Source organism: Mustela erminea, chromosome 8 (genome assembly GCF_009829155.1).
Source record: "Mustela erminea isolate mMusErm1 chromosome 8, mMusErm1.Pri, whole genome shotgun sequence".
Classification (NCBI taxonomy): domain Eukaryota; kingdom Metazoa; phylum Chordata; class Mammalia; order Carnivora; family Mustelidae; genus Mustela; species Mustela erminea.
The window spans coordinates 5,914,049-5,986,137 of NC_045621.1; positions in this window are offsets into that span (position 1 = coordinate 5,914,049).

Genomic DNA, 72,089 nt, shown 5'->3' on the forward strand with positions numbered 1-72,089 from the left:
GAATATTTTGGGGTAGAAATGGACATATTGAATAGGATAGTTCAATCAGCTTGTTATAAGCTACTGTTCAATTACTACAGTTTTAATAGTTTAAAATTGTGTCATGGCAGCTCAATACTTCAAGAGACCAGCTTCCAACGTCAGTCTCAGCGGGCCACAGTGTTATTACAGACATACCTTATAAACACCCAAATTTCAGTGATTTAGCACTACAACAGACAATTTCTTGCTCAAAGTTAGTTGTGGATCCACTAGTGTTCTTCTCTGTGTGATTCAGAGTCTAGGCTTCCTGCATTCTGATTCTGTCAACACAATATTTGACTTCCCTGGTCTTAGTTACAATATTATTATCTAATTTTATACATGGAAAAAGTCTGAGAAATTTTCATGGGTTTCCCTTGACCACTCACTAGTAAGTTGGAACCCAAGCAATTTAGCTTCAGTTATCATGCTTAACCACCAAATTACACGGCCAATCAGGGTAACACATGTTAGAAGACTTCTACTTCCCGGCTCACAGCAGGCTTTCCATACCTCTTCTTCCCATTTTGTGTAGCAGACTGAAAGACCTTTGAGTATGTTTTTTTAAAAATCTTATTAGTCTTTTTCTTTTCAGTATCTAGCACAATAAGTAGCAAGTAATTGGCGGTCAAAATATTAATTTAGATTCAGATTTGTTTGTTGATGTTATCATGGGAAAACTATGGGATGCTGAATAAGTGGGAGAGGTAGAGTTGTTTTTTGTTTTTGTTTCTAATGGGTACATTTCCTAAAACCATTAAAATATACTTTAAAACTATTAACTGATGATGAAATGGATTTGGCATTGAATATTTCATTCTAAACAATTTTAGGGTATTTCTAAACATAATGAGTTTACTCAGTTTTAAACAATTGTGAATTTTTGTGATTGGTCAAGTAATCTCAGAGTTGAAGCATAAAACTTTAATGGGGAGTCAGAATAAAATATAACCAGAGTTTGCTACTGAGGATTCAGAGAGAATTGCCATTAGAAAAATACTTTTAGAAGGCCAAAAAATAAATTTACAGGTATCCATGCACACACATATACACACACACATACTCACACTGCTCAAGTGTAACATAAAATGGCTTAGTTCTGTTCAGAATTGATGGTCTCAGAAATGTCAAGCAATCCTGCTACATTACAGACGAGAAAAGTCTGGGCACTATATTTAATAATCTGAAGTTACAATTACATAAACCTGACCCAATCTGTGAAGCATTGAAGAAAAGACAATGTTTCCAGTGAGGTTTCTTTGTTGTTATTTTTGTCTCTCTAAGGCTGTTTAGACTCAATGAATGTGTGAACAAATTAAAAGTTAAAACCTCAAACTTTAAAGTTATGTCTTGGACTTCAGATTTTTTTCTTGTCTGGAAACGTAACAAAATTCATGGTATAGTAAATTCATGGTACAGTTGTTGTGTGGATTAATGAAATACTATATAGATCACAAAACATGTTCCTGACATATATTTATTAGTAAATAAAGTCATTATTTTGTTATTATATGATAAGAAATTATTACTAGTACCAAATATGTTTGGTAATTTATTTTTTAAAAAATCTTTTGCTTATAAACACATGCTTGCCTATCTTTGCTTTTAAATGAAGCAGTGAAATAAAAATTATATTTCTTCTTCAAGAATTATCACCAGTCCCATTTTCTCAAAGCAATGCTTATTACTTTTTTCCCTCATTTCTTTTGACTTGCTACTTAATTTGCAGGTTAACTAGAAGAGAAAATTGGAGAAAGACATAGCATTAAAATAAGAAAATGAAAAAAAATTAATAAAATAAAATAAGAAAATGGACTGAGAAAACTTGAAAGCGTTTAACATTAGCATTGGCTTGATTTTTTTTCATCTTGTGGAAAATATTAAATGTTTCCTTTGAGATATCATAAGTTTTTGTTCAAGATTATGTATATGTACATGTATATGTATATGTATATATTCAACATGGGTGTGATATAATAGTATATTTTTATACTATAAAACTATATAATAGTTTATTTCTAAGTCTATTGATCTTATTTTCAACTCTTACCTTTAAGTCATTTGTATACTATATTCATATCATACTAAATCACAATTTATTTTTCAGAGTTTTTGGAAAATAATTAAAATTAGAAATAATAGAACATATACATCTTAATTTTGAAATGATTATGATATAAAAGGTAATCATATTCATATTGATGCATTAATTAATGATAGTTGTCTTATTTCATAACCAACAAAAATGACTGCATGTATCTTCATGCCATAAAGTCTCCATGAACAAGAAGATTTATCCCTGAAGACATCACCATGGACTTAATATGTACACTCAAAACAGAAATAAGAAAAACCTGAAATTCAGATTGGATTCTTTTTTTTTTTCTATTTTTAAATGTGAATTTTTGGACTATATAATAAAATATTTTCTTATAACTTACCAACGTTGTGACTAACTGGAGGTTGCAACTTTTTGTATGTAAACAACTGAGAAAAGGTAACAGCTTTTCCAAGCAAAATGACTTTATCATAGGGAAAGAAAAATTACAGGATTACAGACAAAATATTACTCAATGTTGAAGAAAAGATTACCTTTGCAACTGATCATTATTTCAAACAGTAAGAGAATATAATCCATGCTTTTTGAAATCACTCAAATTCTAATTTCACACAAATATATAGGAGACTAATAAATACCTATGTGAACTATACAGTACAAATGAACTTAATTTGCCCTATGTGAAGTTTATTTACAAGGATATAAGTTTAATTAGTGGACATATAAAAAGCACATTTAGAATGGTCAATAGAACTTTAAGATCTGGAATCCACTAACATTATGTCCTTTTAAGTGTGTTTACTTTGCCAACTTTCTAGACCAAATTGAAAAATGAATTACTATAGGATAAATTTTGACATCTAAGAACATGGCTCCTGCATTGGAAGGAATACTAAAATTTCACTAGTGTAAAAGAAAAGAAAATCTGTTGAACTTGCTATTTCATAAGGAACCTGGATTTTTTTTTTAATCCACAACAAGTTGTCTTTTTGCACAACTGGCTCCAGTAAGAATTTAGAGACCAAAGATTCTTGTGCCCTCCTCCCAAAAAAAAAAAAAAAAAAAAATGTAGAATTAATATGTTAGATGATTTTTCTGTTTAGAGGGAAGAAATCATATCTTTGACCTTAGACCATGAAAGACTTTTTAAATCTTGCTTTAGACCTGTTTGAGTGATGTCAGCATAACATTGACACCAAGGGAATCCACTCAACCACTAGGCCAATGAACACAGCAACAGAAAAGATGATAAAGACAGTTCCATGTGTAAAAAAGAATTTTTTGGTTTTCTAGGTTGGGATCTGAGCCAGAAACAACAACAACAACAAAAACCCACTAAAGTTTAGCTAAGGGCAGCAAGTGTGATTTAGAATATTCCTGTCTGAACACACATAAAAGAATACTCAGATGGAATTACAGGAAATGTCATCTCTTTTGACTCAGAGTTTACAGAATCCATTTGTAAAGTACTGTTGAGAATTTTTTTTCTCTTAAAAAAAATGTTTCTGTTGGGCACTGTCACCAAGAGAATGTAAATATTAAGATTAAGGAATCTGACAAAATTTAACCTTTGATGGCATGATGATTTTTAAAATTCCAAATTATGTTCAAATTGATTTTTTTCATTAGGACAAGCCTGTCAGAGTGACTGTGGAAAAAAAAAAAAATTTTTTTTTCTTCCTAAGAAATAAGTAGCAGTCTTTTCATTAAAGATGTAGGCCATTTATTCAACAGAGTATTGGAAATATTTCAAAATTCAATCTGTTGTAAATTAATTAGCTAATTAATGAAACACAAGTCTGTGTCTACCCATAGAGAGCAAAACAGTGTGTGTGTGGGAGGGCGGTAAATGCAGATAAATTAAATCTGTATTTTGGTCGAAAATTAAGTACTTTCATCTAACTATTAGATTACTGATTTTATACTATTCCTGTATCAAACAGATCAGCTATTTATTTATTTATTTAAAGATGAAGTCTAGTCAAACAGCTAGGGGCATGATTGTGATCAAAAATATATTTCAGAAGAATGAAGAAGCAAGATGGCAGTAGTAAGAGACTGAAATAGCATGAAGTCCCAGGAGTTCAGCTAGATAGTTATCAAACCATTACAAACACCTACAACATAAAAGGAAATAGAATAGAAGAAGAGTAGAAATTCTAGAAACAGAAAACTGACCACATTCTGGAAGGTAGGGCATGTGGAGATGTGAATCCAAAGCAATAGGAAGAGAGATCACAGGGGTAGGGACCAGCTCCTGGCAAGCAGTGGAGCAGCAGAGTACAAAATCAGAACATTTAGAAGTCTGCTCCACTGAGGGACATTTCTCCAGAGGCTAAGTGGAGGTGGAGCTCTCATGGGGACAGTGTGGTCTCAGGACCTGCAGGGTCACAGAAACACCAGGGGTGTCTGAGTGCAGCAGAGCTGCCAGGTTTCAGAGTGGGGAAGCCAGCTACAGAGATGGAGCCAAGGAGTGAGCTATCAGCTTGGGGTTACCTGAAAGCACGATCCAATGCACAGTTGGGCCACTGCTCTTCAAGCAGGGACCCCACAAGTGGTAGGTCCAGAGATACCCCTCCTTCCTCCTCTGGGAGGAGCAGTGTGAGACCAGGCAGCAGGAATCTGCTGGGTTTGGAGACTCCAAATGGGGCTGTGTGCCAGAGATAAAAATGCTCAGTCACAGGCTGAGTGAGCATAGAGTATGGCTGGAGACCAGGGAGATGGAAGGGATTTACTGCTTTTCTCTGAGGGTACACTGAGGAGTGGGGTCCTGAGCTTTCAGCTCCTCCAGGATAAAGATTGGGAGGCCACCATCTTCATTACTACACTCCAAAGCTCGATGGAAAGTGTTCAGGGAACAAAAGCTACCAAGAGAAGATTTCTTAGCCTGGCCCCTGGCAAAGGCGATACAATTCCACCCCTGGCAAAGACGTTTGAGAATCACTGCAACAAGCCCCTCTCCTAGAAGATCTGCAACAATATCCAGCTAAAACAGAGTTTACAAGACCAGGATCAATGAGAACTGTGGATCTCCAGATCTAGGAAAAAGCAACAGAATTCATTGATTTTCTTTCCATGATCCTTTAGTCTTGCAAAGTTAATTTTTTTACATTTCTTTTTTCTTATTCCATTTGTTTAACTTTTCTACTTTCCTCTTTTAATGGTTTTTAACTATTTTATCTTATCAATACCTTATCAATTTTATCAATAATAAAATTTTATTGTCATAATCATATTTTATCCTTTCATTGTATTTAAGTTTATATTTTGTATACATATAGTTTATTTTCTTTAAAATTGTGTAATACATTTTCTTCTAGTACATCAAAATATACCCTAAATCTATCCCTAGCCTGATCACATTCTCTTATAAACTCCTTTTTTGGAATCTTTATTAATTTTCATCTTTTCAGTCATATTCTATCCCTTCCTCATGTTTACTCTTATTTTTTGTGTGTATATATATATATATATATTTTTTTTTCTTTTCTTTCTTTAAAAATTTGGGAAGTAGTTTCCCTTAAGAGACCAGAGTACCCAAAAATCAAATGGGTGGCTCTATTATATATCATATATATATATATAAACATTTTTAATTTTTTTAATATATATATTTTATATATGTGTAATATATATATATATATAAAATAGAGCCACTCATTTGATTTTTTAAAAAATTTTTCCCCCTTTCCTCTTTTCCCAGTTTTCAGTCTCTTCTGATTTGGTTAGTGTAAATTTTCTAGGCTCTTTGCCATGCTTTTAGTCATTTACTCTCTAGTTCATATATTCTTATCTGGATAAAATGACAAGGTGGAAAAAATCACCACACCAAAAAAAAAAAAAAAAAGAACAAGAGGCAGTGTCAACCACTAGAGACATAATCAATACATAATACATAATCATAGACATTGGTACTATGTCAGAACTAGAGTTCAGAATGATGATTATCAAGCCTAGCAAGCTGGGCTCAAAAAAGGCATGGAAGATATTAGAGAATCACTTTTTAGATAAATAAAATCCTTTTCTAGAGAAATAAAAGAACTAAAATCTAACCAAGTTGAAATAAAATAAAGCTATTAATGAGGTACAATAAAAAATGGAGGCTCTTACTGCTAGGACAAATGAAGCAGAAGAAAGAATTAATGATACAGAAGACCAAATGATGGAGAATAAAAAAGCTGAGCAGAAGAGAAACAAACAACTATTGGAACCTGAAGAACAAATTTGAGAGATAAGTGATACCATAAGATGAAACAATATTATAATAATAGGGATCTCAGAAGAAGAAGAAAGAAAGAAAGGGAAAGAAGGTATACTGGAACAAATTATAATAGAGAATTTCACTAATATGGCAAAGGGAACAAGTATCAAAACCCAGGAGGCACAGAAAACCCCCCTAAAAATCAATAAAGATAGCATCACACCCCATCATCTAATATTAAAGTATACAAGTCTTAGTGACAAAGAGAAAATCCTGAAAGCAGCTCAAGACAAGAAGCCTGTAACATACAATGGTAGCAATATTAGATTGGCAGCAGACTTATCCACAGAGACCTGGAAGGCCAGAAAGACTGGCACGATATATTCAGAGCACTAGAGGAGAAAAATATGCAGCCAAGAATACTATATTCAGCTAGGGTGTCATTAAAGACAGAAAGAGAGATAAAAGCTTCCAGGATAAACAAAAATTAAAATAATTTGCAAATACTAAACCAGCCCTACAGGAAATATTGAAAGGGGTCCTCCAAGTGAAGGGAGAGCCTAAAAGTAATAGAAAGGAACAGAGACAATGGACAGCAGTAGTCACCATACAGGCAATATAACGGCACTACATTCATTTCTTTCAATAGTTACCCTCATTTTCATTAAAAATGGGCTAAATGCCCCAATCAAAATACGCAGGGTATCAGAATGTATTAAAAAAACAAAACAAAAAAACAAAAAAACAAAAAAACCAAGATCCATCAATATGTCTACAAGAAACTCATTTTAGACCCAAAGACACCTCCATACTTAAAGTGAGAGGATGGAAAACAATTAACAGTGCTAATGGACATCAAAAGAAAACTGGGTAGCTATCCTTATATCAGATAAATTACCTTTTAAGCCAAGGAATATAGTAAGAGATGAGGAAGGACGCTCTATCAAACTTAAAGAATCTGTCCAACAAGAAGATCTAAAAGTTTTAAATATCTATGCCCCTAATGTGGGAGCAGTCAACTATATAAATCAATTAATAACAAAATCAAAGAAATACATTGACAATAATACAATAATAGTAGGGGACTTTAACACCCCCTCACTGAAATGGACAGATCATCTAAGCAAAAGATCAATAAGGAAATAAAGGCTTTAAATGACACACTGGACCAGATAGAAATCACAGATATATTCAGAATATTCCATCCCAAAGTAACAGAATACACATTCTTCTCTAGTGCACATGGAACATTCTCCAAAATAGATCACATCCTGACTCACAAATCAGGTCTCAACAGGTACCAAAAATTTGGAATCATTCCCTGAATATTTTCAGACCACAATGTTCTGAAGCCTAAATTCAATGACAAGAGGAAAGTTGGAAAGAACCCAAATACATGGAGGCTAAAGAGCATCCAACTAAAGGATGAATGGGTCAACCAGTAAATTAAAAAGGAATTTTTAAAAAATTCATGGAAATAAATGAAAATGGAAACACAACTACTTAAAATCTTTGGGACACAGCAAAGGCAGTCCTGAGAGGAAAATATATAACAATATAAGCCTTTCTCAAGAACAAGAAAGGTCTCAAGTACACAGCCTAAACATATACCTAAGGGAGCTGGAGAAAGAACAGCAAAGAAAGCCTAAACCAACAGGAGAAGAGAAATAATAAAGATCAGAGCAGAAATCAATGAAATAGAAACCAAAAGAACAGTATAACAAATCAACAAAACTAGGAGCTGGTTCTTTGAAAGAATTAATAGGATTGATAAACTCCTGGCCAGACTTATCAAAAAGAAAAGAGAAAGGAGCCAAATTAATAAAATAATGAATGAAAGAGGAGATAACACAACCAACACCAAAGAAATACAATTATAAGAACATATTATGAGCAACTATATACCAGGAAATTTAAAATCTGGAAGAAATGGATGCATTCCTAGGACATGTATACTACCAAAACTGAACCAGGAAGAAATAAAAGAACACGAACAGACCCATAACCAGCAAGGAGATTGAAGCAGTCATGAAAAATCTCCCAACAAACAAGGGCCCAGAGCCAGAAGTCTTGCCAAAAGAATTCTACCAAACATTTAAGGAAGAATTAATACCTATTCTCTGGAAACTGTTCCAAAAAAATAGAAATGGAAGGAAAACATTAAAACTCATTGTATGAGGCCAGCATTACCTTGATCCCAAAACCAGACAGAGATCCAATCAAAAAGGAGTCTTGGGGCACCTGGGTGGCTCAGTGGGTTAAAGTCTCTGCCTTCGGCTCAGGTCATGATCTTAGGCTCCTGGGATAGAGCCCCACATTGGGCTCTCTGCTCAGCAGGGAGCCTGCTTCCCTTCCTCTCTCTCTGCCTGCCTCTCTGTCTACTTGTGATCTCTCTTTGTCAAATAAATAAATAAAAACCTTAAATAAAAAAAAGAAGACTTACAGAATAATGTCCCTGATGAACACAAATGCAAAAATTCTCACCAAAATATTAGCCAATAGGATCCAACAGTACATTAAAAGAATTATTCACCATGACCAAGTGGTATTCATTCCTGGGCTGCAATGGTTCAACATTCATAAATCAATCAATGTGATACAATACATTAATAGAGGAAAGAACAAGAACCATATGATAGTTTCAATAGGTGCTGAAAAAGCATTTGACAAAGTACAGCATCGTTTCTTGATCAAAAATCTTCAAGGTGTAGGGGTGAAAGGTACATACCTCAATACCTCCAAAGCCATCTGTGAAAAACCCAAAGCAAGTATCATTCTCAATGGGGAAAAACTGAGATCTTTTCCCTAAGATCAGGAACATGGCAGGGATGTCCACTATCACCACTGATATTCAACGTAGCACTGGAAGTCCTAGCCTCAGCAATCAAACAACAAAAACAAAAACAAAAAAAGGCATCCAAATTAGCAAAGAAGTCAAACTCTCACTTTTTGCAGATGATATGATACTTCAGGTGGAAAACCCAAAAGACTTCACTCCAAAACTGCTAGAACTCATACAGGTATTCAGTAATGTGTCAGGATATAAAATCTTTGCACAGAAATCTGTTCCATTTCTATATACCATCAACAAGACAGACGAAGGAGAAATTAAGGAGTCAATCCCATTTACAATGGCACCCAAAACCATAAGATACCTTGGAATAAGCCTAACCAAAGAGCAAAGAATCTGTATTTAGAAAACTGTAGAATACTCATGAAAGAAATTGAGGAAGACACAAAGAAATGGAAAAATGTTCAATGCTCATGGATTAGAAGAACAAATATTGTGAAAATGTTGATGCTACCTAAAGCAATCTATGCTTTTAATGTAATCCCTATCAAAATATCACCATTTTTTCCCAAAGAAATAGAACAAATAATCCTAAAATTTATATGGAACCAGAATAGACCCCAAATAGCCAAAAGGATATTGAAAAAGAAAGCCGAAGTTGGTGGCATCATAATTCCATATTTCAAGCTCTTAAAAACCTGTCATCATCAAGACAGCATGGTATTGGCACAAAAATAGACACATAGATCAATGGAACAGAATAGAGAGCCCAGAAATAGACACTCAACTCTATGGTCAACTAATCTTTGACAAAGCAGGAAAGAATGTCTAATGGAACAAAGACAGTCTTTTCAGCAAATGGTGTTGGGAATATTGGACAGCCACATGAAGAAGAATGAAACGGGACTATTTCCTTATAGCACACACAAAAATAGACTCTAAGTGGATGAAAGCCCTCAATGTGAGACAGGAATCCATCAAAATCTTTGAGGAGAACACAGGCAGCAAACTCTTCGACCTCAGCTGCAGCAACTTCTTCCTAGAAACATTGCCAATAGGAAGGGAAGCAAGGGCAAAAATGAACTATTGGGACTTCATCAAGATCACAAACTTTTGCACAGCAAAGGAAACAGTCAACAAACCAAACGATAACTGAGAGAATGAGAGGAGATATTTGAAAATCATATATCAGATAAAGGGCTAGTATCCAAAATCTATAAAGAACAAAGAATCCCATAAAGAAATAGGCAGAGGACATGAACAGATCTTTCTGGAGAGAAGACATCCAGATAGCCAACAGACACATAAAAAGTGCTCAAGACTACTCAGCATCAGGGAAATAGAAATTAAAACCACAGTGAGATATCACCTCATACCAGTGAGAATGACTAAAATTAACTGGTCAGGAAATGACTGGTGTTGGTGAGGATGCAGAGAAAGGGGAACACTCCTATATTGTTGGTGGGAATGCAAGCTGATGAAGCCACTCTGAAAAACAGTAAGGAGGTTCCTCAAGAAGTTGAAAATAGAGTTACCCTATGACCCAGCAACCACACTACTGTGTATTTACCCTACAGATAAAAATGTACTGATCTGAAGCAGCACGTGCCCCCAAATGTTTATAGCAGCAATGTCCACAATCGCCATAATATGGAAGATGTCCATCAACAGATAAATGGATAAAGAAGATATATATAGATAGCTATAGAGATTTATAGAGCTATAGCTATCTATATAGATTTATATAGATATAAATATATATCTATATATTTATATATAAATATATATTTATATAGATTTATATAGATATAAATATATATCTATATATTTATATATATAAATATATATCTATATATAGATTTATATAGACTTATAAAGATATCTATAGAGATCTATAAAGATCTATAAAGAAGATATATATAGATAGCTATAGAGATTTATAGATCTATAGCTATCTATATAGATTTATATAGATATAAATATATATCTATATATTTATATATAAATATATATTTATATAGATTTATATAGATATAAATATATATCTATATATTTATATATATAAATATATATCTATATATAGATTTATATAGACTTATATAGATATCTATAGAGATCTATATATATCTTCTTTATCCATTTATCTGTTGATGGACATCTTCCATATTATGGCGATTGTGGACATTGCTGCTATAAACATTTGGGGGCACGTGCTGCTTCAGATCAGTACATTTTTATCTGTAGGGTAAATACACAGTAGTGTGGTTGCTGGGTCATATTTATATATATATAGATATATATATTATATATATATATAAAGATATATATATATATAGAGAGAGAGAGATATCTCTCTATATATATATAATGGAATACCATGCAGCCATCAAAAAACTGAAATCTTGCCATTTACAATGATGTGGATGGAACTAGAGGGTATTATGCTGAGTGAAGTAAGTCAATCAAAGAAAGACAATTATCATATGATCTTACTGCTATGAAGAATTTTAGAGGCTGGATGAGGGGTGGTGGGGAGAATGGAGGAAAAATAAAACAAGATGGGGTTGGGAGGGAGACAAACTGTAAGAGACTCTTAATCTCAGGAAACAAATTGAGGCTGCTGGGGAGAGAGGGATAAGGGTGGCTTGCTGATGGATTGGGGAGGGTATGTGCTATGGTGAGTGCTATGAATTGTGTAAGACTGATGATTCACAGACCTGTACCCCTGAAACAAATTATATATTATGTGTTAATAAAAAACAAAAACAAAAACAAAACAAAAGAAAACAAAAAACAAAATATAGTGTCTATTTTACATTTGTAGCACATTTCAGTCAGGCAACCCACATTTCTAATACTTAGCAGACATGACTAGTGGTTACTGTATTAGATAATACTTCTGTATATTTTCCACTTAAGGGAAAAATGCATATATATACATACATATATACATATGCATTCACATAGATTACAGACTACAGTGAGAATATGCAAATTTAATGATTAAGGTAAATACAGTATTTTCCTCAATTTTAATGACATATAATAAAAGTCGGAAAATTGAACTTATATGGAAAAATGTGGAAAACACAACTTCTGAAGAAAATATAGAGTTTCAGAATACCACTACAACATCCTAGGATGCTATGGTCACGTTATTTTGTGCGACTACCCAGCAGGCTCTAATAGCAGATCCTAAAATTTGTATTAAGTGCTGTTACTGCCGTTGTAAGAACTGAAGTCACCAGGTTTAGGGAGTTGAGCCTTGGGAGAGCATTTTGTTACAGTTAGACCAATTACAGTGATATGGATGCCTCTAAAGGCTGAACATATTCAAAATATATTGGGCAGAGTGAAGCATTAGGAAATTATGTTAGTTTGTATAAAACATAGCGGGATTTGTCTGGAGAAGACTAGGCAAAGAGAGAATATATTGAGTATATTTATCCTATCTATTTTGCCATGAAAGAAAGTTACATTGTGCCTAATTATAATAATTTCTTGTCTAATGGTGATAATATTCTATGATAATAATGACTGTGATATTAATCAGTTAAATATAAAGGAACACAGTGTTTTAAAAATTTTAACTTTGAGCTTTTCCTTCAAAACTTCCATAACTCTAAATGTCCTATTTTTTTTATTATTTACCATATTTGTCATATTTCGTTCATGTTTGCTAATTCTTTGAAATTAATAAAGATAAGTTTTGGACCAGTTTTCCTGTTGTTCATCACTGTTGCTGCCTTTTTTAGATTAGCCCCCAATACAGAACCTTATACTATGTAATTCTGCCTGGCTATTGATAATAAACTTAGAGGTGGGTATCTTATCCAAGTGAGCCAAACAAATTTATGTCAAACTTAAGAAATTTTTAATATTGGCCACTAGATAACAAAGAAATGAAATGTCACTAGATCTGAACTTCATTTCTGCAGATTCTAGAGACAAGGTCCGTGAATTTCTATTGATGAATTCCCTTGGAGGGAGCTGGTTTCACCACATTCTTAACTATAATAATTCCACTTTATCTTATAATATGCTGGTTACCTCAGAAGCCTCCCAATAATTTATTAATTTAACTAGCCAGAATAAGTTTCTGTTATTTAAATTTAAATTTAAACAACTCATAAATTAAGACCAGTTGTATTGGCCAGGGTTCCATTGCTCTGTCCAGCTAGATGTTTCAGGATGGGGAGAACATCAGATTATAAAAATAGAACAAGAACTTCAGGAAACAAATGTATTAGAATTAGCTGCTTGTTTTAAAAAAACAACAGGCAATGTGCCTCTTCCTAAATTACAAGATAGGAAACTTAACGGAAAGGATATGCAAATCATCTTGAATCAAGAGCACTGAGGGTTAAGCTAAAGAGATATATCAGATGTTGGAGTTAAATTGAAGTGCTATGGAGTGAACTGTGTCCCCCCATCTCCAAATTCACATATTGAGACCTTAAGCCCCAGTGTGATTTTTTTGGAGACAGAGCATTTAGGAGTGAATTAAGGTTAAATGTAATCATATGGGTAGGATTCTAATCTGATAGGATTGGTGACCTTAGAAGAAGAAGTCAGACTGAGAGAGACAGATACAGAAACAGGGAGAAAGATCTCCCCCTCTCTTCATGCATAGGTACCAGAAAAAAACCATATAAACACACAGCAAAAGGCAGTCATCTTCAAGATAAGAAAAGAACTCTCATTAGAACTGAACCAATCTGGCATCTTGATCTGAGGCAACCAGATCCAGACTATGAGAAAATAAATGTATTCCTTTAAGCCACCCAGTTTATGGCAACCCAAGGAGACTAAGACAGGGAGTAAGGTCAAAAACTCTGAAGAAAGAAAGGGTAGAATTCCTGATTGATCAGAGCTGCATGAACTCAAGAAACAAATAATGGAAGACGATAAAGACATTCCTTCATTCAGATGACCACTTAGGGTTAAATAATATGTCCCAGTAAAGAAAGATAGTTTAATATTTTACCATCACATATTTTTGAGTTCCACTAAATTACTGTGTACTCCTTTTATTCCTTTTATGGTAAGATAAATGTCACTTTTAATATTTAAATCCCAAGTAGCCTGCTGGCACTAACATTCCATAGACTCCGTTGCAATTTGTTTTGGTACTGGCTTATCTCTGGCTCCAAGGAGCAGACTGCATGAAGGTGCTAACCAGTTATCTCTAAAGGTTTGCCCTGCTGCTTCTAAAATTCTTTCTCACAGAATATCACTCCAATAACCAGAAGATAATAAGCAAGAAAGATAAAAAGTGAGGACTTTGAAGGAAAGGGAAGGAAAAATAACAGTAGAATAGAGAAAGTGATGTGGAGTGGAGTGTAGGTGAAGATCTATAGTGGGCATTTTTTGGTACAATTTAAAAAAAACTGTTATTTTTAAAAACATAAACATAACTTTATGCCAGTATAATTATATACCAAAGCAAATAATACGTTGTCAAAATATTTAAGTTTCAAATGTCTTTCATTACAACTCTTTTATATTTTCATTTTCATTACAACTCTTTTATATTTTCAAAGTGCCCCTAACTCAGATTCCAAAAAATTCTAACTTGGATGATATGCCAAAAGTCAATAGCTGTCACTATCAATAAAGATAGAATATTGCTTAAGTCAATGTCCATTTTTATGACAAGAGAAAATAAAATCTAGATGGAAGTAACAGAATTAATGGGCCCATGAAAATTACTTACAAAGGAAATAAATCCACTAAAAGTTGTTAAATACATATTCCAGACCTGAGATATGGAATTTTTGAAGGCAAGTATAAAGAAAAATAATCAAGACTCAGAATGAAGTCCACCATAAGTTATAAACTTAAAGGTTTGGAAGTGTAATTAATAGATTACTGCATATGTACCCATAATTTATTTTTATATTTATTTCATAATTTATTTCATTCCATAAAAAGATGAATTCAAGTATAATAAGTTACTTCAACTCCATAGCAGAGATGTATGTCTCTTGTGGAATTTATTTCTTTCATTACTATGTGAATATGAATTTCATTTTTAGAATTTGCTGCTTCTTGTCTCTTAAAATTATATAACAGGAGACACCACGGTATATTATATCTTCTAGAAGCAAACATCAGATATGAAGTACAGTTTTTGTGGTATTTAATTGCAAAGCTGAGACAGATAACACCTTTCTGTATTATTTTAAATATTGCATCAAATTTCATTTTAGAAAAATACAAGCAAAAATTCCAAATATTTTCAATTATTCACCATTCAAAATATCAACTATTGATACACATTGAATTCAGTTACTTTAAAACTACCCTTAATATTTGATTTTAAGGTACAACAACAATCAATCTACATTTTAATATTATTATGGTGTGTTAGTAACCAATACAGTTGATGAATATGAATAAAAGAAGACATCTGGAAAACACCTTGTGATCACTAAAATTAAAAACTGAAGTAACTTCTATATCTAATAAAATATTTAATTATTTTTAGGATGTCATTGTTCAGAACAGTTATTTGGTATTGAGAATAGAAATTGAATAACTGCTCTGTTTGTTATTCCTAAACATAGTGAAGATCAGTTGTGGAGTTATTTCCTCCGTGTTTGGTGCTAGGCCAGTCATCTTGAATTGTTAAAGCCTAAATCTGCAACTGATAAATAACTTGCCTGAATCTACTTTCCTCTTTTTAGTGAGGGAAGAGTTATGGACTTTACTTTTACCAGCAGTACCTGAGGAAAAAATAATGATAGAGGCAAAATTACACAGACTCTTTTAAAAATGAATAGCATGTAGGTGAAAATGGAAAGGAAAACACAAGACAGGCAGTTGCAGAAGCAGAAGAAAGGCAAAGGCCAGGAAAGATCCACGGGGCATTCAAGACAACAGTGAGCAAACAGCCTAGACCAGCATAAGGTGCACATAACATTGAATTGAGTGACCTTGACATACTAGGTAAACAACATTTATATTTATCCTATGAGCATTGTGGAATTATTTAAAATTGGGACATAGAGCTAGGGAAATGAAAGGTTTAGCTAATTTTTTTTAAAAAATTGCATCTCTTATCTTAGGTACTATCCCTACTTAGATTGCTGTTCTCCAATTTCTTCTGCCAACATTTGCATGGACTGGAAGAAGGAGAAATTGATAATGCAGAGATTAATTTAAAAATTGATAATGCAGGCGCCTGGGTGGCTCAGTGGGTTAAGCCGCTGCCTTCGGCTCGGGTCATGATCTCAGGGTCCTGGGATCGAGTCCCACATCGGGCTCTCTGCTCAGCGGGGGGCTGCTTCCCTTCCTCTCTCTCTGTGATCTCTTCCCTTCCTCTCTCCTACTGTGATCTCTCTCCGTCAAATAAATAAATAAAATCTTTAAAAAAAATTGATAATGCAGAGATTAATTTAAAAAGCTATTGCCTCAGTCCTACTGTGAGGGACTGAAGAGCAAAACAACAGGAATTGCTACAGATAATGTGGACAGCAGGAAGATTTTCTGGAAGTGAGAGAATTGGGACATCTTTAATAGAAGTGGCTTCATAAAGAGAATACCAGTAGGTAGTTAGGAAAAACGCAGAATTCATTATACTTGCCATAGACAGAAAGAAGTGATTAGTTTAGAAATTGTCAACATAAATTGTTCAATATGGAACTTGGATTTCATTTAGATGAAAACACTTAAGTGACTACTTTGGACTGACATATTTGGCCTAAAAATGCAACAAGGTTTGTGTAGGAAGGAACTGATAAGATAGATCATATCATCGGAAACAGTGAGAATTTTCCTATGGCAAGAATAATCAGAGGCTAGAACCACAATGAAGTGTAATATTCAGCCATAGACTATTTGTCATGTTCTCTTAACATTGTAATACCTCTCTGTACTCTCAAAATAACTAGCACATTTTTGCGATACAGTGTACTCCTGAAGGAGTTGTTCAGCCTTGTGAATGGTATTTAAAAGGGAGGAAGAAGGGGTACAATAAAAAAGAGCCAAGATTAAAAATTCCATAGAATCAAGAACTCCTAATCTGACATGATTTGAACATATATAGACTGTCAGCAATCATTAAAGACCTTGGAAGATGGGTGTGGGTTCAAAGAACTTAATTTGAATATGAATGGGTCAGCTGATCCATTACTTCAGAGGATAGTCTAAATAACACTTAACCTTGAGGTTAAAGTGAAACCTTAGTCCTAGACAGGAAAAAACTGGTAATAAAAAGATAATAAATTGTATACAAAATGCTCATAGAAAAGTCAAGAACAAATTGCTGAACCAAATTTTATAGGAGTTAAAATAAAGAAAGGAGACAGATATCCTGTAAGCCTGAGGTTTTTAGTAAGAAATGTGATCAAAGGGATTAACATAGGAGACCCAACACTCTGAGAAGGGGGGACAGGATGCTAAAAGAGTAAGGAGGCAAATTTCTGGACCTTTTTTGTAACATAGACTGAACAGATTCTTCCTTCCCCCACTGGGTTATTAAACACTTACATATTGAATCAAAGTCTTGATTAATTTAAAAAACCAGGGTGGTGAAACCTTGATTTGATTTCAGGGCATCAATAATTTAGTTTATGGATGCAGCCTAAACAGAGTAATTCAACATAGGAAATTCATTGTTTTGTTGTTGTGGTGGTGGTGGTGGTGGTAGTGGTTTAAAACAGAGATAATTTGAACATAATTTTCATAACTTCTTCCTTAAAGAATTTAAGGTACTTCCTTTTTATATGTAATCCAGAGACTAGTTAGGATGATTATTTTCTTTATGGTACAGTAGATATAATTCCTAACCTAATAAAAGAATACTTGCAGTTTTTGTTAAAGCAGATTAAATACTAAAATACATCAGCTTTTATAACTTTTACATTCACTTTGTATCATTATACAGCTTTTATAATAAATTGCATTAATATTTTATCAATTATAGTTTAATATTAATATTTTTATCATTTAAGTGTTCAATTCAGATAATGGCATATAAATACAATGAAAAATGAATATTCTACTAAAGAAAATTCCCTCATTTCTAAGATAAGTGGAATTCTTATGTTTCACCCATGATTTCTTCCTCAATGTTCATGGAACTTTGCTGAAGATTTAATAATTCTGGACACATATTTTATCATCAGTTTCAACAAGATATATGAAGGTAATACATAAGTGAAAGTAATATTATAGGTGCTTTTTAAAAAAAATTATTTATTTTTTAAATTTTTTATAGTGTTCCAGAATTCATTGTTTATGCATCACACCCAGTGCTCCATGCAATATGTGCCCTCCATAATACCAACCACCAGACTCATCGAACCACCCACCCCCCCGCCCCTTCAAAACCCTCAGATTGTTTTTCAGAGTCCATAGTCTCTCATGGTTTGTCTCCCCCTCCAATTTCCAACAACTACATTCTCCTCTCCATCTCTCCATGTCCTCCATGTTATTTCTTGTGTTCCACAAATAAGTGAAACCATATGATAATTGACTCTCTCTGCTTGACTTATTGCACTCAGCATAATCTCTTCCAGTCCCATCCATGTTGCTACAAAAGTTGGGTATTCATCCTTTCTGATGGAGGCATAATACTCCATAGTGTATATGGACCACATTTTCCTTATCCATTCGTCCATTGAAGGGCATCTTTGTTCTTTCCACAGTTTGGCGACTGTAGCCATTGCTGCTATAAACATTGGGGTATAGATGGCCCTTCTTTTCACTACATCTGTATCTTTGGGGTAAATACCCAGTAGTGCAATTGCAGGGTCATAGGGAAGCTCTATTTTTAATTTCTTGAGGAATCTCCACACTGTTTTCCAAAGCGGCTACACCAACTTGCATTCCCATTCAGTGACAGTGTAAGTGACAGTGTCACATTCCCTGACAGTGTAAGAGAGCTCCCCTTTCTCCACATCCTCTCCAACATACATTGTTTACTATCTTGATTTTGGCCATTCCAACTAGTGTAAGGTGGTAACTCAATGTGGATTTGATTTGAATCTCCCTGATGGCTAATGATGAGGAACATTTTTCATGTGTCTGTTAGCCATTTGTATGTCTTCATTGGTGAAGTGTCTATTCATTTCTTCTGCCCATTTTTTGACATAATTATCTGTTTCACGTGTATTGAGTTTGAGGAGTTCTTTATAGATCCTGGATATCAGCGCTTTGTCTGTATTATCATTTGCGAATATCTTCTCCCATTCCATGGGTTGCTTCTTTGTTTTGTTGACTGTTTCCTTTGCTGTGCAGAAGCTTTTTATCTTGATGAAGTCCCAAAAATTCATTTTAATTTTTGTTTCCTTTGCCTTTGGAGACATATCTTGAAAGAAGTTGCTGTGGCCGATGTCAAAGAGGTTACTGCCTATGTTTTCCTCTAGGATTCTGATGGATACTTGCCTCATCTTGAGGTCTTTTACCCATTTTGAGTTTATCTTTGTGTATGGTATAAGAGAATGGTCAAGTTTCATTCTTCTATGCATAGCTGTCAAAGTTTCCCAGCACCATTTATTGAAGAGATTGTCTTTTTTTCCACTGTATATATTTTTCCTGCTTTGTCAAAGATTATTTGACCGTAGAGTTGAGGGTCCATATCTAGGTTCTCTATTCTGTTCTGCTGGTCTATGTATCTGTTTTTGTGCCAGTACCATGCTGTCTTGGTGATCACAGCTTTGTAGTAAAGCCTGAAATTGGGCAATGTGATGCTCCCCAGTTTTGTTTCTATTTTTCAACATTTCCTTAGCAATTCCAGGTCTCTTCTGATTACATACAAATTTTAGGATTGTTTGCTCCAGCTCCTTGAAAAATACTGGTGGAATTTTGATCAGAATGGCATTGAAAGTATAGATGGCTCTAGGCAGTACAGACATTTTAACAATGTTTAGTCTTCTGATCCATGAGTATGGAATGGTCTTCCATCTTTTTGTGTCTTCTTCAATTTCTTTCATGAGTATTCTGTAGTTCCTTGAGTACAGATCCTTTACCTCTTTGGTTAGGTTTATTCCCAGTTATCTTATGGTTTTTGGTGCTATAATAAGTGGAATCAATTCTCTAATTTCTCTTTCTATGTTTTCATTTTTAGTGTATAAGAAAGCAACTGATTTCTGTACATTGATATTGTATCCTGCCACATTACTGAATTGCCATATGAGTTCTAGAAATTTGGGAGTGGATGTTTGGGGTTTTCCATATAAATTATTATGTCATCTGTGAAGAGAGAGAGTTTGACTGCTTCATTGCCAATTTGGATACCTTTTATTTCTCTTTGTTGTCTGATTGCTGTTACTGGGACTTCTAATACTATATTGAACAAGAGTGGCAAGAGTGTGCATCCTTGTCATGTTCTTGATCTCAAAGGGAAGTCTGTCAGCTTTTTCCCATTGAGGATGATATTTGCTGTGGGTTTTCATAGACAGATTTTATCAAGTTGAACAATGTTCCCTATATTCCTATATTTTGAAGTATTTTAATGAGGAATGGATGCTCTATCTTGTCAAATGCTTTTTCTGCATCAATTGAGAGGACCCTGTGGTTCTTCTCTCTTCTCTTATTGATTTGTTCTATGACATTGATTGATTTGCAAATGCTGAACCACCCTTGCAACCCAGAGATAAATCCCACCTGGTCATGGTGGATAACCTTTTTAAGGTACTATTGGATCCTATTAGCAAGAATTTTGAGAATCTTGGCATCTGTATTCATCAGGGATATCGGTCTGAAATTTTCCTTTTTTGGTGGGATCTTTGTCTGGTTTGAGGATCAGGGTAATGCTGGCTTCATAAAAGGAGTCTGGAAGTTTTCCTTCTGCTTCAATTTTCTGAAACAGCTTCAGGAGAGTAGGTATTATTTCTTCTTTGAAAATTTGGTAGAATTACCCAGGGAATCTGTCAGGTCCTGGGCTCTTGTGTTTTGGGAGGTTTTTGATCACTGCTTCAATCTCGTTACTAGGTAGGTCCATTCAGGTTGTCAGTTTCTTCCTGATTCAGTTTTGGAAGTTTATAGGTTTCCAGGAATGCATCCATTTCATCTAGGCTGCTTAACTTATTGGCATATAACTGTTGATAATAATTTGTGATGATTGTTTCTATTTCCTTCGTATTAGTTATGATCTCTCCCTTTTCATTTGTAATTTTATTAATGTGGGTCTTCTCTCTTTTCTTTTGGATTAGTTTGGCCAATAGTTTATCAGTCTTATTGATTCTTTCAAAAAAAAAAAAACATCTTCCAGCTTCACTGATGTGTTCTACCATACTCTAGATTCTATCTCATTGATCTCTGCTCTAATCTTGATTATTTCCCTTCTTGTGTGTGGAGTTGGCTTAATTTGCTATTAATTCTCCAGTTCTTTAAGGTGTACAGATATCTGGTATATTCTGGATTTTTCCATTTTTTGAGGGAGGTCTGGATGGCTATGTATTTCCCCCTCAGAATCACCTTTGCTGTATCCCATAGGTTTTTTACTGAAGTGTCTTCATTCTCATTGGTTTCCATGAATTGTTTAAGTTATTCTTTGTTTTCCTGGTTTTAATTCCCCTTTATCCCAGGAAAGTTGAGTCCTTTAACAAAGATATCAAGAATCATCCAGGGAGAAACAAAATAAGCTTCCTTACCCACACTGAGAATTTATAACCACCCTCTCATCTTTTTCTTCTGTCAGTATTTCTCTGTATTTGTTTTTCCTCTGATAGTATATAAATCTTATATTTGGAGTTCATTTTTGCTGGGTTCTTTTTATTTTTTTCCTTGTGATTTACTTTTGTTGGTCTTTTTGTTTGTCTGTTTTTGTTTGTATACTTTATAAATCTTACCTTTGGGGCCCATTCAGGCTGGGTCTTCTCTTTTCTTTTTTCTTCCCTCTTTCTCGTGTGTGTGTGTGTGTGTGTGTGTACTCCCAGTTGCTCAGAAGCATTCCAGAGTGCACCTTGCCTGCACCATGGTTGATACATTCAGCTACACATCCCTTCAGCCATCTCTCACCAAAATGACTAGAAGGAGGAATGTCCAACAGAGGAAAAACTCAGACACTGTGCCCTTGCCATCAGAGCTATTGGATATGGACATAAATATTATGTTGTAAATGGAATTCAGGCTAACAATTACCAAGGCAATGGTTATGTTGGAGAAAGCCTTTAATGACAAAATGGTATTGATTAGGGCAGAAGTGAAAATGACCAAAGATGATGTTAACAATTCTCTCAATGAATTCCAATCTAATCTAAATTCTCTAACAGCTAGGGTAACTGAGGCAGAAGATGGAATTAGTGATCTAGAGGACAAACTGATAGAAAAAAAAAGGTTCAGGAGGAAGCCTGAAACAAACAACTTAGAAGCCATGAAAACATAATTAGGGAAATAAATGATGCCATGAAATGTTCCAATGTCAGAATTATTGGAATCCCTGAGTGGGAGGAGAAGGAAAGAAGGAGAAAGAAAGGGAGAAGAAAAAAAGAAAAGAATTTGTTGAATGAATTCTCCATGAAAGTTTTTCCAATCTGGTGAATGGAACCAGTGTTCTTGTGCTAGAGGCAGAAAGGTTTCCCCCCAAGATCATAGAATCTAGAAAGACCTCAAGACACCTGATTGTGAAAATGATGAATCATAATTTTAGACAGGAGCTCTTAAAATCAGCTAAGGGGAAGGGATTCCTTACCTACAGAAGAAGGCCCATCAGAATAATGTCAGATCTGTCCACAGAAACCTGTCAAGCCAGAAAGTGCTGGCAAGACATATTCAGGACAATAAATGAGAAGAACATGCAGCCAAGAATACTTCATCCAACAAGACTGACTTTCAAAATGAATGGAGAGATAAAGAGCTTCCACGACCAGGAAGGTATAAAAGAGTATCTGACCACCAAGCTGGCACTACAAGAAATATTAAGCGGGGGGTGTCCTATAATAGAGGAAATAACCCAAGAATACAATTGAACAGAAATCTATAAAAATAATCTATAACATGATGTCAATAAAAACATATCTCTCAATAATTACTCTCAACATGAATGGCCTAAATGCACCCATAAAACAGCACAGGGTTGCAGATTGGATAAAACTACAAGACCCATCCATATGTTGCCTACAAGATACCCATTCTGAATCTAAGGATACACCCAGACTGAAAGTGAAGGGATGATGTAGCATCTTTCATGCCAATGGGCCTCAAAAGAAGGCTTAGTGATTCTCACATAAGATAAATTAGATTTTAAACTAAAGACTGTAGTCAAAGATACAGAAGAACACTACATCATTCTTAAAGGGTCTATCCACCAAGAAGATCTAACAATTGCAAATATTTATGCCCCCAATATGGGAGCAGTCAATTACATAAAAAAAAAAACTGTCAGTCAAGATAAAGAGTCATATTGATATGAATACATTAATAGTGGGGGATCTTAACACACCACTCTCAGTAACAGACAGATCATCCAAGCAGAAAATCAATAAACAAGAGCACTGAATGTCACATTGAACCTCATAGATACATACAGAACATTTCACCCTAAAGCAACAGAATACTCCTTCTTCTTGAGTGCACATGAAACTTTCTCCAGAATAGACCACATATTGGGTCACAAATCAGGGATCAACTGATACCTAAAGATTGAGATTATTCCCTGCATATTTTCAGATCACAATGCTTTGAAACTGGAGCTCAACCACAAGAAAAAGTTGGGAAGGAATTCAAACACCTGGAAGCTAAAGACCACCTTGCTTAAGAATGCTTGGATCAATGTTATAGATTCTTAAACCTAACTAACTACAAGAATCTAGTTATGTGTTCTTTAAAATTACAGATTACTGTAGCTGACAGAAATTTAGGAATAGGAATTTCTAGATATTGTGACCATTTTTGAAAATGTTGTCTTGTTGATACTTCCACTACTTGCCAGTGGTAAACATTAAGAAATTTGAAGGAAAAGCAGCAGCATATGTATTTAGGCCCTAAGCCATATTACTGCTACTATATATTTTTTTGCATGACATAATTATGGTGATATTTGAAATATTAAGACATATATTAAGCATGTGGTCATTGAACCTTAATGTTGTTATATGAAAACTGAAGAATAAAATGAACTAGGGTGCCTGTATGGCTCAGTGGGTTAAGACTCTGCCTTCTGCTCAGGTCAGGATCTTGGAGTCCTGGGATCAAGTGCCCCATTGGGCTCTCTTCTCATGAAGCCTGCTTTCCCCCCTCTCTCCCTGCCTGCCTCTCTGCCTATTTGTATCTCTCTCTCTCTTTCTCTCTGTTAAATAAATAAAAATTTTTTTTAAAGAATACCTTTCAAAAAATGAACTAACATTAGGTTCATTCTCAAGAAAAAATTTTAAAAATGGAATCATGGATATATGCAACTGAAAGGAATTATGGAAAACTAAAGCCCAACACACTCACTCAACATCTAGGTGAGAAATCTGAAGACAAGAGAAGTAACTTATTTATTTTAGCAATACTGCTAAATGGCATGTCTTCACTTTCATAGCAAAATAGTGTTAAAACTGGATGGTGATCTATGTTTCAAATAGAAAAGATATTCAAATTGTAAAGTTGTAAACACTAAATCAATTTTTACATTTAAAGGTGTAAGCCAGACAGTTTAAGGCAACTTCATTATTTAATATTTGTTATGGGGCTAATTTTCGATTAGTTCCTTAAAAAGGTTCTTTTCTGTGTCCCCATAGTGCAATAAATAAATTTTATTTTTAAAAATATTTTATTTATTCATTTGAGGGACAGAGAGAGCACAGCAGCAGGAGAAACAAAGGGAGAGACTCCCAGCTGAGCCAGAAGCCTGACATGGAGCTTGATTCCAGGACCTGGAGATCATGATCTGAGCAGAAGGCAGACACCCAAGGATCTGAGCCACCCAGGTATCCCTGTATCATTTAATCATAAGTGTATCTATAATCACTCTTAATTTATTTTCCTGCTGTGGCTCTCAGCTTCCCACATTCCTAGCCCCCTTTACACACACATACACCATCAACCATTAAGGTTTAACATGCTAAGATAAGCTACTTATTGTTTATGGATATTACCCCAGGGTCTAGCCTATAATGTGGCAGGTTCTTAATAAGTGGATTAAATATTTTTTAATTTGATTTTGAACTATAACTTGAGTAATGCATTTCACATATTAAAAAAATACTTACATACTTCTAATAAGAGCTCCATCTTTGTTTTTAAGGAGAATTTGTGATATCTTATATGTGGAATAAACAAGATGCAGGAAAATCCAGTGAACAAATAAATTAACATAATGGTTTAGCAAAAGAACTAGTTAAATTTATTTATTTCTACATTATTCTTCTTCTAAAATCTATACAGTGTAAAAATATACTAAATTACATTTACTTCCTCGAAACTTCCAACTTCTAAAATTTTGTGGATCAGAACAAGTGATATATTAGCAAAAGTACAGATTTATCAACTCTGTCCACTGTGAACAGATGGTATTAACAGGATTTATATATTGTTTCTTCAAGTCTTTGAGTAAATGACTTTGAAACAGCCATTCTGAATGTGTCCATTTAGGTCCAATTTTGAAACAATAAACTATATAATACTGTAGCTGCAGATACTTTAGGAGGAATTAAGAATACTTGAACAGGGGCCGCCTGGGTGGCTCAGTGGGTTAAGCCTCTGCCTTCAGCTCAGGTCATGATCTCAGGGTCCTGGGATCGAGCCCCGCATCGGGCTCTCTGCTCGGCAGGGACCCTGCTTGCCCTGCTCTCTCTGCCTGCCTCTCTATTAATGATCTCTGTCTGTAAAATAAACAAATAAAAATCTTTAAAAAAAAAAAGAATACTTGAACATTGGTCAAGTGGGAGATGATGCCTAGGAATTGATGTTATTCTTGTTAGATGTAACAATGGCACTGCAGTTATAAAAGAACTTGTTGACATTTCTCTTAAAGAATAGACTGAATTATGAGGTGACACAATTTGATGACTAGGCATTGCCTTAAAGCACTTTTCAAAAGATAAATTTAAACCTAAAGTTGAAAAATATTGATACTTATTGAATCTTACTGAAAATAAAATATTGAATTATACTTTTGTTTAGAAACTTGGACTTTTTCATAAAAATAATGTGGATACAGTATTTGCCATAGGTGATAGATGGGCCTAACAATTATTTTGTAAAACTTAATTTCATCAAGAAAACTAGGGGAGAGTAGTTTTATTTATTCTTTTTTATGACCTTTGACTTTCCAGGAGATCCAGACCAGTTGGAGCTGGCTTGATTGCAAACTGGACAGTCTAACTTATATCCAATATTCATTTATTTATTCAACAAATATTCATTGGAAATTCAGTTAAATGTCAGGCACTGTTCTTGTAACACCAAAATAGATAAAATGTTTTGTTGCAATGGAGTTCACATTTTGAACAGGGATCATCTGCTCTGTTTATCTTCCCTGTGGTCAATTCCTCCCAACATATCTCCATTGTCTAGACTCATAATTCTTAAGTTTCTATTTGTGAACCCTCTACATATTACTATTAAATCAGATTGGATTGTAATCAATTTGAAAACAGGGAAAGAGCTTTTATTCCTAGTTGGTATGTAATATTTATTCCAAAATCTAATTCCTTGAGGGAAATTAGCATATTAAAATTTTATTGAATTCTAGCTCTGCAAATAAAATAATTGCTATTTCTTTCCTATATGGCTATATTTTTACTTGTCTTCAAGAACAAACAAGTGTGGTCATGACATTTCATCTTTGTCTATAAGGATTTGCATTTAAGGACATGAGTTCTGATAAATATTGGAGAAAGACTTTTGAGAAAAGATACTTTATTTTGAGATTAATGTACTAAATAAAGAAGAAACTTAAAACACTAAAACTATATATTCACAGGATTATTCTAGAAAAATATTGAAAGGTACTACTTTTATTACTTTAATAATCAATACTTTTTTTTAAGATTTTTTTTTTTATTTTTTGGAGAGAGAGAGATACAGAGCGCAAGCACAGGCAGACAGAGTGGCAGGCTAGAGGCAGAGAGAGAAGCAGGCCCCCTGCCGAGCAAGGATCCCGATGTGGGACTCGATCCCAGGACACTGGGATCATGACCTGAGCCAAAGGCAGCCGCTTAACCAACTGAGCCACCCAGGCGTCCCTTAATAATCAATACTTAAATTAATGAGAGTGATACATAATTTGGGCCCATGATTAACATGTACAGTATATGTTCTATAAACTAGTTTAATAGGAAACAAAAATACCAAATATTGTCAATGTTGGATTAAAAATAACAATAGAAATATGTAGATATATACTTATATTTATGAAAAATAAATTTTACTTTCTATTTTATCATGTCAATATATGGAAAAGACTATAACTGCAGTAATAAAAAATTGTCTCTTATGCCCTCACTTAAAAATTGAATTATCTAGAAACTAAAATTAATGACTTAAAAAATAAAAAGAAAAGTTCTGACACCAGTTTGATATTTTTATTTGTCACACCTGCATAAACTATGTAAAGAAACTGAGGTTTTGGGGAGCCTGGGTGCCTCAGTGGATTAAAGCCTCTGCCTTCGGCTCGGGTCATGATCTCAGGGTCCTGGGATCCAGCCCCACATTGGGCTCTCTGCTCAGTAGGGAGCCTGCTTCCCCACCCTGCTTGCCTCTCTACTGACTTGTGATCTCTGTCTTTCAAATAAATAAGTAAAATATATAAGAAAAAAAGAAATAGAGGTTTTGCCATAGATGGAAAATTAAAAACAATATTCCATATTGAAAACCATCCACCATAGGAATATTCACTGAGATAATTTCCACTGATACATAAGCCTTACAATGAGGAGAACTGTAATACAAAATAATTCCACTACAAAAATTCAATGATTAATTTAATTTCAAGTGCTTTTTGCACAGACTGTTTTCCATTGTCACAAGCATAAGTGATTTCATAAGCATAAACTTAATCATGTGTCTTAAAGCTCAATGAAAGCTTAAAGAATGTGACTGCAGCAAAAATGAACAAAATCACATTTATATAATATTTGCATTATTTTGTATATAATTATTTTTAAAAATATATCTAGTCTTTCTTGCTTCTCAGATTTGTTCAGAGTTTGTGTTATTTTCCCTTGACAATAGAAGATTTTTGCTCAGTAAAGACATGTCTGTAGGAAAGTACAACAATATTCTAACTCAGTGTATATGTATATATTTGAGTGTGTGTGTGTTGTATAGTTGTATGTGTGTGTGTATATACACACATATATGTGTGTGTGTGTGTGTACTTCTAAATTAAAACCTGTTGAGAATATTTTTTTTTATCTTTCAGTTTTCAAATTGTCAAGAGTTCTATCTAGTCCTAGAAGTAATTGAACTGTTAGAAAAAATTTGTTGTGTATCATTCTTGCCTTCCATATTCTTCCTAATTTTCTATCTGCTGGATACAGAGATTGTGTTGGAGGGAGATACTTTTAAATCTTCCATTATGGTAATGGATTATTCAATATTTTTGTCAAATTTGTCCCATTCTTGCTTTATATTGTGTACTATATTGTGATGTTTATACTGATGCAGATCACAGTGTTTCAGAAGAACTATCTGTTGATATAAATAAGACTGAACTCAACTTCAAAGTGGTAGAGATAACTTGATAGGAAAAACATTTTTATTTCCACTCCCATGTTTCTAGGAGACACACTTAAACATAACTGGAGATATAAATTCATAAATCAGTCAAGACTTGAACTGACCATCACTGAGCTGTAGAAATGGTACATTTCTATGATGGAAGTGGGCGGGTAGAGAATATACTGGGGGAAAATCAGCTACTCACATGGTGATAGGTTGTTGCATAAGAATACTTCTACCATGAAGAGCAGAACTTTGTTCACAATGAAATAAACTTACCTTCAATATGAATTTGCCTTCCCTGTCCTCAGTGCTTCTGCCAAGGCCACTTTCTGTGGACTTCAAAATGCATAATTCACTGGGCTATAATTCTACATATTGATTCTGACCAAAGAATGCATTTTTAGTAAAAGAAGTATAATTCCATGATCATGAAATTTACTGCCATATGCTTATTTATTCTATGTAACAATTTGCCTCAAACTTAGAAATTTAAAATACCAAACATTGATTTTCCTACATATTTTCTGGAGGTCAGAAACCAAGGAAGTGTTGGTGGTTCTGACTCAGGATTTCTAATAGGTATCTCCCATGAGTGTCACTCTGGAGAATCTGTTTCAAATGCTTACTCACAGTACTGTAAGCTGCTGGCTTCAGTTCTTTACTACCTGGAGCTCTTCAGTGAGCTGCTTATAATACGAGCTCTCCCGGATGAAGTGACAGGCCGGATGAAGTGACAGGCCAGACTTACATAACTTAATCTTGGACGTGACTTGCTGTCACTCATGCATACTCTATTTTTTATACAGAATAACTCTGGCTTGGCCCATGAGAGGGAACTCTATATGGCGTAATTCCAGGAGGCAGATTTATTGGGGGCCATCTCAAAAACTGGTTACCATACTAGTCTTAGCTTGTGCCATACTTCTTGTAATAGTTTGCCTTTATAACAGTGGTATGGTTTTCAGAAGACTTAGTTATGACCCTAGATGGGTAGTAACACATTGTGGGGCAAAATCAAGGCTCTCTGGAATGCCATATGCTCTATATCCATAACCAGCATATTGTGTCTGTTTCTATTGACAGGATTCATGGACCCTGGGATAAAGGATGGAAACTGGAATGTCTTATCTCACTATTACCTCTTACAATCAACTAGGAAATGTTTGCTCCACAACTTTGGTGTCTGTAAGTGTCAGAATTCAAAAACCTGAGTACCAGAGCTCTAGTGTCTGAGGGCAAGAGAAGATAGATATCCTAATTCAGGAAGAATATTCATCTTCCTATGACTTTATTTGTTTTATTTGGATCCTCAAACTAATAGCTGATGCCCACCATATGGTGAGGGCATATTTCCTTTACTTGGATTACTGATTTATTGCTAATCTCTTCCTGACACACACTCACAGACACACATAGAAATTTTATTTTATAGCTATCCAGACATTCCTCAGATCAATCAAGTTAACAAATAATCTTAATCATCAGAGTAATTGTAGAATTATGCCAAATATATTGTATAACTTTTGATTTCTTCTTTTTTTAAAAAAGAATGTAGTTATTAAATTGGGTCACTTCCACAGTGAATTAAGGCACCATAAAATTGTGCAAAGAATTCTTATGGCACTAAAAAGGTCTTTTAAGATCGTCTTTATCTCATTTAAATTCCTCTATAAAATACTTCCAAATGATGAATGTAAATAACAACCTTAATTCCCACAACCAATACAATGTAAAATGTATAATTTTTACATTAATTATTAAAATATGAGCTGTGAGAATTAACTAAGGTCCTGTTATTAGTTCAAGGTGTTTTTTTCATGGAATGGCAAAAACATTTTCTCATACAGTGTTCTTAAGAGTGTAAATATTTTAATATTTGAGAATAAGACAGAATCCAGTATTAGTAATCAATATTTTGAATAAGCTCATATTTTCTTACATTTTAGTTTCTTTAACTCTTCAGTGGGTCATAGCTTTCTTAAAAGCCAAGAAATATGTAAGGCCTATTCCAGAAACAAAAGGGGTTGTTAAAAATATGCACATATGGGGGAGGAGACAAGATGGCAGAGAAGTAGCAGGCTGAGACTACTTCAGCTAGCAGGAGATCAGCTAGATAGCTTATCTAAAGATTGCAAACACCTACAAATACAATGGGAGATTGAAGAGAAGAAGAACAGCAATTCTAGAAACAAAAAAATCAACCATTTTCTGAAAGGTAGGAGTGGCAGGGAAGTGAATCCAAAGCAACAGGAGGATAGACTGCAGGGGAAGGGGCCAGCTCCTGGCAAGCGGCAGAGCAATGGAGCACAAAATTGGGACTTCTAAAAGTCTGTTCCACTGAGGGACATCTCTCCAAAAGCCAAACCGGGGTGAAGCCCATGTGGGGTCAGCATGGCCTCTGGTCCTGCAGGTCACAGAAGGATCAGGGGTGTCTGAGTGTTGCAGAGGTTGCACGTATTAGAACAGAAAAGCCGGCTACAGAGACAGAGCCGAGGAGTGAACTCTCAGCTTGGGGTTACCTTGAACTGGTCACAGGCTTGGTGAGCTCGGACCTCGGCTGGAGGCCAGGGAGATGGGAGTGATTGGGTGCTTTTCTCTGAAGGCACACTGAGGAGTGCGAGCCGAGGAGGAGGGCTGAGGAGGGTCCCGAACTCTCGGCTCCTCTGGGATGGAGACTGGGAGGCTGCCATTTTCATTCCTGTCTTCCAGAACTCTACAGAAAGTGCTCAGGGAACAAAAGCTCCCGAAAGCGAACCCGAGCGGATTACTCAGCCCGGCCCCTGGTAAGGGCGGTGCAATTTTGCCTGGGGCAAAGACACTTGAGAATCACTACAACAGGCCCCTCCTCCAGAAAATCAATAAGAAATCCAGCCAGGACCAAGTTCACCTACCAAGGAGTGCGGTTTCAATACCAAGGAGAGCAGCGGAATTCCAGAGGAAAAGAAAGCAAAGCATGGAACTCATGGCTTTTTCCCCATGATGTCTTACAGATAATTTAATTTTTTTTCAATTTTTTTTCTTCTTCTGCTAATTGTTTTAACTCTTACCCTTTTCTTTTTTAACATTTTTAACTAGTTTATCTAATATATATATATTTTCTTTTTTATATTTTTTCTTTATTCATTTTCTTTTTTTTTTTTAAACCTCTTTTTATCCCCTTTCTCCCCACCATGATTTGGGATCTCTTCTGATTTGGTTAAAGCATATTTTCCTGGGGTCTTTGCCACCCTTTTAGTATTTTACTTGCTCCTTCATATACTGTTAACTGGAAAAAATGACAAGGCGGAAAATTCACCACAGAAAAAAGAACAAGAGGCAGTACCGAAGGCTAGGGACCTAATCAATACAGACATTGGTAATATGTCAGATCTAGAGTTCAGAATGATGATTCTCAAGGTTCTAGCTGGGCTCGAAAAAGGCATGGAAGATATAAGAGAAACCCTCTTGGGAGATATAAAAGCCCTTTCTGGAGAAATAAAAGAACTAAAATCTAACCAAGTTGAAATCAAAAAAACTATTAATAAGGTGCAATCAAATGTAGAGGCTCTCACTGCTAGGATAAATGAGGCAGAAGAAGAATTAGTGATATAGAAGACAAAATTACAGAGGATAAAGAAGCTGAGCAAAAGAGGGACAAACAGCTACTGGACCATGAGGGGAGAATTCGAGAGATAAGTGACACCATAAGACAAAACAACATTAGAATAATTGGGATTCCAGAAGGAGAAGAAAGAGAGAGGGGAGCAGAAGGTATATTGAAGAGAAATATTGGAGAGAATTTCCCTAATATGGCAAAGGGAACAAGCATCAAAATCCAGGAGGTGCAGAGAACCCCCCTCAAAATCAACAAGAATAGGTCCACACCTCATCATCTAATAGTAAAATTTACAAGTCTTAGTGACAAAGAGAAAATCCTGAAAGCATCCTGGGAAAAGAAGTCTGTAACAAACAATAGTAAAAATATTAGATTGGCAGCAGACTTATCCACAGACACCTGGCAGGCCAGAAAGAGCTGGCATGATATATTCAGAGCACTAAACGAGAAAAACACGCAGCCAAGAATACTATATCCAGCTAGGCTATCATTGAAAATAGAAGAAGAGATAAAAAGCTTCCAGGACAAACAAAAACTGAAAGAATTTGCAAACACCAAAACCAGCTCTACAGGAAATATTGAAAGGGGTCCTCTAAGCAAAGAGAGAGCCTAAAAGTAGGAGATCGGAAAGGAACTGAGACCATATACAGTAAAGTCACCTTACAGGCAATACAATGGCACTAAATTCATATCTCTCAATAGTTGCCCTGAATGTTAATGGACTAAATGCCCCAATCAAAAGACACAGGGTATCAGAATGGGTGGCTCAGTGGGTTAAGCCGCTGCCTTCGGCTCAGGTCATGATCTCGGGGTCCTGGGATCGAGTCCCGCATCGGGCTCTCTGCTCAGCAGGGAGCCTGCTTCCCTCTCTCTCTCTGCCTACCTCTCTGCCTCCTTGTGATCTCTGCCTGTCAAATAAATAAATAAATAATATTTAAAAAAAAAAAAACCATCTATATGTTTTCTACAAGAAACTCATTTTAGACCCGAAGACACCTCTAGATTTAAAGTAAGGGGGTGGGAAACAATTTACCATGCTAATGGAGATCAGAAGAAAGCAGGGGTAGCAATGCTTATATCAGATCAATTAGATTTTAAGCCAAAGACTATAATAAGAGATGAGGAAGGACACTATATCATACTCAAAGGATCTGTCCAACAAGAAGATCTAACAATTTTAAATATCTCTGCCCCTATTGTGGGAGCAGCCAACTATATAAACCAATTAATAACAAAATCAAACACATCAACAATAATATAGTAATAGTAGGGGACTTTAACACTCCCTTCACTGAAATAGATCATCCAAGCAAAAGATCAATAAGGAAATAAAGGTCTTAAATGACACACTGGACCAGATGGACATCACAGATATATTCAGAACATTTCATCCCAAAGCAACAGAATACACATTCTTCTCTAGTGCACATGGAACACTCTCCAGAATAGATCACACCCTCGGTCCTAAATCAGGACTCAATTGGTATCAAAAGATTGGGATCATTCCCTGCATATTTTCAGACCACAATGCTCTGAAGCTAGAACTCAATCACAAGAAGAAGTTTGGAAAGAACCCAAACACATGGAGACTAAACAGCATCCTTCTAAATAATGAATGGGTCAATCAGGAAATTAAAGATGAATTGAAAAAAATTCATGGAAACAAATGATAATGAAAACAAAACGTTTCAAAATCTGTGGGACACAGCAAAGGCAGTCCTGAGAGGAAAATATATAGTGGTACAGGCCTTTCTCAAGAAACAAGAAAGGTCTCAATTACACAACCTAACCCTACACCTAAAGGAGCTGGAGAAAGAACAAGAAAGAAACACTAAACCCAGCAGGAGAAGAGAAATCATAAAGATCAGAGCAGAAATCAATGAAATAGAAACAAACAAACAAACAAAAAAATAGAACAAATAAAAAAAACTAGGAGCTGGTTCTTTGAAAGAATTAATAAGATTGATAAACCCCTGCCCAGACTTATCAAAAAGAAAAGAGAAAGGACCCAAATAAATAAAATTATGAATGAAAGAGGAGAGATCACAACTAACACCAAAGAAATACAGACCATTATAAGAACATACTATGAGCAACTCTACGCCAACAAATTTGACAATCTGGAAAAAATGGATGCATTTCTAGAGACATATAAACTACCACAACTGAACCAGGAAGAAATAGAAAGCCTGAAGAGACCCATAACCAGTAAGGAGATTGAAGCAGTCATCAAAAATCTCCAAACAAACAAAAGCCCAGGGCCAGACAGCTTCCTGGGGGAATTCTACCAAACGTTTAAAGAAGAACTAATTCCTATTCTCCTGAAACTGTTCCAAAAAATAGAAATGGAAGGAAAACTTCCAAACTCATTTTATGAGGCCAGCATCACCTTGATCCCAAAACCAGACAAGGATCCCATCAAAAAAGAGAGCTATAGACCGATATCCTTGATGAACACAGATGCGAAAATACTCAACAAAATACTAGCCAATAGGATTCAACAGTACATTAAAAAGATTATTCACCACGACCAAGTGGGATTTATTGCAGGACTGCAAGGTAGGTTCAACATCTGCAAATCAATCAACGTGATACAACACATTAATTAAAGAAAGAACAAGAACCAGATGATACTCTCAATAGATGCTGAAAAAGCATTTGACAAAGTACAGCATCCCTTCCTGATCAAAACTCATCAAAGTGTAGGGATAGAGGGCACATACCTCAATATTATCAAAGCCATCTATGAAAAACCTACCGCAAATATCATTCTCAATGGAGAAAAACTGAAAGCTTTTCCGCTAAGGTCAGGAACACGGCAGGGATGTCCATTATCACCACTGCTATTCAACATAGTACTAGAAGTCCTAGCCTCAGCAATCAGATAACAAAAGGAAATTAAAGGCATCCAAATCAGCAAAGAAGAAGTCAAACTATCACTCTTCGCAGATGATATGATACTACATGTGGAAAACCCAAAAGACTCCATTCCAAAACTGCTAGAACTTATACAGGAATTCAGTAAAGTGTCAGGATATAAAATCAATACACAGAAATCAGTTGCATTTCTCTACACCAACAACAAGACAGAAGAAAAAGAAATTAAGGAGTCAATCCCATTTACAATTACACCCAAAACTATAGGATACCTAGGAATAAACCTAACCAAAGAGGCTAAGAATCTATACTCAGAAAAATGTCAAGTACTCATGAAACAAATTGAGGAAGACACAAAGAAATGGAAAAATGTTCCATGCTCTTGGATTGGAAGAATAAATATTATGAAAATTTCTATGCTACCTAAAGCAATCTACACATTTAATGCAATTTCCTATCAAAATACCATTCATTTTTTTCAAAGAAATGGAACGAACAATCCTAAAATTTATATGGAACCAGAAAAGACCTCGAATAGCCAAAGGAATATTGAAAAAGAAAGCCAAAGTTGGTGGCATCACAATTCTGGACTTCAAGCTCTATTACAAAGCTGTCATCATCAAGACAGCATGGTACTGTCACAAAAACAGACACATAGATCAATGGAACAGAATAGAGAGCTCTGAAATAGACCCTCAACTCTATGGTCAACTAATCTTTGACAAAGCAGGAAAGAATGTCCAATGGAAAAAAGACAGCCTCTTCAATAAATGGTGTTGGAAAAATTGGACAGCCACATGCAAATAATGAAACTGGACCATTTCCTTACATCACACATGAAAATAGTCTCAAAATGGATGAAGGACCTCAATGTGCGAAAGGAATCCATGAAAATCCTTGAGGAGAACACAGGCAGCAACCTCTTCGACCTCAGCCACAGCAGCATCCTCCTAGGAACATCGCCAAAGGCAAGGGAAGCAAGGGCAAAAATGAACTATTGGGATTTTATCAAGATCAAAAGCTTTTGCACAGCAAAGAAAACAGTCAACAAAACCAAAAGACAATTGACAGAATGAGAGAAGATATTTGCAAACGACATATCAGATAAAGGACTAGTGTCCAAAATCTATAAAGAACTTATCAAACTCAACACCCAAAGAACAAATAATCCAATCAAGAAATGGGCAGAAGACATGAACAGACATTTCTGCAATGAAGACATCCTGATGGCCAACAGACACATGAAAAAGTGCTCCAAATCACTCGGCATCAGGGAAATACAAATCAAAACCACAATGAGATATCACTTCACACCAGTCAGAATGGCTAAAATTAACAAGTCAGGAAATGACAGATGCTGGCGAGGATGCAGAGAAAGGGGAACGCTCCTACACTGGTGGTGGAAATGCACGCTGGTGCAACCACTCTGGAAAACAGCATGGAGGTTCCTCAAAAAGTTGAAAGTAGAACTACCCTATGATATACAAACTCATTCAAAATTGCCTAAAAAATGGCAGAATAAGTCACCATGTTCAAATGCTTTTTAAATCTATTCTATCTCTCTTGGTTTTTAAGATTTATTTACTTATTTGAGAGAGAGAGACAGAGTGTGTGAGCAGGAGGAGGTGCAAAAGGAAAGAAAGAGATTGAGAGAATCCCAAGAAACACCCCACAGAGTGGGGAGCCTGACTTGGGCTCAATCCTAGGACCCTGAGATCATAACCTAAGCAAAATTCATAAGCCGAATACTTAGCTTGTGCAGCTGTTCTGGAAAACAGTATGGAGGTTCCTCAAAAAGTTGAAAATAGAGCTACCCTACAACCCAGCAATCCCACTACTGGATATTTACCCTAAAGATACAAATGTAGTGATCCAAAGGGACATGTGCACCTGAATGTTTATAGCAGCAATCTCCACAATAGCCAAACTATGGAAAGAACCTACATGTCCATCAACAGATGAATGGATAAAGAAGATGTGGTATATATACACAATGGAATACTATGCAGCCATCAAAAGAAATGAAATCTTGCCATTTGCAATGACATGGATGGGACTAGAGGGTATCATGCTTAGTGAAATAAGTCAATCGGAAAAAGACCACTATCATATGATCTCCCTGATATGAGGAAGTGGAGGTGCAACATGGGGGGTTAAGTGGGTAGGAGAAGAATAAATGAAACAAGATGGGATTGGGAGGGAGACAAACCATAAGTGACTCTTAATCTCACAAAACAAATTGAAGGTTGCTGGGGGGAGGGGGGTTGGGAGAAGTGGGGTGGGATTATGGACATTGGGGAGGGTATGTGCTTTGGTGAGTGCTGTGAAGTGTGTAAACCTGGCGATTCACAGACCTGTACCCCTGGGGGTAAAAATATATTATATGTTTATAAAAATTTTTTTAAAAATGCACATATATATAGCTCTCACTTTTCCAACTTCCTTTCTAGATAGGCATGCAGAATTATTAATTTTTTTATTAAAATATTTGCATTCACCATTTCTGTGAGGTCCTAGAGTAATTCATAGGTTAACTTTAATTATATGACTAAATGTAGCTTATTTATACAATATCATGTTATATTGTTTTATTTTATTTCATAGAGAAAACATGTTTTAACAAATTTAAGTCATTTAAAATGTATATATTTCAAATAGCAGTTGGATCTATTATAAAAATTACAGGAAAAATTCATTATTTTTATATGAATAAAGATTTAAGTTTTATCACTCAAATTATTTGATCCATCATTTTGCAAAATATTATTGAATTAGTAAATTATGTTACTTAAAAAAATGTGGGGGGGCACCTGGATGGCTCAGTCAGTTAAATGGCTGCCTTTGGCTCAGGTCATGATCCCAGGATCCTGGGATCTAGCCTTGCATCAGGCTCCCTGCCTGGCGAGAAGCCTGCCTCTCCCTTCTCCACTCCTCCTGCTTGTGTTCCCTCTCTCTTTCTGTCTCTCTCTGTCAAATAAATAGACAAATAAAATATTTTAAAAAAGAAGAGAGGAAAAAATAGGCACAGAAGTCATACAAATGTCCCTTATATATATTTTTTAAGATTTTATTTACTTGATAGAGAGCACAAATAGGCAAAGTGGCAGGCAGAAGGAAAGGAAGAAGGAGAAGCAGGCTCTCTACTACGCAAGGAGCCCAAGGCGGGCATCAATCCCAGGGGATCGATCCCAAAGGCAGACACTTAACTGAACAACACAGGTGCCCCATAAATGTTCTTATATAGGAAGGGATCTCCTTCCCTCCATCGAGAACAGAATGGAAAAAAGAAGAGAAAATACCTTAGAAACAATTAAACTATTTATAAATGTAATACTAGTAATAAAAACTCATGACATTTTGGATTGCTTACTATTTCCACATGTTTTCATGTTCATATAAGAAACTGTAGGTTGTAGGATTTAGTCCCTCACTAGACTGGTAAGGAAATTAAAGCTTAAAATGGTTAAAAAATGTTTTGATCCTATATTCAACCACTCCAGAACTTTAACTTTAGATTCCTGTACCGTCTTGCTGCTGAAAATATTTATGAAGGGGTTAATATCCAAATCATTTAAGATAAATTGGTTGATCATCACCATATAATCTTGAGCTAATATAAGAGGTATGATTATTGTCATTTTATAGATGAAAAACATTAGTCCTAAAGAAATATTTCCCAACCCTCTTGTCAAAAAAAAAAAAAAAACAAACCCAAAAACCAAAACCAAAACCAACACCAAAACCAAAAACAAAAAAACCAAACCAAACAAAAAAAACCAAAACCATGACTTTTAAGTGGCAAAACCACTAATGAAAATCCCAATATAGTGACTCTTCTGTCAGAAAAAAATTCAAAAAGCACCAAAAAAATAACAATCCACACTTTGGATTCTTAGCCTCCAGATATTTTGGGGGGTTGGGAAGTAGGGGAGGTTTCCTGGAAACAGCTAAAATCCAGATACCCCATGTTAATGTAAATACCTCCTAGAGCGTCGGCAGTCTTCAGCGGTGTCTCATCATCTACACAGAGAAGAAAATAACAACACTGAATTTCTTGTAAGTCACTCAAAACCTGACCTTCCTATCTTTGTCTGCTGTTACTCTCACTGCACTTCTTCAATATATATTCAGCTTGTTCTGAAAGGTTTCAGAGTCCTCTCTAAGGTTTCAGAAACTTTTCACTAGCCTGAAAGCATCTTGAGGATATCAACAGCATCCTCATAAAAAAAGAGTCCAGTAAATAGATATGATAGGAATTCTCACATTTATATTTCTATCTGAACTTATTCAAAGTTATTAGCTACACCTCTATCAAGAGGCATAAAACAAAATAATGTTTCATCTTATTTAAGAAAGTAATCTAGGCAGGTTCAATAATAGATCATTTGTATCTATCACATTGTGAGATAGTGAAAAAAAAAAGGACGAGAAAAATCAAGAAAAAGAATAGGAAGTAGGAAAACCAGGTTTAAAGACATGGAGGTGTGATAGAAGTTAGTGATTCTGACAGTAAGTACTTTACAATGAATGCTTAGTGTTTGAAACATGAATAAAATGAGACTAGGAAACTAAAAGTCCAGAACTTGACAGGCATTATGTTCAGGGTTTATTCTGTAGATATGAAAGCCATTGAAATGTACTTATTCTATAAACACTATATTTTTAGATACACTCAATGATAAGAAATTATAAATATCACAATACTGCCTAAAGAGAGTGAAATAACATTATAAATAAAAATGTAGAAACTTCCAGTTGTAGATCTCATTTCCAAAATGTAGACCTTAATTAGTACCTTAGAAAGCAACTTTCTGAACATGAAGTTGAGATATAGCTATATAGCTATAAACATATTGTGTTTTTAGAAATACAGCTAATTTTCATTTAAGCCTAGCAATTGACTCAAATGAAATTCAAGCATACTTCTGAATTCTATGCCACAATAATTCTACATGTACTCTTTAACAAGTGAAGTGTATATTGATTCATTTTGGAAAAGTGATCAATATTTGTAACAGAAAGGTTAACAAACTAAGAGAATGATAATATATCTAAAAATTTAACTTATCATTTGCCTAAATTTACTTATTAGGCTACCTTAAATCCTCATAATTTAGAAACACATTGATATCACAGGATATAATAGGACAAAATAATTAAGATAAGAGATTTTTTAGTATAAAAATTAGATTCAGATTTACCTCTAAAAGGCTTATGAAAATCACATGGAATTAAATATTATTATAAGTTAAAAATTAGAGAAAGAGAAGAATAGCTGAGAAAGAATCTTTTACTCACTATAATGAATTGAAAATCAAAGGTAGTGTTAATTAAGAAGCAAATTACTTTTCTCTAAATATTCTTTTGCTTTCTGATGTTTCAGAAACCAATTTTATGATTCAAAGATGGAAACTAAATTATTATCATTTGTACATAGCATTTACTACCAGTTTGTAGAACTTAGGCTAGTACCCAACACATTTCAAGATCTTATCAAGTTTGTGTTTTTATACGGTTTTGTATTTTTTTTAATTTTAAAATTTATACTAACACATAGTTTTTCCTTTTGTTCACCTAATGTCCTCCATGTTATTCCTTGTGCTCCACAAGGAAGTGAAACCATATGACAACTGACTTTCTCTGCTTGACTTATCTCACTTAGTATAATCTCCTCCAATCCCATTCATCCATGTTGATGCAAATAATACAATTAAAAAAGTAAAAAATATATATATATTTTAATATATACATACTTGAATAACAGAAGTATATGCATCTAATTGACCTAAATGTTATTCAATCCACTAACTAGATGCACACTTACATGCATTTACTTCTTACAAGAATTTCCCAAATTCACCTACAGTCCAAAAATTCCTGATTTCCAGGACTCAGAACATTTGATCTAATTCAGGGTCCTCTCATTTCAGACATAAAGAGGTAAAGCTGAAAACAGTTGATCAAATAGTTATGATGATACTGCATAATTTGAAATAATATCAAGATTTGCTAGCTTCTAGTTCTTGCCCTTTCTGTGAGGTCGTCATGTCATGATGCTGTATTTTGTTTGGCCCCTATTTTAGAGGCATAGCATTTGCTAAGTTTATTACTAACACTGAGGTTCCCACTTTGGACTGCATCCACCAAAGACAAAATTCATCGGTTTAAGCACTAGTGTTGGGACACCTGGGAGATAAAGTTCCTATATTTGATAAAACCCAAATAAAATGACATTTATTCAGTCACCCACTAATTTATTCAAGAAATATTTATTAAGCACCTACTCTGTGTTAGATATTGTTTTAAGGACTGTGATTGCAGCTATTAATAAAATCCCTGCCCTCACTGACCTAGACGAATTAAGACAGATAAGAGACAGATAAGACCCTAACTTATTAGATGGTACTGGGTGTCGTAGGAAAACTTAGAGCTGAAGGTGGGACAGGCAATACCATGACAGTATGCACAACATTTTTCTTAAGAAAGTTGGTAAAAGCTCTGCCAAAAAGGTTATATTTATTTATTTATTTATTTATTTATTTATTTATTTTTAAAGATTTTATTTATTTACTTGACAGACAGAGATCACAAGTAGGCAGAGAGGCAGGCAGAGAGAGGAGGAAGCAGGCTCCCGGCTGAGCAGAGAGGCTGATGCGGGACTTGATCCCAGGACCCTGAGATCATGACCTGAACCAAAGGCAGCGGCTTAACCCACTGAGCCACCCAGGCGCCCCCAAAAAGGTTATATTTAAATAAAGGTTTGAATTAAGTGAGAAGGGAAGCTATATGGTTATCTGGGGGGAGAGAATTCTAGAAAGAACATCAAGAGCACCTGCCTTAAGGAAGAAACAATTTTGCGAGAAACACGAGGGTAGCTGCGCTGGTGTAGTCTACCTGAAGGAAAAGGTGCAGGAGGTGAGATCAGAGAAGTGAAATGGAGCCCAACCCTTCAGCAAAACCCTACCCTCTGTTTTGTTTGTTTGCTTTTGGGGTTATTTTTATCAGAGGTTTTACTCCATATGGGGCAGGGAGCATTGGAGGGTTTTGAGCAGAGCGTGGGTATGGTCCAATGGACGTTTTAATAGGATCGCGCTGTGGTGGTGCTGAGAGTAGAGGTAATGGGATCATGGTGGAAAGAGACCAGTTAGGAGGAAATGTGGTAATTTCCTGGCCAACCGCAGTGAAGGTGGATCGTCCTAAAGATATTCAGAGAAAGTGGTAGGAAGTGTTCTGCTTATGGGTTCAGTGTTGTGCAAATATTCTCATCAGACACAATGTTCTGTAACAATAATCACATGCAGGTTTTGCAACAATAAACGCTGAAAATACAAAATGTCAAATTGCTTAATGATTATATTAACTTAGGCAAATTTTAAAGGTTTTAAATGTAAATGTATGCTTACACTCATACTACAAATTGTGTAATGATGTCTTGAACCATTGATTTATGTATCTCTAAATACCACATGAGTATTTCTTTTTTTTTTTTAATTAATTTTTTTATTTTTTTTATAAACATATGTTTTTATCCCCAGGGGTACAGGTCTGTGAATCACCAGGTTTACACACTTCACAGCACTCGCCAAAGCACATACCCTCCCCAATGTCCATAATCCCACCCCCTTCTCCCAAACCCCCTCCCCCCAGCAACCCTCAGTTTGTTTTGTGAGATTAAGAGTCACTTATGGTTTGTCTCCCTCCCAATCCCATCTTGTTTCATTTATTCTTCTCCTACCCACTTAAGCCCCCATGTTGCATCACCACTTCCTCATATCAGGGAGATCATATGATAGTTGTCTTTCTCTGCTTGACTTATTTCGCTAAGCATGATACGCTCTAGTTCCATCCATGTTGTCGCAAATGGCAAGATTTCATTTCTTTTGATGGCCGCATAGTATTCCATTGTGTATATATACCACATCTTCTTGATCCATTCATCTGTTGATGGACATCTAGGTTCTTTCCATAGTTTGGCTATTGTGGACATTGCTGCTATAAACATTCGGGTGCATGTGCCCCTTTGGATCACTACGTTTGTATCCTTAGGGTAAATACCCAATAGTGCAATTGCTGGGTCATAGGGCAGTTCTATTTTCAACATTTTGAGGAACCTCCAGGCTGTTTTCCAGAGTGGCTGCACCAGCTTGCATTCCCACCAACAGAGTAGGAAGGTTCCCCTTTCTCCGCATCCTCGCCAGCATCTGTCATTTCCTGACTTGATGATTTTAGCCATTCTGACTGGTGTGAGGTGATATCTCATTGTGGTTTGATTTGTATTTCCCTGATGCCGAGTGATATGGAGCACTTTTTCATGTGTCTGTTGGCCATCTGGATGTCTTCTTTGCAGAAATGTCTGTTCATGTCCTCTGCCCATTTCTTGATTGGATTATTTGTTCTTTGGGTGTTGAGTTTGCTAAGTTCTTTATAGATTCTGGACACTAGTCTTTTATCTGATATGTTGTTTGCAAATATCTTCTCCCATTCTGTCACACATGAGTATTTCTTAATAACCAACTTAGTAACTCAAATATATTTTTCTTTTTTTTTTTTAAGATTTTATTTATTCCTTTGACAGAGACAGATCAGAAGTAGGCAGAGAGGCAGAGAGAGGAGGAAGCAGGCTCCCTGCCAAGCAGAGAGCCTGATGCGGAACTCGATCCCAGGCCCCTGAGATCATGACCTGAGCTGAAGGCAGAGGCTTTAACCCACTGAGCCACCCAGGCGCCCCATATTTTTCTTAATTAGTCAGAATTATTTTCCATTGTTTTTGGTTATCCACACAGAGTAAGCACATCTTTTAGAATGAAAATGCAGAAAACTCCTGAATATACATTTTATTCTAAGCAGAAACCTACACAAAATGAGGTACATTAACTGAAAATGACATTTTTATAACAGATAAAATAATTGTGTTTAATGACATGCTGAAAAACTGAATATTCAGGGCACATCAAACATAAACATGAATTTTGTTGGCTCATTCATTACTCTAACACACAGTTTAGGACCTTTATTTGCTTTGAATGAAAAGGACATTTCTATGTTACTGTGACAGCTAGACCAACTCTGGTGCTTCAGATCAAAGCAATTTGTTCTAGCATTTCAAGATAATAGCAGTCCAGACTTGCGTCCACAGTAACAGTAACACCACATTTCATCCTAGTTTGTACTTACTCTTGTTTTTGTTATTGGGGATGGTATATTTATTTGTTTTTATTGTTGTTTTAATCAGATCCAGTTAAGGACTTTATTTTGGATTGTGGCTTGACAGACTAGGGTTTCTTTAATTGACATCAGGCTTAGGATGCTCCAGCAATTTAAACATAACCCCCCAAAATGTAGGAGTGGCATATTACAGCTGAAAAGGCTAACATAGTCATTGCCATGGGGGATTTTATTTCCCCTCGACTCTAGGGAATGTAAAGGCAGTCACCTGTAAAACCAGGCCTGCCAGCTGCTAGCTCACGTCATCATCGAGCTAAGATCACGGTCACGCAGTGGAAAACGGAGGACTACCTCATTGTGGGTCTGTGGCCCATCAGAGCGACCGAAAGACCTATTAGTCTGAAATACAGTAAAGGATGTTTGACTAAATGTATTTAGGGTAGAGTCTTGGTGACTGACAAACTGAATTAAAAAACAAAACAAAAACAAAAACAAAAACCAAGAATGTGGAATGCCTGACACTTAAAACTCTACAAATTGGTGATGGTATGTAAATAATTCATCCTCTCAAAAAGGGCAATTTTACCATGAAAAACCTTCATTGTATCATATGTACTAAAGTATATCAATATATACTAAAGTCATCAGCAATTTATTAGTAAGAATTTAGTTATTGTATTTACTGCAAGTGCTGAAATGTCCTGTTATACAATTCATTCATCTGGTCACTTTCCCCTTATCACCCTGTCTCTATCAACAAATATGTTCCCTTCTACTTTATTACATAAGTATCTTGTTTTCTTGCCTTAACCAGCCACTCTGTATCCTGAGAATCTACTTATCATTTAATTGAAATGAAAAAAATAGAAATTCAAAAGATAATTTGAATATAATTTGTCATAAAAACCTGATTGAATTAGTTATTATAATCAAATGGTGTAAAAGATTTCAGAGAAAGTGAACATTTATATTGCTGTCCCTTGCAGGTTCATTTCAAATAAAATTAATAAAGAAACAATTATTCTACATCTGCTCACTTTAATCCAGTTTGTTTTAAAAGGAAATGATAGCTATTTAAATGCTGTTAGGTCATGGAGTACACTGAAAACAGGGGTCAACAGGGAGCAAACAACAATTCATTTTTAGATCAAGGTTCTAACACCAGGGAATGTTCCAAGAAACATTTCATTTTCAAATGAATTCCTTCCACTTGGAGCCAAAGGTCAGCAAGCTAGCATTAGTTAAAGAGGTCTCAGCTGCATCAAAGTTAAATAACAACCAAAAGTCACCCACAGCAGTGTCTCTCTAATCCATAGATGTGTCCCCAAGGGTGTCAGGCCAAAGAAGAAAACAGAGATTTGTTAAAGGTGCTAACAATAAGCACTGTGATCAGTGAGCATCTTAGGCTGAGAGCTGAGGATAAGAAGCTTTTTTGTTCTCCACAGAGAAGAAAAAAATTCTATTTAAGCACAGCTGCCTGTTGAAGTAAAGGTATGTATTTGGAATTGATCAGTCTGTATAACACAACATAGTCAATTAAGTAATGTTTGGAATCCAGACATAAGAAAATATTAAACACAAGAAACTTTATAGTCTTTTAAAATTTCTATGGTCATGATATAATATTCAACCTAATGCATACACTGACTTTTAGGTGGCTTTTTTAACAAGTGAAAGTCTTTCAGTGAAAAGCTTTTGCATCCTGTTGAAAACATCAATACCACAAGCTTAGGTTGGTATTCTCAGAAAAATAAATATTGATTTCCCTCCTCCATCCCTTACCAATGGCAAGCCACTACCTTGATTGCTCTGAATATTTTATTGTTAACAATTGACAGATTCCGTCAGCATTGGATTTTTATTGTTTCATTATACTCTCTTCTCAAAAAGGCATCTGTGTTATTTTCGTCATAGACAAGACAAAAGTGAGGCTGAAATTAATGTAGCACCGATATACCATAACTACTTTGTCAAGTATGATATATCTAATTTTGGAGTTACTACCACTGACTTTGCAAGGATTTATTGAAAAGTCATCTGCTTTCCTATTATATTCACTTTTAGCAAATCGGGCCACAAAGCTATGCACATTTATGCAGGATTAATTAGAACCCAAAACTGCTCAAAAGATTTCATGTGAATGAGTTTAAACATCCCATGACTTACTTGATTACTGACAATTGTTACATGGTGTCTTGCCTAGTCGGATGTTGTGACTATCTTTAATGTTAACCATCTTTGGACAAATTAGCTAACGCAATCCAACATGTGCACAGATATTGACTTGATCTGTTGGGTTTTATTTTTCATTACCTCTGCAAATCTTACTGAATAATTTAAAATAGATATTAAAACAGCATTGATCTAATTCACCAGACTACAATTCACTTCTTTCTTTCTTTCTTTTTTTTTAAGATTTTATTTATTTATTTGACACAGAGAGAGAGATGACAAGTAGGCAGAGAGAGAAGGGGAAGCAGGCTCTCTGCCCAGCAGGGATGCTGAGGCAGAAGCGAGGCTCGATCCCAGGACTCTAAGATCATGACCTGAGCTGAAGGCAGCGGCTTAATCCACTGAGCCACCCAGGTGCCCCGACTACAATTCATTTCTATATCAAATGGAGGAGTTCAGGAATTGATTCAAGTGCAAAGTGACATAACAAAATGACCCAAATGCAGAAAACATTGATATGTTGTTATAAAAGTATTTTTTTAAATTTTCTAGTTTAAACAATTTAATACAGAAACCTCAAAACTATTCATGAAAATATAATTTGCAAATATGTTATTGTTTATCATAACCTTTCTCTAAATAAAGCTGCTTGAAGACTATTCCAAAAAATACTCCCATTAAAAGCATGTCTGCAAAGATTCAGTTTAGATGTTTTAATAGTTACCATTGTGCTTTGCTGGCTTCTAAGCTGTCCTGGATTTCATACAAGAAAAAATAATGCAAAATCAGGAGTCCCTTAATTATTTGCTTTATAGCTTGTTGAGAAAGTTATAGAATTTTGTTTTGAAACTTGATTGAGACTTTTTGCTGAACATGTCTAAGTTTATCAGTTTTCAAAGGATAAAAATGTAGAAGGCCACCCAAAGAGGGCCATGTCAACATGAAGATGATTTTGAGATGAAGGCAATGGAGACCCTGATGACTTAAGAGAAATTTTTGCTCCCCTCTTAACTACTCAGAAGAATCTAAATTGGGGGTTTCCAAAAATAAGAGTTATTAGCAGATAAATTTAGTCTGAGTGACCCATCTGGATGGCAGGACAAACATCCAATTACCAAACATCCACTCTCCTTAAACATTGCAATCTTTTCCTCTGAAGTCCCAGACCCCTACCCTTTCTTCTTAGTTCAAGATGACATATATGTCCCATTTTGTCTGACTGTCTTCAAAATTTCCATGTCTCTGGGGATTTCCTCTATGTATAACTATTAAATTCGATTTTCTCCTGTTAATATGTCTCATGTCATTTTGATTCCCAGTCCAGCTAGAAGGACCCTTAAAGGGGCCAGGAGCTCTTGCCCCCTGACAGGAGTATTATACAAATTAAACGATTTAAGATTTATATAATCAGTTTGTTTTATAGCTTTAAAGTGGTCATAGAATCTAAAATAGGCTTAGTAAGAGTTTTGACTGAACATACCACTGATAGCCACAGAGAATTAGACTTGTGACTGGGAAGGTAGAAAATCTTAACAATTTTGTGCATCAACTGACCTATGTAAAAAGATGAAAGTGGAAAAGAAAGGAAAAAGTGATAAATTATTCCACAATATCTTTTCTTGGATAAATATATATGCATATATGCATAAACAGAAGATTTTCTGGGAGATTAAAATCTCAAAATAATTACTGTGCTAATCCAGACTGAGAACATTTGCTTATGAATATTTTTATAATGATTATGCAATTTTGGTAAAAATTTTACCACATATGTACTCTAGAAAATATGTACATGGGTCAATTTGTTTATTAAACATTATATAACATTGAAAAAAAGGAATTTATTAGTCATTATAAACTGTGCAAATATTTTTATCCTTTTCTTATCATAAATATATTTCTATTATTAATTCATCTACTAGGCAAATAAAGTGATCAATGATGCTTCAAATTGCTTATTAATTTTGACAGCAGTCCTTTCTCTTCATCAGAGTAATTCATCAAATTATATTAATGATTGAATTTTCTAATCTACAGAATTTCAAATATTCTTAAAATATACTGTGATTCCAATGCAAAGAATTAATCTATGCACAAGATTCAAAATATCAAACCAAATAGCAAAGATCGAATACCAGTTAAAAGAAAATAAAGATATAAATATAGTAGCATATTTCTTTTAGAATTTAAGTTATCTAAAAACACTTTTTAAATATTAACAAGCCCAGTCCTATATCTTCTTTTAGCTAGTGTTCAATCTTTGTAATTTTATTATATATGTGAACTTACTAGTTAAACACATCCATTTGCATGTATCAACTGGTTTAAAAGTAGTTAAAATTGCATCTAACTTCAATGTAAGTAAATATTAATATTTTAATATTTATAAATTCAAGTTAAAATGTTTAAACTTGTGGTCTCATGGTATCCACAAACATATCTAGTAAACCTGCAAAGTGTGCACATGTTGTTTGAATTTACCTAATCATTAAACTTGTTAAGGGATCCAATAGTTTAAAATGGTACTAAGTAAACATTACTATTTTTTAAATGCAATCTAGTCATTATAGTGTTTAGATTTAAGAGAACTTTTAATTAAAAACAAATGAATTTTGGAACACTGAAATGAAATAAAATGAAATGGAAAAAAAAAAACCACCAATGCCCTGTATATTAAAAAAATAATCACACATTAAAATATGTATAAACTAAGTAGATATTTTATGTTTTCATGTTAGTCATGTTTTAATATTTAGATATTTTTTTGTTTGTTTATTCACCCTCTAAAGCATACCTTCCAAAATGTCTATGTAAGCATGGGATCTAGATTGTAATTTTATTAAGGTATCTAAACAAAACACTGAATGAAAAGTACACTCGAAAGAGTAAATTGACAGAATTTCCTATTTTTTAAATTATGTTCAGTTAGCCAACATATAGCACATCGTTTGGTTTTTGATGTAGTGTTCAATGGTTAATTAGCTGTGTATGATGCCCAGTTCTCATCACAATGCGTGCCCTCCGTAATACCCGTCACCCAGCCACACCATCCCCACTGCCCGCCCTTCTGCACCCTTTAGTTTGTTTCCCAGAGTTGACAGTCTCTCATGGTTTGTCTCCCTCTCTGATTTCTTCCCAGAATTTTCTAAAGTCATAGTTCAGTAAATAAATATACCCATGGAAAAATAACAGACTCCCCAAAACAAAATTTTCACTTTTTGCAACTATCACAACTTAAACTCAGATCAAATCTAAATCTAAGCAAGAAGGTTCTAGAATATTTTTTAAATGTAACCATTGGTGTTCAGTGAATTATGTAAATGCTACCTAACTTTCGCTCACTAAGCCATAAAAACACAGTCATATTAACAGTACTTGCTTGACTTAGATTGTGTTTTTTTTTTTCTTCTAATTTAAATTCAATGTAGTTAACATAGTGTATTTGTGAGTTTCGGGAGTAGAATTTGGTGACTCATCAGCTACATAGAACACCCAGTGCTCCTGACATCACGTGCCCTCCTTAATGCCCATCACCTAATTCCCCACCCATCTCTCTTCAAGCAACACTCAGTTTTGTTTTAAAATTTGCTGTTTTTTTTCTTTTATATCATTATAAATCAGCATATTGAAGATACCAGTGATGGAGTATGATATAATAGCAGAAACATAGTGAGTTATATAAAAACAAAACCAAATAGATTTCCCCACTCTGGTGAAAAATAGCATGAGTATTGCAAAGCAGGAAAAGAACACCAATTAGATATGAAATGAGCCCTTCATAGAAAGCTTTAAAGATTGTGATGGGGAGATTTTATTTAATTTGTGGAAAAATATGTTGCCACTAAAAGATTTTTAATTGAAAGTTTATCCATTCAATATTATACTGTGATAGATGCCCTATTTTTTTTTTATGAAGACTATATTATAGAAGGAAAAGGATTACTGGGAAGTAATTTTAAGAACATAATGCTAGAACGATACCTATGGCTTTTGAAATTGAGGAAATGTAGAATTATGCAAGTATTAGCTGCAACTACCAAATTATTTGTTTTATTTATTTCAGTGTGGGAATAGTTAGGCATAGAACAGATATTTCTACTCCAGAAGAATTTCTATTCCATAGGTCTGAGAGAGTAGTGGCTGTGGCAGCCTTGATAAATTCTGAGCTAACTCTGAGGCCATTCTTCTCTTTTCTTGAAGAATAACTCATGTTTGTAATCAGGGAGCTCTACTGGATGATACTGTAGAATCCCAGAAGTTTAACAGTCTCCCTTAATTGTTTTCCCATTTATGTCCTCTTCAGACCAAGCTAGTAGTGTCCGTAGTGTTACAGAATTCTCAAAAATCTTTTAGCTTCTCATGAAAGTCAGAGGGATTTAAAACCATCAGACTAGAGGGTTATCCACATTTCTTTTCTGAATAATCTCATCTCTATTCTTGGCTTCTGCTACAGTGATTGATTGGCTCTATGAACACAGTTGTAATCTCTTTAACAAGTGAGCTAGGACACAATCTTGGTGATCTCTCCAGAATATGTTTCTTCCTTTTTCTGCAATATGAATGGGCTGTGTATTTTCCAAATCTTCAAGCTTTATTTCCTTTTTGTTTTACAATTCTTCCTTCAATTTATTTCTCTCCTGTCACCTTTCACTATAAACAGTAAGGAAAAACCATGCCAGGACACTTTGCTTAGAAATCTCAGCTAAATATTCAAGTTCATCTCTTATAAATCCTACTTTTCACAAAACACTAAAACAATTAGGCTAAATCCTTTGCCACTGTGTAAGAGGGATCACCTTTCCTCCACTTTTCTATAAGGTGTTCCTCTAAAATGCTTTTCAAAACTCATCTAGGCACTACTCATTGCCAAGTTCCAAAGCTGCTTCCACATATTTAGGTATTTGTTACAAAAAAACTCTGCTTCCTGGCATGAAAATCTATGCTAGGATTGCTGTAACAAAGTACTACAGAATGTGGTTTAAAAAATATAAATTTATTTTCTCATAATTCTGTAGCCCAGGAGTCTGATGTCAGGTTGTGGCTGGCTTGGTGTCTTTAAGCTTCTCACCTTGGCTTATAGGTGGGTGTCTTTCCCTGTGTCTTCATTTTATCTTTCCTCTATGCATGTCCATGTCCAAATTTCCTTTCTTATAAAAACACCAGTCATATCAAATAAAATCTGTATTAGTCAGTGTTCTCCAGAAAAACAGTGTCTGTAATTGTGAACTAATACAATGTATAAACAGTACATAAATAGTTAAAAGAACTATGTTGCTTCCACATGGTATTTTTCTTGACTTGCATGGAAGGAAATGTGGAAGAGACTATTCCTTTCAGGCAACCTGCTACTTGCTAGACCTTGTCCCAGAAGCTTTAGATTATTTCATTTCTTATAATCAATCTGAAAAGTAACTATTCTGTTCTAGTTTTGAGGGTGAAGAAATGGAAGTTTAGCAAATGTATATACTTTTCCTAACACCAAACAGGGTGATCAAATAGAGTTTTTTTTTTTTAATTGATGTTGTCATCATTATCACTACAAATAATTCATAACTCTGACTAACTTCAGCAAAAGGTTTAAGAAGTAAATAAGGTAACTCCTAGAACAGAAGGGAAAGGTGAAACAGTCGCCATTAAAGATGGGAGCTTAAATATATGCATAGATATAAGTAACCAGAATTAATTATTGGTCTCCTGATGACTGTATTTGGGGTGTGAAAGCTCCAAACAACTCAATTCTTTCTGTCACTCAAGATTTTAATTACTAAGCAATGGGTATTGTGTAGTCTTGCTTTCTTCAAATATCTAACCATTGGTTAAGAGATAGAAGAGTACTTTGAATAACAGTCCCACCAAAATGTTTCATGAATGGGAAATAAATTAAGGGAGATTTAGGATGGCAAATCTGGACTCAACTGAAGTGCCATTACTGAAAGAAGGAGAAGAACAAAGGTCATGAGGCAGACAAAACCCACAGGTATCTATATGCTACCGCTAGTAGTGGTAAAGAGAATTCTAAGCAAAGTTCGGATGAAGTCTGTTAGATTTTCACCGAATTTTTCTCATGGTCAATAACTACTAATCAGTTTCTTTTTTGGTTGTAAATTAAGAATTTTGTATACCACCCACCATAGCTCAACTATCTTCCACATTGATTATTTTTTTTTATTAAGGTATAATTGACATATAACATTATTTTAGTTTTGGTTGTACAATGTAATAATTCAATAAGTGTATATATTGTGAAATGGTCACCACAAGTCTAGGTAACAACCACCACCAAACACAGTTACAACTATTTTTCTTATGATAAAAACTTGTAAGATCTGCTCTCCTAGCAAATTTAAAACATGCAGTAAAGTGGTATTAATTATAATTATTAGGCACCATGCTATATATTACATCCCCACAACTTATTTATTTTATAAGTAGAAATTTGTATCCTAACTCCTTTCACCCATTTTTACCCATCCCCTATGCTTCACCTCTGGCAAGCACCAATCTGTTCTCTGTACCTCTAAGTTGTTTTTGGTGTTGTTGCCCTGTTTTTAAATTCCATATATAAGTGAGATAATATGGTATTTGCTTTTGTCTGTTACAAAGCTTAGATATCCAAAATATCTTTGAATCTTCTTGACAGGGAGAATTTTAGTTTCTGCAATAAATGAGATACCACTAGTTGTATATATTTTTGATTTAAAAAACTAATTGCATATTAAATCACTGTCAGAGGAAATTTTCTAAGAACCATCTTGATGAGAACATTAACCTTAGTATGTTGTTAAGAAAGAATTCTGATTGAATCCTTAATCACCGAGTACAATATTTCATTGGAAAAACAGTCCTTAAGATGTCATTGAAAATGAATAACACTTAAAATTGTAATTGAATCACCATCTTTTCAATGTAATTCTATCCACATAACTTCTACTTTAGGAATCTTCTTATTACTCATAAATACCTTGACCTTACATTGTCGGTTTATCTCATGAATAGAGGTTATAGGATAATGTTACTTCTATTCCGAATTTACAAGCCAATATTTTTTTTCAGTATTATTTCACCCACAACTTTTATAATCTAGTTTAGTCTGATGTTTATAATACCATTCACATGGTTGCAATTCATTATCTTTTATAATAATTATCAAGAGATTCAGCATGATTGAGAGGGAGAAGGGATTTAAAAAACAAGCACTTTCACACTACTTGGAATCGTTGTTTCTAATGATATATCTAAGAGATTGTAATATAAAGACATCCTTGGGACGCCTGGGTGGTTCAGTTGGTTAAGTGGCTGCCTTCGGCTTGGGTCATGATCCCAGTGTCCTGGGATCGAGTCCCAGATCAGGCTCCTTGCTCAGTGGGGAGCCTGCTTCTCCCTCCTCTGCTGCCACTTTGCCTGCCTGTGCTCACTCTTTCTCTCTGACAAATAAATAAATAAAATCTTTAAAAAAAATATAAAGACATTCTTGCTTCCATCTAAGGGATTCTAAAACTGAAACTTGGTACATCTATGTAATTGTTACTATAGTCACAATAGATCAAGAACACTGTGAATAGATATAATGGTCTTACTGTTATGGGTCAAATTGTGTCCCTCTAAAAAAGATGTGCTATAATCTTAGTATGAAGTAACTTGACTTACTGAATGTGCCTTACTTGAAACCAGAATCATTGCAGATGTAATTAGTTGAGATCCTGGAGTAGTGTGGGCACTAATCCAATATGAGTGATTTTCTTTTTTTTTTTTTTTTTAAGATTTTATTTATTTATTTGACAGACAGAGATCATAAGTAGCAGAGAGGCAGGCAGAGAGAGAGGAGGAAGCAGGCTCCCTGCCGAGCAGAGAGCCCGATGTGGGGCTCGATCCCAGGACCCTGAGACCATGACCTGAGCTGAAGGCAGAGGCTTTAATCCACTGAGCCGCCCAGGCACCCCTGAGTGATTTTCTTAAAAGAAGATGGTCATGTAAAGACACAGAAATACATACTATGATTAGCATGTGACTATGAAGACAGAAATTGGAATCATGTATCTGTAAACTAAGGAAAAACAAATATTGCTGACAGATCCCTAGAGGCCAGAAAGAGGTTAGAAAGGATTCCTCTATTCCTCTATACGTTTCATAGGGAGCATGGCCCTGATAATGCCTTCATTTCAGTCTTCTAGCCTCCAGAATGTGTACAATAAATTTCTGTCATTTTAACTACAAAGTTTGTGGTATGTTACTAGAGCATCTCTAGGAAGCTAATACACTATTATAGAGAGCATCAAAAATATCAGACCTGAAATTCAACCAGACATGATTCCTTTTAATTGTATATCTTATAAGTCAATGACTAAAAAACTTTTTAGATTCTCAACTATTAGAACTAAGAACTGTAGAAGAGTTGGATACAATCTGTAGTACAATGGCAATGCTCATAAAGAATCAGAGAACATGTTAAGCCCATATGGGATTATCCTGTAACTTTCAATAAAATCTTTGAAATTTGTTTTGTTTTGTTTTTGGATGCATTCCCATCTTCTTAACATGACTTATAAAATCATTCAGTGTTTGGCTCTTTTGGCTCACTATTCTCACTTAATATCTTCCTGGGCTTTCTCTTGATGAGTTCACTAACTTCCCTTTCATGTCTAGGCTTTAAACATTTCTTTCTTTCCGAAGTAGTCTTTGCTCCTTTTTTTTTTTTTTTTTTTTTCCATTTGACCCCTCTTCACTAATACATGCTAAATTATACACACACACACAGAGTGACATTTGTTAAAGAAAATAAGGCAGACTTTATTCAGGGCCATTGTGATAGACACAGGGACTACTGCAATGAGATGTCACAGTGGGGAAGACTGGGCTCTGCTCCAAATACTGCGTGAGCAAGTGGGATTTACAGCCCACTTATAGAGGAGGAAACAGGTATTAACAGGCTTCTTGCTAAACAGACCTACCAAGATTCTTGTTGCAGGCAAGCCAGGGATGGAAGATGGTGAAGGCTGAGGAACCTGATCAGATACCGATCAGGTATGTGTCTTTCCATGACCATCCTCTTTTAAGAAAATCACTCATATGGGATGAGTGCCCACCCTACTCCAGTTATAATGATGTAGTAGAGTTCTTCCCAAAACTGAGTTTTATAAGGAATTACATAGATGGGATGAGGAGAAGTTACAGGAATCAGACTGAAGTTTGATCAAGCAAAGAATATTTGTCATACCTATGCATCTAACAAGTACCTATTTAATTCCTTTTCCCTCAGGCTTTCTTAACTACTTCTTCCTTCTAACCCACACTGCATTAAGTTATCTTGTTATATTTTCTCGCTACATAGCTCTCTTTGTAATTTTGTCCTTCCTCTAATAATATTCATCGTACTTTTCACAACATGCAAAGTCCCTTTAGAAGAGGGTTTGTTGTTGTTGTTGGGTTGTTTGTTTGGGACTTTTGGTCTTAGTCTTAGCTGAAAATCTAGTACCTTACAAAGTTCTGGACACAAACTTGTGTACTCAATAACTATTTGTCAATTTAATGAAAGCTGTGAGCCTACAAAGCTTCTCTAAATATTTTTACAGAAATGTGAAAATCCTTAAATATCTATTAATAAAAAAGATCCATATGCATGAAAACATCCATTCAGGCACATAAAAGTTTTGGGATCTGAAACCTAACAAGGACAACCTTCAACACAATGATATCAAATTCTGTAGGTTGATGGATTTTTCTTTTTTTCTTTGTATCTCCTATACTTGAAAGTATCATAAAAAATAATTCTTCATTTTTCTACAAAGCTTTGCATAAATATAATAAGGCAGTGTGGATTATTCCATTCTTACTGGAAATGAAACCTATGCTTCCTCTTCAACATGCTATCGTATGCTGGTTTCTGATAAGCATGTTCTTTAAAAAAGAAAATAAATCACTTTTATGGAAGTTGGCCTCATGTTTATTTCAGATGGCAAAATGCTGAGAAGAACCCCATGTGCAGTAATACAGTGTGGTTACATGGCTAAAATTGAGGAAAACTTCCCTTTGCTCGACAGCAAATCACTATAATACGCATTACTGTATGATTCTCTCTAGTGTATTCCAGGATCAGGAGATTCGTATAGTCAATGTGGTGAGTTAATGAACTAAACTCTCACATTAAGAGATCAGATTTCAAGTTATTTGTACACTATATATTTTATGTATAAAATAAATAGATTATGGTTCTGTGCTATTAAATTTTCTCTTCATTATCAGTCATCTTCAGATTTAGGTGATTATTCACATTAAGGTGTAATTTAACCTTATTACCTTGAAATTTTTGGCACATTTAAGTATTTGTGAGCTTATACTGATGATAACTAGAGAAAGGAACTTTGGAATTAAAAAAGATTATTTTTACTAAGAAAGTCTCATGGCTATAAAATGGTTCTGGAAAATAACATTTAGCTAATAACTATATGAACTCATGGTAAGAAATAACTAGTCTTTCTTTGAAAGTTCTTTTTATTTAAATTTGGTGATAAGTAGTTAGGAAATGGTTAAGAATTTGCTTAACACAGATGGCTCAAAAATATTTCCAATATTTGCTGACTATAAAATATGATGTTTCTTTCACTAGCAGATAAAATTGTATATGTATAAATATTCTTGAAATTACCAAAAGTATTATTTCAGTGTGATGTCATTAACATTCTTCTTAAGAGACGTTCACTATCTTTATATATTTTTTTAATATAAAAGAATACTGGTATACATGGTGGATAAAATAAAGACAAAAAGAAATTGTAGATGACGTTCTCAAAAATAGTATTCATGCCATTACAGCTATAATGTTGAGTAAAGGAGATTCACAGTATTCAAAGTCTGTTATAGAAATACTAGAACTCTATAAACATCAATTTACCAGATTCTATTTTCTTTAAACTATCTTTTCAAATTTTTTTTGTAATTATGATCTATGGTACTTTATTGGAGGATAAAAATGGATTATAAGAGATCTATTAATAAAAAATATTCATTTTCGTGGGGTGATTAGAGTTAAAATTAATAACAAATATAATTAAAATTAACAAGCAAAAACTTAGCACCTACTATGTACTATGAGAGAAATGAAAATGAATGCCAAAGAAAATCTGACAACTCTTCTAAGCAATTCACAATCAATTTGAAAATAGGGGAAAAATTAAAATATCAATTTAAGATAATAGATGATTAAAGTCAAGTAAATAATTACAATAAGTGCTAGATGTTTTCAAAAGAGAGGCAAATTTCTCTGGGCTGAGATTTCTACAGAAAATGTAACGAGGATCAGATCTGTTTTTAATTGGAAGGAGAGGAATTTGACTTTAGGCCATGAATTTAAAGAAAATGTCTTTCAACTATGTAAGAATAAATGTGCTATTTATTTATAACCATGTGTCATAAATTTTAAACTTTCCTCTTTTATAAATAAGTCATTTTTATACCAATTCTTCACTTATCTGTATTTATACCTCTGTGATCTATGTATTTATACCTCTGTAATCTATCTGGTTTAATTCATGGTGATTCCTTCCTACCCAAAGACATTTCCACAAGTAAATATAGATTTTGTAGAGTTTTTTGTTTGTTTTGTATTTTGAACTTAAGACTTAAAAAGAAAAAGGTTTTCTTCTTGGCTTCCGATTTCCAAATGAATAAAACTCATTTTAAAAACAATGATTCTGAAAATCAAGTCTTTAAGTGCAAGAGCCAGGTCTTATGAAAGGGAAATGAGATTTCAAATTCTAAAGTTCAAGAATATCAAAATCTTCCATCACAAATTTTATAGCATAAAAAATCATGCATGATGATCCAATACTCAGTTTCTATTAAGCCTCAAAAAAGCAGTCATTAATATCCGCATTACTCTACAAAACATCTCAGAATCTGTCACTACACTTTCCCTATAGAAATTTTTCAACTGGCTATGCCACAGAATACATTCCAAACCGGCTGTCTTAAACAATGTGGACAAATTGTTGTTGCACATAAATGAAAAGTCTGAGAAAATGTGGGTTTGGGGCAAGGACTCATTTAATCATTCACTTTCTCTAGCCATCTCTTCATACAGATGTATGCTTCATCTCAAGGCCAGCTCTCTTTCTTGTTAGCGTTTAGTCACCTGCAGCTTTTAAAGGCTATATGCTTTTTGAAAAATAAATAAATAAAAGCCATATGTTTGTTTTGTTTTGTTTTTATCTAGGCAGCTGTAAAGTATAATTTCTCTTTTTATGGCTATTTAGCTTGTGTAATCTAGGACCATAGCAGAGCTGGAACAGGGGATCCCTGCCGTCTTACGCACATGGGATGCAGCTGAAAGTGTACATTGGTGTGGTGAGGGCAGTCCCTACCAGCTCGTGAGAGCTCAGTATTCAGGAATTTTGCTAGCCAGTTGAAGTCAACCATGTTGGAAACATTTTACAACATGAAAGTCAACACGCCCTATAAACTAGAGCTTTTAAATCATTTATCAGCATTATTATCTTTGTTATGATTACTCCAGGAGACAAAGTTTAACAAGACATCACTAGTAGGATACCACCAATATATGAATGATAAATATATTGTGATATACTTACACACTAGAATACAATTCCATAATAAGAAGTTATCAGCAAATACAACTAGAGGGGTACATATCAAAATATAAAAATGAAAGAAACCTATTCTCACCCACAAAAAAATATGTAGACACTATGTATGTATAGGTATGTATATATACGTATATATGTATGATTCTATTTATACAAAATTCTAGAAAAAATAAGATTATCTATAGTAATAGAAAGTAGATTAATACTTGCCTTGCATTGTTGCAGGCCAAGGGAATGAAATGATTATAAGGAATCATTTGGAGGATGATGCATAAATTAATTATTTTGATTGTGGTGGTTGTTTCATGAGTGTCTATATACTTTGTCTTATCAAATTATACATTTTAAAAAGGCAAATTCATTATATAGCAATTATACTTCAATAAAGCTGTCTTAAAAACAGTGAAAATAATTAAACACTAGAAAAAATGACATCATTAAGAAATTATAAAGCCACCTAATAGGCTGGAAGAAAATAATTACAAATCAGATATCTAATAAAGTCTGTATCCCAAATATAAAAGAAATATTCCAACTGAGTAATAAGACAAACAAGCCAATTTTTAAATGGTCAAGTTTTTGTATACATTTCACTAAAGAAATTTTATAAGCGGCTAACGAGAAATGATTCTCAACATCATTAAATCATTAGAATTCAAAGTAAAACCTCAGTGAGCTATCATTACAAACCCACTGGAAGGCCCTAATCAAAAAGATTGATTGCATTAGTTTGTTAGAACTGCCATAGCAAAGTACCGCAAACGGGGCACCTTAAGAAAAATTTATTATCTAACAGTTCTGGAAGCTAGAAGTCTGAAATCAGTGTCTCAAAAGAGTTGCTTTCTTTTGATGGCTATAAGGGAAAATTCTGTTCTAAGCCTCTGTCCTCTACTTTTAGATCTCTGCCTTCATCTTCACATGGTTTTTGCCCAGTAAGCTTGGCTCTGTGTCCAAATTTCCTTTTACATAAGGATATCAACCATACTGGGTTAGGCATCACTTTTGCACCTGGTTTTAATTTGATTACCTGGGTAAAAGCCCCATCTCCAAAACAGTCTCATTCTGAGGTACTAGGAGTTAAAATACCCATGATCTTTTTTGGGGAACACAATTCAACACACAACAATAATAATATAAATATTGGTATAGAAATGGACAGTCTGGATCAGTCATGTATTTTTGGTTGCAATGTAAATGGTATAGCCACTGAGGTAAATATTCTGTCAGTTTATTAAAAAGTAAATATAATCTTACCTAACCACACATTAACACCATTCCTAAGACTCTATCTAAGGTAAGTGGAAATCTCTATCCACACACACAAAAAATTGTATATAAATATTCCTAACAGCATTATTCAAATTATACGTAAATTTTTATAGCAGCCAGAAGTGGATACTATTCAAGTGTCCAACCAAAATGTGATATATTCAGAGGAGGGGCAAGATGGCAGAGGCAAGATGGACCCTGTTCAAACGGTCCCCTATAGTGAGCTAATTACCAGAACACTTTGAACATCCATGAAACCAGTCTGAGATGTAGGATTATACACTTCTGGATCTCTATGGGGGCAGAAGACACAAGTGGAGAGGGAAAGTGGAGTGGGGACAATCAGACTAATATTAGAGGATAAACAGAAGGGGGAAGGAGCCACCAGAAGTGACCCATTGGAAAGTAATACCCCAATATGAAAGTGTCCTGTGATTTGTCACCAGCATTAACTTGGAGTCTGGTTAAAAGCACTCAAAAAGATCAAAAGGTCTTAAGGGGCAACTGGTGGAAATGGGCATTCATAGGCATGGACCTAAGCCCATGGACCCAGGATGGCCACAACTGGTGACCACTTGTGTCAGAAAGAGTGCAGTGAAGCCTCTAGGCAATGGACCCAGAGCCCTCCGCTTTCTACTGCTTGAACCAGCACTGGGCTAGGTGCACTCACTCCACACTGGAGAGGGAGTGTGATGTGTGTACCAGCCCATGCTCTCTAGAACAACAGCCTTTTGCACCCTGCACACACTATGCCTCTGGGGTCTGATCTGCGCTCCCCACTGGTCCTGAGAGAGTTCCACGTGGGTGCTAGTCAGTGGGCACTAGGACCAGCCAAGAGTCTGAACACTCCCAACCTGGACTTGAAAAACTCAGCACACTGTCTCTGCTTGGGATCTCTCAGCAGCAGGCAGTGACCTGTGAAACCCTGAGGTCTGGACCCCAGACATCAGTCTTGGCAAAGACAGCCACTGGAGGTGGGCTCCCTGGACCAATATCGCTCACGCTTTTAGTGGCATGGGGATGCAGAGACAAGCAGGTGCTTCTGGCAACACCTGAGAAGGTGATGGGGACATGCAACAACTGTGGGAGGTCACACATCTCAGCAGAGTTTGCAGAGGGGGAACCTGTGGGTTTTGGACCACCCAGAGGGCACCAGACTGAGGCTTCTCTCTGAGACAGAGGTCTGGGGGGCAGTTTGCTTTCTGCTAAACCTACAAAAAGCTGCAAAAATCTGCCAAAGAACAAAAACCTCCAGAGAACAAAAGCCTGAAAAACCCAGTTCCTCAGGCATAGCCCCTTGATAGGGAGCAGGAGGACACAACCCAAGTAAGACTGACTGAAAAACAATGCAGCAGGCCCCTCCCCCAGAAAGCCAGCCAAAAGAATGGGAGGAAAACCACCACAGGGTCCCCATAAAACAGTAAAACCCCAATATCAGGGGAAAACAAGATATTAAGCTCCTGGTATTATCCTAAAACCTGTATATTTCATAGATACAACTTTATTTTTAATTCATTCTCACTATTCTTGATCTTTTTAAATTTTTTGACCTACTTACCATTGCAACAAGAGGTTCAATACAACATCTTCCATAATAACCTTTTTTTTTTTAAGATTTTATTTTTTTGACAGAGATCACAAGTAGTTGGAGAGGCAGAGAGAGAGAGAGAGAGAGAAAAGCAGGCTCCCTGTTGAGCAGAGAGCCCCATGTGGGACTGGATTCCAGGACCCTGAGATCATGACCTGAGCCGAAGGCAGCGGCTTAACCCACACCTTTTAACTTGAACTTTTTTCATACTTATACCTGTGTTTCCTTTTGTTAAAAATATACATATAGATATAAGCTTCAAGGTAATCCTCTTTCCCTAATCAATACCACCCCTATATATAACAGTTTTTTTTAAAATTTATTTATTTTTTTTTTATTTCCAGCATAACAGTATTCATTATTTTTGCACCACACCCCGTGCTCCATGCAATCCTATATATAACAGTTTTAATCTCCCTTTATCTCTGGAAAGTTGAGTCCTTTAACAAAGATATCAAAGATACACCCAGGAAGAATCGAAATTACCTTCCTCACCCACATCAAGGATTTATAACCACCTCCCATCTTTTACTTCTGTCAGTGTTTATGTATATTTGTTTTTGTTCTGGTATTATATAAATCTTATCCTTGGAGTTCATTTTGGCTGTTTTTGTTTTTGTTTTTTATTCCCCCCCTTGTCATTTACTTTTGTGGGTCTTTTTCTTTGTCCATTTTTGTTTGTATACCTTATAAATCTTACCTTCGGGGCCTATTCTGACTGGGTCTTCTCTTTTCTCTCTCTCTCTTCTCTGTTTTTCTTCTCTCCCTCTTTTCTTCTTCTTCTTCTTCTTCTTCTTCTTCTTCTTCTTCTTCTTCTTCTTCTTTTCCATTTCTTTTTAGTGGTGACTTCCAATTGCTCAGAAGCATTCCAGGATGCATCTTGCCTGGATTTAAGTTGATAGATTCAGCCACACATCCCCTCAACCACCTCTCACCAAATGACTAGGAGGAGGAATACCCAATAGAGGAAAAATTCAAAGATTGTGCCCTCTCCATCAGAACTAATTGATATGGACATAAAAAGTATATTAGAAAGAGAATTCAGGGTAACAATTGTCCAGGCTAGGTTGGAGAAAACCATTAGTGATAACATGGAATCTCTAAGGGCAGAAGTGAAAGCCACCTGGGAAGAAGTTAAAAATGCTATCAATGAGATCTAATCTAAGCTAAATATTCTAATAGGGTAACTGAGGCAGAAGATAGAAATAGTAATCTAGAGGACAACCTGATAGAGAAAAAAGATCAGGAAGAGGCATGGAAGAAACAGCTTAGAAACCATGAAAACAGAATTAGGAAAATAAATAACACCATGAAACATTCCAAAGTCAGAATTATTGGAATCCCTGAAGGTCACAAGAAAGAAAGAAGACTAGAAGATATAGTTAAACAAATTCTCAATGAAAATTTTCCCAGTCTGGGGAATGGAACCACTGTTCCTGTCCCAGAGGCAGGAAGATCACCCCCCAAGATCAACAAATCTAGAAAGACCTCAAGACACTTAGTTATGAGACTGATGACTCATAATTTTAGACAGGAGCTCCTGAGGGCAGCTAGTGGGAAGAGATTCCTTAGGTACACAGGAAGGTCCATCAGCATAATGTCAGACCTGTCCACAGAAACCTGGTAAACCAGAAAGGGCTAGCAAGACATATTCAGGGCCCTAACTGAGAGGAACATACAGCCAAGAATACTTTATCCAACAAGGTTGACATTCAAAATGGATAGAAAGATAAAGAGCTTCCAAGACTGGCAAGATATAAAAGAGTATGTGATCATCAAGCTGGCACTACAAGAAATATTAAGGGGGTTTCTATAAAAGAAGAAAGAAATCAAGAGTGACATAGAACAGAAATTTACAGAGACAATCTATAGAAACCAGGACTTCACAGGCAACATGATGTCAATAAAAATGTACCTTTCAATAATCACTCCCAATGTGAATGGCCTAATGCTCCCATAAAATGGCACAGGGTTGCAACTTGGATAAAACAACAGGAACTATCCATATGCTGTCTGCAGGAGACCCACTTAGAACCTAAAGATACATCCAGACTTAAAGTGAAGGAATGGAGAAGAATCTTTCATGCCAATTGGCCTCAAAAGAAGGCTGAGGTAGCGATTCCCATAACAGATAAATTAGATTTTAAGCTAAATACTGTAGTCAGAGATACAGAAGAACACTATATCATTCTTAAAGGGTCTATCCACCAAGAAGATCTAACAATTGTAAATATTTACGCCCCCAATATGGGAGCAGCCAACTATATAAGACAACTGTTAATCAAGATAAAGAGTCATATTGATAGGAATACATTAATAGTAGGGGATCTTAACATGCCCCTCTCAGTAACAGACAGATCATCTGAGCAGAAAATCAATAAAGAAGCAAAAGCATTGAATGATACATTGGTCCAGATGGACCTCATAGATACATACAGAACATTCCACCCGAAACCAACAGAACACTCCTTCTTCTTGAGTGCCCATGGAACTTTCTCCACAATAGACAACATATTGGGTCACAAATCAGGGCTCAACTGATACCAAAAGATTGAGATTATTCCCTGCATATACTCAGACCACAATGTTTTGAAACTGGAGCTCAACCACAAGAAAAAGTTTGGATGGAATTCAAACACATGGAAGCTAAAGACCACCCTGCTTAAGAATGTTTGGATCAACAAGAAAATCACAGAAGAGCTTAAACAATTCATGGAAAAAAATGAGAATGAAAACACATCTATACAAAACCCATGGGATACGACAAAGGCAGTCCTAAGGGGGAAATACATAGCCATTCAAGCCTTACTCAAAAAAATGGAAAAATCCAGAATATACCAGCTCTCTTTACACCTTAAATAACTGGAGAATCAACAGCAAATTAAGGTAACCCCCACACAAGAGGGAAATAATCAAGATAAGAGCAGAGATCAATGTGCTAGAAACTAGAGATACGGTAGAACATATCAATGAAACTGGAAGCTGGTTTTTTTAAAGAATCAATAAGATAGATAAACCATTGGCCAAACTAATCCAAAAGAAAAGAGAGAAGACTCAAATTAATAAAATTATGAATGAAAAGGGAGAGGTCACAACTAACACCAACGAAACAGAAACAATCATCACAAATTATTATAAACAGTTATATGTCAGTAAGTTAAGCAACTTAGTTGAAATGGATTCATTCCTGTAAACCTATAAACTTCCAAAACTGAATCAGGAAGAAACTGATAACCATGAATAGACAAATATCCAGAAACGAGATTGAAGCAGTGATCAAAAACCTCCCAAAAAACAAGAGCCCAGGACCTGACAGATTCCCTAGGGAATTCTACCAAACTTTCAAAGAAGAAATAATACCTATTCTCCTGAAGCTGTTTCAGAAAATTGAAGCAGAAGGAAAACTTCCAGACTCTTTCTATGAAGCCAGCTTTACCCTGATCCCCAAACCAGACAAAGACCCCACCAAAAATAATTTCAGACCAATATCCCAGATGAGTACAGATGCCAAGATTCTCAACGAGATCCTAGCTAATAGGATCCCATAATTAAGAAGATTATCCACATTACCAGGGGGGATTTATCCCTGGGATGCAAGCATACTTCAACATTCACAAGTCAATCAGTGTGATAGAACAAATCAGTCAGAGAAGAGAGAAGAACCACATGGTCCTCTCAATTGATGCAGAAAAAGCATTTGACAAAATACAATATCTGTCCTGGTTAAAATGATTCAAAGTGTAGGGATAGACAGAACATTCCTCAGCTTCATAAAATCTATCTATGAAAAGCCAAGCAAAAATCATCCTCAATGGGAAAAAGCTGACAGGCTTCCCTTTGCGATCAGGAACACGACAAGGATGTCCACTCTCACCACTGTTGTTCAACATAGTATTAGGAGTCCTAGCAACTGCAATCAGACAACAAAATGAAATAAAAGATATTCAGATTGGCAAAGAAGTAGCCAAACTCTCTCTCTTCACAGATGACATGATACTTTATATGGAAAACCCAAAAGACTCCACTCCCAAACTACTAGAACTCATACACCTATTCAGTAATGGGGCAGGATACAATATCAATGTAGAGAAATCAGTTGTTTCCTTATACACTAACAATGGAAAAATAGGGAAATATAGATATGAAAATATAGAAAGAGAAATTAGGAAATTGATTCCATTTACTATAATACCAAGAACCATAAGATACCTGGAAATAAACCTAACCAAAGAGGTAAAGGATCTGTACTCAAATCACTATAGAACACTCCTGAAAGAAATTGAAGAAGGCATAAATAGATGGAAGAGCATTCCATACTCATGGATTGAATAATAAATGTTGTTAAAATGTATATACTGTCTAGAGAAACCTATACATTCAGTGCCATCCCAATCAAAATTCCACCAGTATTTTTCAAAGAGCTGGAACAAACAATCCTAAAATCTGTATGGAACCAGAAGAGACCCCGAATTGCAAAGGGAATGTTGAAAAAGGAAAACAAAACTAGGGGAACCACATTGCTTGGTTTCAAGCTTTACTACCAAGCTGTGATCACCAGGACAGCATGGTACTCACACAAAAAACAGACACAGAGACCAGTGGACCAGAGTAGAGAGCCCAGATATGGACCCTCAACTCTATGGTCAAATAATCTTCGACAAAGCAGGAAAAAATATACCTCTCTCTCTCTCAAAAAATGGTGGTGGGGGGGAAAGTCTGAGATGAGCAACTTCTGAATTATCCAGTGCAGAAATATAAGAGGAAGAGATGGAGATTGGGGTAGAAACAGAGATACAGAAAATGATAGAGGTAAAATAGAGAAATAATCAAGAACAACATTTATCTGAGGGACTGTGGGTGGGTTATTGCATAGGAGCTAAGTGCCCATGCTGCTAATTAGTGGTAAATATCTTTAGAAAAGTCCTTTTCCAGTGGTAGACCTTGAATGCCACAGTAAGTAATTTGGGCTTTTTCCTCTGCAAAAATGAATCACGTAAGTGTTTCTGAGTAAGGAAATAGTATCCTGAGAATGGTGGTTTAAGAAAATAAATTTAAAAGGTGTCTGATTGTCTCAGTCAGTTAGGATCCCACTCTTGGTTTCAGCTCAGGTCATGCTCTCAGGGTCACAGGATCTAGCCCCATGTTAGGCTCCAAACTCAGTACAGAGTCTACTTTGCTCCTATCCCTCTGCTCTTTCCCTACTTGATCCCTCTCTCAATCTCTCTAATAAACAATAAAATCTTAAAATAAAAGAAAAGAAAAGAAGAGAAAAGAAACTCAATAGAACGATTTAGGGGATTAGACCTTTAAAAATCAGTATATTTATTTATCAAGGTTAAATAATGCAAGAAGATTATTCGAACAGGTTCAATCATCACAAGCAAAATCCACTTAATGTAATCCTTTTCATTCAGGTTCAGGACACAGCAGTTTTCTCCTTGGGTATGGCAGAATATTAAGGCATATTTTGCTATGAGAAAAAAGCATTTTATCAGAGGAAAATGTAAACATATATGTAATGAAGTTGCATTTTCACTGAATTTCTACATATACCATAGAGCTATCAATTAAATGTATAGTCAATGCCTGATCCTTGGTGGGCCAATGGTCACCATCAAATATTATTCATCTACTCTTGACAGCTCTTATAATTAGAAAGGAAAAGTTCTATCCATCTGTAATTAATTTCCCTTGGGTATTAAAAACAAATCTAAAGCCTCCTGTTCATGACAGCCACATAAATAAGGCAATGTCCCCTTCCCTCCAAAAGTCTGCTTCTGTGGATTAAATAGTCCCATTTCTACTAAGTATCTGTTATATGATTAGTGCCCTCCTTGTTCACTTGGAAACCTGGATATACTTAATTTTTATCTATCCCAGTCACTTGGATTGTATCTGTTTCCTCATAAACAGAGTGAGTTGGGTGGAACAGTGGTGTTAGAAACATTCAATAGCCTTTTTCAGGATAGGGGATTCAAATACATTAGGCATTTGAATGCAAGGATACTTCAGAATTGTTTTTGAGTAAATAATAAAACAGTTAATTTTAAGTTCCAATGCTATGTTTTTAATGACAGTCTTCTCTTCACAATCATCTGATATTCTGAACCAGGCAGATACTAATTCTCTTCCTTGGCCTCCAAGCATAGATAAACCATCATTTTCAGTTCTAAGAGAAGGCTAAGAAACAGCATCTTTGCAAAAGGAAAAAGCAAAACAAAACAAAACTATGAAATCCCACTGATACGTTGTAAATTTGGCTAATACAAGCATAAGAAGAGAAACAGAGTCAAGAGAGTAAAGAAATGGCTCCCAGGTGGCAACAAACAGCAAACATCTATGGTGAAGCTGATGTGTCTAGACAGAAGGTGCTGGATATAGTTACCTTTCTCTTCTTAAAGAAAATCCAAACTCGTGGGGCGCCTGGGTGGCTCAGTTAGTTAAGCGTCTAACTTCAGCTCAAGTCAGGGTCTCAGGATCATGAGATGACCCGCCATGTCCGTTTTTGTGCTCAGTGAGGAATCTGCTTGTCCCTCTCCCTCTGCGCCTTCCCCCACATGTACTCTCTCTGCTCTTGTCTGTCTGTCGCACATAAATAAAATTAAAAAAAAAATCCAAACTCTCGATATGACGCCTTCTATTTTATGCTCCATGAGCAGCCACTTATGCACTTGTGTGCAGGAAAGAGAGCAAAATTATGGAGTAATTCAGTATGTGCATCTTCAGTTTTACTGGATAATAATTATTTTCCAAATTAGTTGATTCAATTTATTTCCCATTATTAGAATATAATTGCTCATCTTTCTTTACATATTTGCCAACCCTTGTGTAACTATCAATATTATTTTTCAAATTTATGGGTGAAATATGATGTCTCGTAGTTGAATTTTTTCTAATTTTTCAATTCTGACTACTAACAAGACTGAAAATATTTAAATACATTCCAGTTCATTTTCTATGATTTGGTTGTTCACAGACTTTTAACCATATTCTATTACATAATTTGTTATATTCCTTACTGATTTTTCTGTTTTTTTTTTTATATCATTTGTATATAGGGTTTTTTCTGTAATTATTCTCTCTAAATTTGTGACTAGTATTTTGACAGGTGTTTTTGAAGTCATTATAATCATATTTTTCAATAATGCCCTGAATGATCTTATCTTTCTTGTTTTAAATTCCTTTCACCTTCTGAAGTTATATACAGCCCTTATATTGTCTTCTGAAATTCTTGAGGGATTGTCTTTTGCATATATCTAATTCATACAAAATTTTATTTTGTGGTCTAGTTTGAATAGAAACATGGTTTTAATTTTTCTCTGGTGGGGGAGGGGAAATGTTACAGCTAAATGAAATTAATAATTTATCTCTCAAAAGTCATTTTGTTTTATATTTGTGCATGTATTCCTTGTCTCTTTTTCTTGTTCCATATATCTGCTTACATATTCATAAGCCAATACTGAACTACCTTAATTATACTTCATTATATTTATACTGATTCTGAATTATAAAATATTTGCAAGCTTTTTCTCCTCAACTATGTTATTAGCTCAAGGAAGACAAACACTGTATCAATATTTTTAAATATCTGTAATTAAGGCACCTGGCTGGCTCAGGTGGAAAAGCATGCAAATCTTGATCTCAGGGTCATGAGTTTGTGCCCCACATTGGTGTGGAGATTAGTTAAAATCAGTAAGTAAATTTTAAATATCTGTAATTAACTAAGTGAGGAAATTTCAAATAACAGAAAATGGAAGGAAAAAAAGAAAGAAAGAAAGAAAGAAAGAAAGAAAGAAAGAAAGAAAGAAAGAAAGGGAGGTTTTTTCTTTGTTTTAATACTTTTCTAAATAAGTAGGTATGATTTCAGAAAACTGAGTTTGGAAATCATAGTATAATAACAGAAAATCAAAAGCCAAGAAAAGTAACAATAGTGTATTTCATTCCCCAAGTAATTATCTATAAATCAAGGTAAACTTTTATGTATTCTGGAACAGACTTAGTAAAATTATCAGGTTGAGATAAGAACTCAATTTGCTTTGAAACAGACAGGCCTGTCTCTACAACTTTCTAGTTTTGCAAAATGATCAATGTATTTCAACTATTGCCTCATTTTCCTCTTCTGATAAAGAGAATAATAAGGGAATAATATATACCTTAGAGGATGGTTAAAAAGATTAAATAAAAAAATAAATACAAAATATTTACTGCCTGGCACACATTTTAAAATAAATACACTCTAATAATTACAAAACCAAATACTTAGAATTGCGCGCATAAAGGATCTCTGCTGGTTAATTCCGAAATGCATAAGAATCTGAACAACACATATTAGCCAACCACTTTTTAGGTGTGAATTTATTTTTGTTTTATTTTATTTTTCCATTTCTATTTTTTTGAGAGGGAGAGAGAAAAAGAGCACATGTGAGTGGGGGAGGTGCAGAGGGAGAGGGAGAGAAGGAATCTTAAGCAAGCTCCAGGCTCTGCGTGGAGCCCAAAATGGGGCTGGATCTCAGGACCCTGACATGATCTGAACAGAAATCAAAAGTGGACACTTAACTGAATGAGCCATCTGGTTGTCCGTCTAGGTGTGATTTTAAAATGAAAATGGTGATATTTAATAGGTACTTTTTTTACTAGTTAAAAATGAATATAGTCATTTTTGGGGGGTGTATATATGTATTCTGGCAGTGTAGGATAGTTTTTTAAAAAGATATTTTAGGGTGACTAAAAACAAAAAAACCTCCATAGTAAGGATTTCCTCTCCAATTACATGTTTCCTGAACAGATGTAGATTGACTCTAACTTATCCTTTCTGGGATAATAAAACAAATCTAGAGAGGTGAATTGGTGAGTAGATAGTTCCGATCTATCACAGAGCGATGTAGATACTCCAGTCTGGTCTTTTCAGAGAAATGTAATCTACAAAACACTTCATCAGAAATATTGGTGGTTATTCAAAGAATGACTTTTTTTTTTAGGTAATCAGGATTATTTTAACATATTCTGTACCAAAAGAACTCTTGTGATAGGTAGTAGTACATGTAGTACATGTAAAGAATTTTTTTTTAATATAGTAGTTGACTTTGGATTAGTAGAATGACCCAATTCTCTTCGGTTCCTCTCTTAGTTTAATAAGATTTTTTAAAGCTATTATTAAAATGTGTTTAATTTCAATTGATATTACTTTTATCTATTTTGTTACTTTTTAATAGTTATTTTACTAACAAATTGAGCCATTACTTTAACATGTGAGCCCTGGTGTTTCTGTCTTCTAAGAATAATTTCTTCACTAGATAGATGTTACAGCTAAACATTGTCAAAGGTGGAAGAGCCTTGAACACCTCTCAGTCTCTTATCATTCTAGATATAGTTTTACCAAAGCAATCAGAGTCTTAGGTGTTTACTGCACTGACTTGAAATATTATTTCAATACAAAAAGCGGAACACACATATTTATATTTATTCAGATTGCTGAATAGCAGAATCAACCAAGATGCTCTTAGATATGTGAACAGATAAGCAAGTGGTACACCCATACAAATGAACACCATCTGGCAATGAAAAGGAATGAATAATCAACTCACATAACAACTTGGATGACTCTTAAATATTACTAAACAGAAAAATATCTGAAAAGGCTATGTACTGGAATGATTCTATTTGCATGACATTCGGGAAAGAGGAAAACTATAGAAATGAAAACAGATCAGTGATTGCCAGGGTTGATGGGAAGGAGAGTAGTGACTGAATCCATGAAATATAGGGGATATCTTAGCTAAGTGAAACTGTACGCCGTGGCAATGTAGTGATAGTTACATGGCACTGTACCTTTGTCAATACCTGTAGAACCTTACAGAAAAAACAGTGAAACTTAAGGTATGCAAATTTAAAACTAAATAATGAATGTTTGATATGACCTCACTGACTAAAAGGGAAGTGCTGACATGAGTGTAGAGTTTAAGACTAAATATAAAGAAGTATACATAAGACCTATACTCTGGAAAAGTTGCTCCCCATGGGAATATGAATGAACAGTTCTGAAACCACTATCCGTGTATACTGGCAATAACAAATAAGTAGAGGGGTGGAGGATTTGGGATCCAGGGATCTTACTGTTGGAGTGTGAGATAATACAAAAGCAAAGAAGAAA